The sequence below is a fragment of the Amphiprion ocellaris genome, chromosome 2 (genome assembly GCF_022539595.1).
Source record: "Amphiprion ocellaris isolate individual 3 ecotype Okinawa chromosome 2, ASM2253959v1, whole genome shotgun sequence".
NCBI classification, from domain to species: Eukaryota; Metazoa; Chordata; class Actinopteri; family Pomacentridae; genus Amphiprion; species Amphiprion ocellaris.
The window spans coordinates 38660942-38732728 of NC_072767.1; the positions used below are offsets into that span (position 1 = coordinate 38660942).

At 42.8% G+C, this 71787-nt stretch overlaps 3 protein-coding genes across 7 annotated transcripts in view; 1 reads left to right on the top strand and 2 right to left on the bottom strand.

The window, feature by feature from the left end:
- Positions 1–5147: 5147 nt before the first annotated feature.
- midn (midnolin) lies at positions 5148–33613 on the bottom strand. Of its 2 annotated transcripts, XM_023286247.3 has the most exons (8): positions 33073–33613; positions 30635–30863; positions 28938–29025; positions 28773–28835; positions 18028–18588; positions 16437–16560; positions 15862–16185; positions 5148–8913 (listed from the first exon to the last, which is right to left on the bottom strand). In XM_023286247.3, exons 2-8 carry the CDS (start codon positions 30853–30855, stop codon positions 8651–8653), a joined length of 1644 nt encoding a protein of 547 aa, XP_023142015.1. In that variant the 5' UTR covers positions 30856–30863; positions 33073–33613; the 3' UTR covers positions 5148–8650. The 2 variants fall into 2 exon arrangements, with proteins under 2 accessions (XP_023142015.1, XP_023142016.1); XM_023286248.3 differs by lacking the exon at positions 33073–33613 and having other exon boundaries at positions 30635–32595.
- Positions 33614–60096: 26483 nt separating this feature from the next.
- On the bottom strand, positions 60097–67535 carry atp5f1d (ATP synthase F1 subunit delta). Its single transcript, XM_023286249.3, has 5 exons — positions 67308–67535; positions 66095–66248; positions 64849–64937; positions 60318–60447; positions 60097–60222 (listed from the first exon to the last, which is right to left on the bottom strand). The coding sequence occupies exons 1-4, from the start codon at positions 67422–67424 to the stop codon at positions 60325–60327; spliced, it is 483 nt and encodes a 160-aa protein (XP_023142017.1). The 5' UTR covers positions 67425–67535; the 3' UTR covers positions 60097–60222; positions 60318–60324.
- Positions 67536–69660: 2125 nt separating this feature from the next.
- The window catches only part of cbarpb (CACN subunit beta associated regulatory protein b), a 15878-nt gene continuing 13751 nt past the window's right edge, over positions 69661–71787 (top strand). The window contains exons 1-3 of one of the 4 annotated variants that reach the window (XM_023286250.3): positions 69661–69819; positions 70690–70952; positions 71759–71787. The exon at positions 71759–71787 is cut by the window's right edge and continues 44 nt beyond it. In XM_023286250.3, the coding sequence (XP_023142018.1) occupies positions 71784–71787 (4 nt within the window). In that variant the 5' untranslated portion in view covers positions 69661–69819; positions 70690–70952; positions 71759–71783. Of the gene's footprint in view, positions 69820–70689; positions 70953–71015; positions 71183–71758 lie in introns of those variants that run through there. The other 3 variants (XM_023286251.3, XM_023286252.3, XM_035955436.2) reach the window with 3 other exon arrangements.

Consider the following 71787-nt stretch of genomic DNA (forward strand, 5'->3'; position numbering starts at 1 on the left):
TATGCCCTGACCTGAAGAAAATGCATCTTCAGTGTTTTCGCTCCATTACTCTCATGTGCAGATGGGGCTTTCATCAGACCAAAGAGGCTGTTTGTTTTCCTTATGTAAAATGATAAAAGCATGCACTTAAGCAAGAGAGTAAAATCCATGGAAACAGAATGTGGAAATAACTGAAAACGGAGGATTTAGGGAGGCAGCTAGTGTTGAAATTTACCTAAATTTAACCCTCATCCTGTTGTTTTGTCCAGCACTTGATGTGCAGCCTAATATGACTAAAAAATTAAGTTGTTCATATATTTCAAAAATTAAGTTGTTCCAATTGGATTTTCTTCAGTATTTGGCTTTTTTAAAAATGTTTTTTTTTAAATATTTTCTTTCATGTCATAGTTTTTTAAAAATAATAGTTTATCAACAGCAACATTTTACTGGTAATTTTGAATCTTTTTAAAACCAAGTCCACACAAATTTAAGTTTCCCCACAAGTTATAACTAAACACTAAAAGTCCTCTCAAAGTGAGCAGACTTTTCAAATGAAACTTTATCATTCTCATCCACTAGTTTGTTACACCAATGGCTGATATGGCTAAATTTTACAGCTAAATATGATTAGCATTAGCTAGATACTGTAGTACAACATATTCCAACCACATTAGCAGGTACAGCCTATGGTCCATACATGAGCTTATAGGTACTGTGTTGGTCATATCACAGTTGAAAATAGCTCCTTAATTTATTGCTGTCGTAGAATTTAATACATAATAGTGATCTTTTAATGTCCTATAATTCATATTTGTTCAGCCTTTCTCAAACACAACCATTTGAAATTGTCCAGCCATGTTTTGTTGGTAGAAATCCTGATGTCATCACAACAATTTCATTAAGTTACCTCAACTTGAATTTGTGTTTTAAATCAACTACTGCAGAAGTTTGTGTTTAAAAAACACAATGTTAAGTTCATGCAATTAACATTATTGCGGCAACACAACTAATCAAAATCACATTTGCACTTCAAAGGTTTTAGAGTAAAATTTTTATTTTACATTTAGTTATGTGGTGGGAATCGACCATGTAGGATTTTTTAGAATGCATGTGAAAATGTATGCAGATAACATGCTCGTAAATACAGATAAGAGCATACATGCTGTGAACTTTCATAATGACAGCACAGAGGAGACTATGTTTTCTTTCTTGCAGCATGACATCCTGGAATATTTTCCGTTATGCTTGTGTATGTGCGTGTGTGTTTTAAGTGAAGGGAAGGATACAGCTGAGCGCGTCTTATCTCAGATCACACAACGTGTGAAACCCCAACTCTGCGGAACTCCTCTCAATCCCGGAGCCACAGGGTTTCAGTTTGCGGTGGCAGCTGAGCCTCTCTTTCTCCCTCTCCTCTCTTTGCTCTATCTCTAAAGACAGTTACATCCTCCGACAGCGAGCTTGCAGAAAAGGTGTGGAGGCTGAGACTGACAGGCAGATGCAGTCAGAAATAGGCAGTGACTTCTCAGAAGAGGCTCTTGATAGTTGCAGTATGACTGGAAGCCATGAGAATTCATGAGTTTGCCGCTGCTCATGTTGTATCCAGTAAAATGCAAATCAGCATACAGTAAACAGTCTCACAGCACAGAATCAGAATGAGGAGTCTGTTAGCTACACCTGCGATATTCATTGTAAATATGTGTCAACATTCTGGCTTGTGGTTTGTTTTCGTTTGAGTCTCACCTAACTGACAGATGGAGGGGTTACATTCTGCTCGCTGTCATTATAAAAGTTAGCTTCGGTCTATTTTCTGCCGTAATTTGTTGCAGATTTCACACATCAAGAGGGAAAAACATATCCACACTTGGATGAAAAGCTTAGCAAGGAATTGATTCTATTAACAAAAGTAACAAAAGCCTCAGAAAGAGATGAGCGAACCACACAGTGACATCTTCTTCACCACCAGCATAAACACTGAAACTGTAGTTTACGTAAGCGATAGTACCCAGTAAGCTGTATTTCCGTCATTACGGTTTATTAATCAATTATCAAAACATGAGGATAGTGGTCTGCAACAATCTTGAGATGGGTGGTACATATCAAAGCAACACTGACACGAAAACCAGAATCCAAAGTTTACCATCAGTTCATTGCTTTGTATTGAGATGATTAATTTAATCGCTCCATCTGTCAGCGGTTCTAATGTTGCTGCTGATCGGAATTACTCACTAGACCACCAAATTTAAAACTGCCACCGATATGAGTGTTTGAGATAACACTTAAAACTGCAGTGCCAAAGTCTAAACATGAAACGACAAACACTTCACCAAGCGCTGTATCACCAAGTACGGCCTTCCGTCGCTCTCCGAAGACTTTCTGGTGTCGTGGAATTCACAAGATGTTGCAAACCTTCTTTTGAGATTTTGCTTTGTGTTTACATGATTGCATCACAACTCTGCTGCACATTCATGCTGCAAATCTTCGCTTTTGCCACATCCAAGAGGTGGATTCATATCTGGTGACCAGGGGAGGCAACGAAGAGCAGGAAGTAGCAGTTAGAAGATGCAACAACTCAGGCAGGCTGTGGCATTCGACTTCATTGGTATTAAGGGGCCCAAGAAAACATTCCTCACGCTATTATACCATGAATAACTGTAGACACAAGGCAGGTTGGGTTCATGGATTCGTGAATTAGAGGTTGAATTCTAAGCCTACCCTCATTAACCTCAACAGAAATCGAGATTTATAAGATCTGGCGATGTTTTTTAAGCCTTCAACTCTCCAGTTTTGATGAGCCTGTTGGTTCTTGGCTGATCGAATTCGAATCTGATGTAGTCTTGTGGCCCATCCAGTTTAAAGTTGCATGTGTTGTCCATTCTGAGGTGCTTTTCTAGAGTAAGAGGGGCCTTTCTGCATTGTCCAACAATTTTTTTACTCTCTTTTTTTGGGAGTTCTTCACACCAATCTGTGAAAACTATGAATGCTGTGGTGAAAATGTGGGGAGATCCACACCAAAATTTGTGAAGGTAATGGAAGTACCTGACCTACATGTGCATGATTTAATGTAAAACATAGATGCCACATGATTGGCTGATTAAATAAGTGTTTCTATAAAATGTTTGGTATGTGTATTTGTGGCCCATTTTTAAGAGTTAGATCTTCAATAAGAACCAGTGGAGTGAGAAAGTATTAAGAGTGTGTTATTGGATTGGGCTTTTAAACAGTGAGATACTTAAAGGTTATAACAACATTGGCCACCCATGAGTTTAACGTTGTGGGTGGGTGTTTGGGGACTTTAAGTATCAATAGATGAGTGATGAATTACATATTTTAGTATGTTCCATTTAGAAATTCAGCCAATACCCCAAATACCCTTTTCATTTTCTGAGGAACACTTGGGTAGTTGTTTCATTTGTATAGTGACATTTTTTTTTTTTTTTTTACATTCTGCAGCCTTAGTCTGTCTTTATTTCTTCAAACTATTTATATTTAAGCTTCACATTTCGCTGTTTCAGTCCATATCTATGTTGAGATTTCACTTCAGCTCAATGCCAAAAAAGCTTTCAGTGCAAAAAATAATCGTGGAAAAGAAGCTGCTCGTCAAAGCCAGGTTGAATAATAAAGTAACAGTTGAATCAACCTGAGAGTGTTGGTGGTTTATCTTATGGGCATGAAGCTGATAAAACAGTTTGCTCCATTTTTCAGCAACCACCTGTGGTTCCATGGCGATGTGTGATGATTAGCTATCGATGAGCCAATCAATGAACGAGTTTTTACTGGTATTTGCCTTTGAAAAAGCTTCTTTTATCAAACTAGGCTGGCCTTGCACACACCACAGGGCCACGGACAGACAGGAGGTGTGCTTGTTTATCTTCAGAAGGCCACTAAGCAGGAGGCTTTTATTGCCTGAATCATCTGTGCAGAAAAGAGAACGGGAGGCCAGGCATGAGAAAAGGCCAAGGGACACGTTTCTAGTCCATGGCCATTAACAAAAAGAAAGTGGAAACAACTAATACCAACTCTTTTTTCTGTGGATGCCAGCAATTTTTTTGCACCTTTATTTTAAATACCAGCAATCTTTGCACATTATTTCTTCGACCAGCATGATTTGCACATTAATTGCATGTTTTTTTGCGCACTGATTCCCTTATTTTTCCTAAATTCAGCATGAATTAGCTACTGGATACCTTGAATTTCCCCAAGGGGATGAATAAAGTATCTATCTATAAAGAATTTTACCTCTCTTACTGGAACACTGGGGTTTTATTCAGAATTACTGGTAATATGTGTCTTCAATCCCGAGATAAATGTTAGGTCCTTTAGAATTAAATCTTTTTTGCCTTGTTAAGTGCAAATTAACTCATCTTGAAAGTACCATTTTGTTGCATTCTCACTTACAAGCTCACTATAACAACTAAAAACAAGAAACAGAAGCATGCGATGTTGCAACGTCTCACAGCATGCATGTCGTGTTCCCGACTGAGCCCCTGCGTTGACATACAGTCGTCTCGTCCTTTCATGTTCCTTTCCTGCTCTCCGGCTTTTTCTTAATGCTCCCGAGTCGAGCTCTATTCTCGGCGGTTACAAAAGTGGGAGAGCTACAAGTGCTGCTTCAAAACACCTTTTGCTGTAACTACATGTGTCAAGGAGCAGCTTCATATGAGGCTCGGCTGCTTCTCCAGTCTGTCACCCCACTTCCATATTCCTTCTCATCTCCAGGCGCTCACAGATGTGGGGAACATTTCCGTGGGCTTCTGTAGCTTGAACCACCTTCCTCCCTTCAGGCTGCTTCCACTAACTCACACCCACAACCATGATCCCAGGGTGTGTTCACTAACTTCCTGCAGGTTAACCAGAAGTCCAAAAAGGTTGCAGCAAAAATCTGCAGCTAGGCTTCAAAACTTTAATGAGGAATTTTGTTTTTACTTGCAAGCCATCCATAGGCCCTGTCCACCCCTCAGGCAACAGAAATGGTTCAGTCCAATCATCAATTACATCAGCTTTTGATATGTAAGGCAATATTTTATCAATGGAATCCTGAGCTTCTCCACCTTTTCATACACCGTTCATATCGAGTTACCTCATGAAACAGATCTCACATGAAACCTGAGACTGAATAGGACTCAATGTTATTGAATGGGGTTCGTAATGAAACACTCAAGGAGACGACCTGATGTACTCATTTTGTTATTTATTTATTTATTACCTAAAAAAAAGAAAAATGTTCTATCACAAGTCACACTGAAATGTATTGCTTAAGAAAAAAAATATATTCATATATTTTTTCGTTTTCTTTTTTGTTTGTTTTTTGACATTTTTTTTCTTTTTTGGAAACATCGTCTAGCTTCCATTATATTCCACCAAAAAAAAAAAAAAAAAAAAGTTTTTTTTCCCCCAGACACGAGCATCGGCTGCTGCCGTGTCCCGACAAAACCTTCTCCCCCGCTTTTTAAAAAAAAAAATGCACAAAGAAATACATAATTCACAGTTACCATTTTGGTTTCATAAATTAATACAGTCACACATGTGCTACACCGGTCTAGAGCTAGAACATTGTAAATTGTATTCTTGAATCCTGTTATTTTCAATAGTTGGCTACAAGAAAGAACAGGCAACTTAAATGACGTGATCAGAATTCCACCAACATACTGATTTTTAATCCTCTCTGTAATGCTTTTGTCATCTTTTTTGTTTTGTTTCATCTTTTTGAGTTTCACACAGAAGTGAGGCACACACAGAGTATAGTTCATACATATACAAAAGAAAATTAAATAAAAAAATTTGGGAGGGGCAGGGGTTTAACTGTCCTTTAATAAATGTTGTACCCAAGGAAACGGGAAGTGCATGTAGTCTGGGATCCTCAGAGGACCTTTTTTTATTCTGAATTAGGGCTGTTTCTCGCTAAGTACTGTGGCGTAAACTTCCTCAGTTAACACAAGTTACACAGATTTGAAGCTTTTTGCTGCTTGTTGGTGGGGAAGGGGATCAGGAGGGACGTGAGGTTTCAAAAAACAGACCAACAAGCATGGCAACACAATGAAGAAATGGGACAAAGACAATATTTGAGGAACAACACCTACTTTTTGAACAGTATTTGATTCACTCAAACAAGCTTTACCCCTAGAAATCTACGACGGCTGCGAATACGGCAGCCGCGTGCATCAACTGACGAAAACAAGCTTTTAAATCTGACACTGACACTGCAAGGGCAACATTTTTAAGGCACAGAAGCCTTGACATAATAGAGACTCCACCAGCTAAAAGCACTAAACGACAGATGCCCAGTGTCCTCAGTGACAAAAAAATGGCGCCTTTGATGACAACAAGTCCGACATCGATACGCACAGAATTTTTTTTTTTTGAAAAACCAAAGAAACGTTTCCCACCCCCGTTGTCCCCAAGTGTCTCATTTTTTTTAGTGAAAGGTAAGGCCACTTAAAAAAAAGATGAGGTTCACCAAAAAGGTAATCTCTCACTGCAATCGCTGGGAGTGCAATCGTGGTAGGGTGGTCGATCAGACAGACAGACAGACAAAAGAGACAGACGAGATGCTTCTCTCCAGTGGGTTTGACGGACATTTGCTGTAAAAATCCACCGGTCTGTTGGGTTTTGTTTGTTTCCCTGCGCGAATAATACGTCCACATGAGCCTCTTGGTTGGCGTTCAGGCTGGGAGGATAGGGGAGGTGGTGAAACAGTTCTGGGTCCTTGAGAGTCACGGGGCTTAAAAACCAGTGTTTTTGGGGAGTTGAGAGAGAGTCAGTTGCTCTTTGCTCATCATCATCATCATCATCTTCATTGTCACACAACAGGAATGTTCAGTGCTGAGCAACAACGTGAGTCCGCACACTTTAAACTTCATCTGTTTTGGTTTCTGCGTCGTAATACTTTTAGCAGTTGTTCTAACATTGAGAAATTTTTTGAAAAAAAAAAGTTACAAAAAAACCCCCTAACCAAACAAAAGCAGCATTGTTTCATTTTTCTTCACAAATTCATGCATGTTGTTAACCTTCATTCCCACAGCACCAGTTTTTTTTTTTAAATCTTCCATCAAATAGAAAAAAGATCAGTGTAATTTCACACTTCTGCATGCAAAGAAAAGTCACTTTCCCCCACCCCTTTTCCCGCTTTTCTTTTTTAAATCCTCTTTTAATTTATAAGTCCCCCCATGTAGCAGCAAAACTGTGAAAGGCCTAACCTGATATGTCAATGGATGTACTGGTGGAGGCACTAGATAATGATGCTGGATAAAGATCCCCTCTTCTTCTTCTTTTCCCTCTTTGCCAGTAAAAAAATAGAGTCATCATTATGAGGACTTGTGATAAAGTTATGCGTCAAATGGGCCTAAAAAACCGGGACTTGAAATTTTTTATCCTGTTATGCTAAAAAGCAGTGACCCATGCACTTACTGCGGCTGATGATTTTTGAGAAACTATGGGGTTTTATTTGGGAGAAGATAACTGTGACAGAAAAACATGGGATATTCTAAATCAATTTACAACAAAGTCAAACATACAGACACCCTCATAAATGTTTGCCAATTGTGACATTTATGTACACAAAAATCCCTTGACAAGTCCATTCAGGTCTGTAAGACATGAGGCGGGCTGGATGAAAATGATCTTTCATTTTGTTGTGGCTAGACGAAATAATTCATGGATCAGCTAATGAATGATTGAATGGATGTACATATTTGTTGGTAGTCAACGACTTGACTAAAGCCACAGAGGGCTGCTGTTTTTTGAAAACAGCAGATAGGAAAAGAAATAAAAATAGATTTTTTTTCCATATACATTTTAAAGATTTTAAAATCCTCTAAAGCACTTTCTGTTAATATTAATTCATTTTGTTTATTCATTAATCATTCCTATCGATACCCTATGTCACTGAGGTTGATATCAATACTTCCATATTCATTTTTTTTTTTATTCTATTTCAGGCCCCACCTCCTCCTCCTTTTTGCACATTTCGACCAGCTGTTATAAATCAAGCGAATGTGCAAATCAACAACTACTTTGAACTGTTAATATGAAAACCTGAATGCTTTGTGAACAATGCTACATATTTTTTTGTTTATAAAATATAATAATATGCTTAAAAGTGGAAAAAGAAAAAAGTTTAACCACCCCGTAACAGGTAAAAACTGGACTCTGGTTGGTGAGTTTTGAGATCAATAAGAATGCCCATTGGAATAATCCATAGTCCGGCAGTTCTGCCTTTTCTTGTGATTAGGAAACACTGAGGCCTCCTGTCTTGTTAATAAGTCCAGTGTGGATCTCTTCATTTTCTGCCCAGAGTGCATGTTTAAAAAAAAAGAAAAACAAAAATCTGAAAATACCACCACCACCACCGACTGAATTCTGCTATGCTGAAGTTCAAGTACGGTCTCTGTAATCATACCCTAAAAAAAAGTCTTGTACACTGTTAAGTCCGGTTGTTGCCTGTCCAAATCCAAGCATCACAAGATAGTTCTTTTGCTGTTGTTGCTGTTTTCTCACAAGGTCAACCGTGAAGGACAGAACGGGATTAAAGTCTGCAGGGAGGCTTTTTTTTTCCTCACGTCACAAAGACAGCTTTGATTTCCTCTTTGCAGTCACCTCCTGCCAATCCACTCCCCCAAAATACATCTCAAAGTAAATCCCGGGCGATGCTCTGCACATCTTTGAATCTCTCAGTTCAGGCCATGACGAACTCAGACTTCAAATCGGCCTTGACGTCGGGCTTCCACACAGAATCGTCAAAGTCCAGGTCCAGGGAGCCCTCGCTGGACATGCTGCTGTTGCTGTTGCTGCGTCCGGCCTTGCGGTTGGGGAGCCACTGATAAGGAGCCCGTTGGTCCCGCCTGGCCTTCCTGCGCAGACGCTTCTGCTGCATCAACAGCTGCAGACGTTCCACCTTACAGCGGGTTGCACGGTTCTCGGTCTGACGCAAGCGGTCACCTAGACAGGAAAACAGAGCAGACAAATGGTCAGTCGGGTGTTTAGTTAACAGACTTTGCACAGCTTTAAGAAGGATGTTTAACGTGTGTGTGTGTTGCAGGATAGCAGATAAAGCCACACAGCCTTGATGATAAAGCTCGGATCATTCCCTTGGCTCTAACACACAAACTAACACTGGAATCTGGTGGTTAACCTCCCCCACTGAGCATCATCAGCCTCCCTCAGTGCCACTTCATCCCCTTATCACTGAGAGTGGAGGGGGGGGAGCAGGGGACCTCTTAGACCCAGATCTCCTTGAAAAAAACCAACAGCGGGGTCAAAAAAGACACAAACACAAGGCAGAGAGGACACATTCTGATAGCCTCCTATGATATCTGCAAACGTAATTAACGCATGACATGCCTTGGCTGCCTGGACGTGCTCCTAAGTGCATTTCTAGCTGTTGATGTGCCTATAGGAGAGAGCCCGGGTCTCCGGGGAGTAAAAAAGGCCTCGCATTGCACCGCGAATGCTTTTCCCCGCGCCCCGGCCGAGTCGAGCCTAATTCCATTTATACATATATTCGGGGGGCTTTGGAAGGAAAGGAAGGCAACCGCAATCTATTAGCCAGCTCCATTAGTATCTGTCTGGGAATTAAATAATTAAATAATGGGCTAGGATGTCAATAAACCGAAGCACGGCGGCCATCTCTGCCTCGGCTACACACACACACACACACACACAAACACACACACAGAGACACTCGAATCCACATTCGAGTTTATCATGTATTCACGCAGAAACACATTCGCTCATGCACACACACACACACACACACACACACACACATACACACGTGCACAATCGCGAGTGCACACACACACAGCAGCAGCAGCTAGAGCCGCAGTAGCTTTTAACGTGGATCAATGGCAAATTAAAAAGACCTATTGATTAAACCTTAGCTCTAGTGCAGCCATCCATCTCGGGCCCAGGACAACGCTATTGGCTTTCAATAGAAAATGCAAGCGAATGGAAATTGTAAGCGGAGAGAGAGAGAGGGAGAGGGAGGGAGGGAGAAAGAGGCAAAGATTGGGTTTATTCTTCTATTTTTTTCTTCTTTATTATGGCTGCAGCTTCCTACTCTCAGCTCATTGACCTAACAACCCTCCCCCTCTACCCCCCTCTCACCCCTCACACACTCATGCTGAAGGCCTCCCCCCCTCTGACTCTCCCAGCTCTTGCCCCACGTCTCCCCAGAGACAGCTAGGTGGGGCAGCATGAAGAAGAGGAGAAGGAGGAGGAGGCGAGAGGGGGGTTCGGCGGTGAGGGTTAAGGAATTCCTCCCCCAGGGGCGAGGGGGCAGGGGGGGTAAGTAGAGGAAAAAGGATGGAGGAAGAGGGTGGAGGGTGAAAGGATCAGCCGTAGGTGTCAGTTTTCTGAATCGATCGCGCCCTCCTCCGCTTTCCCCCCCCTATCGGAATGAATTCCGGACTCTGTGTGGGCTTAATTTACCTCTTTTTCCCTCATTTGCTTATCGAATCGAGCAGCGCCAAGCCTTTCCTCCTCGGCTATAAATATTCACCACTGTCTGGCCATGCATACTAAAGTAAACTGTCGTCAAGCAGCCCGGAGTTAACCGAAAATGAGCACGTCTTCACATTACACTCAACGCTGACACACTGGGGTTTTTCCACTTCCTGCCAACGTGTTCTGTCCTGATACAAATACATGTGCATCCAGATGCTGTGTGTGTGTGTGTGTGTGTGTGTGTGTGTGTGTGTGTGTGTGTGTGTGTGTGTGTGTGTGTGTGTGTGTGTGTGTGTGTGTGTGTGTGTGTCATCTCCAGAAAACAGGGGGTACACCAGTGGGAGGGGGGGTTCTCCTACATTAGAGCCATTGTTCCGCTGCCTCAGCTCCATGTGACATCCATATATGCTGCCGCAAGGCTTTGTTCCCCCCCTCTGGTCCTCCCTCTTTTGCTTATTCCCCTTGCTCTGACTAGCCAAAAGCAAAAACCGCCCCTCAGCTGTGTCGAAATATGGCCGTACACAATGAAGGGCAGAAAGCCAACACATGCCTACATACAAAAATCTGTTTGTCTGGTGCAGTTTGCTTTTCGAGGCAATTTAAATGCTCTCTTTATATTTCACCGGGGTACTCCATCAGTCGTGATGCTGTTTTCCAGAAGGAGGTATATTTACCAAAACAGCCTAAGAATATACGAGAGCAAAACACACACTGAAGAGGGAAAAGGGCAGTTTGGTGTTGCAGCAGGAGGTCTTGGCCTTTGGCTTGGCAAGAGCTCTGGGAATGCGCTTGGAGCTCCACCAAACTTGTGAGTGTGTGTGTGTGCAGCCATTCATCAGCGTCACTACCGGAGCCCTGGGCGGCTGGGCCGGACACAGCTGGCCGCAGGGATCTCCAGACTATGTTTATGACAGTAGGGCTATTATTAGGGCTGGCTACGAAGGACAGACTATACACACACATCACACACACAGGCTGGCCCAGAGCCTGGTTGCAGAGACTCGGGTTTGACGTGAGCACAATAACCTTGGAGGACCCAGAGAGAGGTGACTAAGAGACATAGGGAATGAATGAGAGAGAGAGAGACAGAGAGAAGCCAAGCTCATGCATGACACAGAAAAGACAGATGAGGAAGCAGAGCTTTTCTTAGAAGCATACAGTGGAAGATATCAAACAGAAGACAGGTCAAGGGCACGCAGAGGAAGGAAATGCCTGACTCTGTTTTCTTCCTCTTTCTTTTTTACCGCTGCCCTGCCTGCCAATCACACCAAAAATCACGCATTCATCCGTTTTTGCAAACTCTCCTCTCTGAAGACTTTGACACAGGCCCTGTAAATACACCGGGCACTGCAGAAAAAGCCAGAGAAAAACAGACAGAGAGAGAGAGAGTGAGGGAGAAAAAGGGGTGATCTATGAATAATCGATGCGTCAGTCAGTTTTCCTTGCCTTTGAGCCCAGCCCAGCAACACAGCAAGGACTGAGATAGGGAGCACGAGGGAGGGAGGCAAGGAGGGAGGGAGGGAGGCAGGGAGGGAGGGAGGGAGGCAGGGAGGGAGGCAGGGAGGGAGGCAGGGTGGGAGGAGTGGGTGGTGGATGGAGGTACGTAGAGAGAGAGAAAAAGGGAGGAGGGCTGCAGTGTGCAGGACGCAGAGGGAGATTAAAGGAGCTTCTCCTTTTATTGATTGTATAAAGATTGGCCTTCATTTGCAGTTGTCTTAGTGCTGTTGTTTGTTTGTTTGTCTTGATAAGTCTTGTGATCTTGCAGAGAGAACATTGTGTTTGCTCAGCATCCAGGGAACCAGAGGGGAAGGAGGAAGCGGTGGACGAAGACACAGAGAAAGAAAGAGAAAAGAAAAAGAGAGAGAGAGGAGGGGAGGGGAGGGAGGAATAAGAGGAAATCACATTGCAGCAAAGTCAGCCTTGGTCTCTTTTAGTATTACTGTCTGAAGCCTCATCTCTATTATGGGTGTTAATAACGTTAGACAAAAACTGATGTGCCAAACTACTGCAGAACTTAACTCATAATAAAAGTCAGTTTTGTGGCTGCAACAGTGAGTCAACAGGTGAATTTGTAATATTCTTGAATGGAAATATGACAAATACCCATTTTTGTCCCTTCCAAACTCTCAAATGAGGTTCAAAATTTCTTGATAATATTCAAATAAGACAACATCATAGCAATTTGCCACAAACACTCAACATGAAGCATGCTTTTTGTTGGCTGAGTCAAGTAAAGAAATGCACAAACTGAATGAGACAAAACACACTTTGTATCTCTGGGTTCAATATCTCATTGTGTCTGGAGCACAGTTCAGTCTGCTGACCTATCAGGAAATAAACAAGCTATCCACTCGTACGCACTAGAAAACAAAACTTAAACCAACTAATCTGAAGAAACCCATCAAGCCAGAGCTAATATGAGCATTTTGACAGCCAGCGAAAGGGCATCGAGAGCCCTGCAGGGACACGAGCTCTTCAATGACTTTTAGACTTCATTTGCATTCCCTCTCTCCCTCTCGCTCTCCTTGTCGACAATGAAAGGGCACCTGATGTGCTTGGCTGGCTTCGCTAGATAGATCTGTGCCGTGCTGCGTCGCCGGGCCGTTTGTGGAGCGAGCGCTGCACGTGTGTCCCAGGCAAAACGTCAGTGACAGAGTTAAAGCCGACCGGCCGATAATGCGCTGCGCCTGGACCAAGCTGGTCAGGGTTTAAATATATATATATATAGGGTTTAAATGAGGTTAAGGGCAAAGGATCGTTCCCTGTGTCTCTCTTCCTACTCTGACTCGCAGTCTGCTGGAAACTAACGTGACCTGACAAATCGAAAAAAGGGGGACAGGAGGTGGTAAAGGGAGAAAGAGGGGGGATGCTGGAGAAGCTTTCAGAGCTAACTTTGCCCCTGCTTTGCCCCTCTCTGTGTGCCTGTGTTGAACTAAGGCAGCTGCAGTGGGAGTGGGACTAAAAGGCAGCTCTATAATCCCACAACCCTCCCCTCCCTTCTGTTCCACAATGGCTCAGCCTGGTGCCCTGTACACAGCCCCCTGTCCCCGGCCCCCACACAATGGCTTTGGCTGGGCAGGGGGCGAGAGGTGCTGGAGGGGGTGCCGGGGAGGTCCGTCCTGCTCAGTAGAGGAATTTAGCTAACAATCAGCAGTGCCAGGCCATCCTAAAGCCCCCCTGTTCAAATTCAGCACAAGTCCTTGCCTGACAAATCCCCCACAACTCAGCAATACTATACAGCATGAAACCAAGCCAAGTTGCCTTTAACCAAGCGTTTGTGGTTCGAGTGTGTGCGTGTGTGTGTGTGTGTGTGTGTGTGTGTGTGTGTGTGTGTGTGTGTTCTGGCTTTTTATTTACGCTTGTCTTCTCCACCTCGCACATGAACTTGCAGTGGAAAGGGTAAAGGCTCTCAGGAGACAGCCAAGCTATGTGACATTTTCAAGAGGCTGCCTCAACCTGAGTTTGACTGCGCTCACATATTCAGGCAGATGGGAAGCGCAGGTTTTTTTTCTTGTAACTGAATGAAGGCAGGTTTCTGTGAAGCAGAGTTAAGCCACAGTGTTAAGTCCAGTAAGTCTTCCATCAGGTGTCGACTGATAAGACCTGCCTGAGAGCGTTTATGTCATCGGCTTCCTCGGGACACCATGTGGAACAGGATACAAATAGGCACATTGCAAACACGCCGGTGCATTCATTGTCTCGCTCCAGTTTAACTGTGCTTAGTTGGGCCAGTTACCCATTCACACACCGCTCGCTGGAAGTGCATATTGTGGAGCAGGAAGTCGGATCAAGGCGGTTAAATTGGAAAAGGGCATTAGACAGGCTATTCTTTCACCCGTTGCCCTTGGATAATAAATGGACAGTTGGTAGACTGATGGACAGGATATAAACACTCATACGATGAATGGAGGCTTAGTGTTGTGGTTTTAACTACCCCCATCTTCCGCATCCTCCTCCTCCTACTGTCCTCGACTTCACAAAGCAAATTCTTTTCAGAGCTGCATTTTGGAATAAATCTATTTAAAGGCCAAGCGAACACAGACAATGTATTGATGCTGGGCGCAGACATGGAAAGAGAAGGGGATGATTAGGAAGGAAGACACAGAGATGGATTTTACAGACAAGGCTGTTTTTGGACAGAAATGGGGGGAAACTGTAGCGTGGGCTGTGGAGTGCAGAAAGAGAGAGATGACGAAAGTGGGAGAAGAGGGGAAGGGTGGGGTAGTATGGAGGTTGGGGCGGCGAAGGAATGGTCTTCCCTGAGTTACGAAAATAAGCCTGTGTTATTCCAACTGTTCACTCAACACTTGTAAGGGCACCCAGGGTGATGCGGTGGAATAGTGGACATTCCCAGTGAGTCGGTGTTCAGTTGCTCAAACAACTTCCTTCTGCTTGCAACAGAAGGTCATAAAGCGGCAGACAAAGCAAGACTGCAACAATGGAAATGCGAAAGAAAACATTAAACATGAATTGCAAGACTATTTAGCAACTGCTGGCGAATTTCCACAAAATTTCAATGAAGACTAGCTTGATTTCCTCAGAAGGAGATAAGGAAGGCAGCAGAGGACAATGCCGTTTTTTTTTCCTCCAGTGCAGTCAGTCTAACCTTACAACACCGACTGAATGTTATCGGTTCTGGACATCTGTCTGACACTCAACATCCTGTGTCACTGCAAGGAAAGGAGGGTTTTCAAACATTCAAACCCAGCCTCTACAATGGTATCATCTGAACTCCAGCACCTGCCCCGGCCCAGCCCTGCAGCATGGGTATGTTAAGGTTTGTCCAGCTCCCAGCCCATACATGCCCCAGCTGTGGCCCTTCTTCAGGAGACAGGTTATTCACCCAAAGCCTAATCTAATCTAAACATAGCCCAGCCCAGGCTTGAAGGGGTAAACCTATCTCCTTGGCGCACAAAAACAAAGCCAGCTCTGCTGCTTGACAAGTGAAGCCTGACTGAACAGGTCTGGAGAAGCTTGTATTGCATTACTGAGGGGACCCCCGCTCCTCCCTGCTCCCACTCTTCTCATCTGCTTCAAAACCCAAGAGACATACAGCACATGCATGACTGTTTTTGTTCACTAATCTGACATTTCTGTTCTTGCTTTGTCAGTATTTTAAACACGAAAATAGGCACTTGAAGATAATGATGCAACACAACTGAGCTCAGCATGATGGGCTATGAGAATAGAAACAGAAAGATGTCAATGAATTCTTCAGTAGGTTGCAAAGCAAGAGCGGAGCCGAGGCTCTAGACGACAGTGATTTCGCACACGCTAAACACACACACACCCCTCTAAAGCTGTGGCAACAGCAATAACATCTGCTTCATAAGGGCTTCAAGGGATGCACAGTGACTTAATGTGTGAGGGGTGTTTCTGTTTGTGTTCATGACATGCTTGCATGAACAGGGAGGAGGGTGTGTGTGGAGCGGAGTCACTCACCAGGGGGTTTGCACATGCGGATCTGGCTCTGGCACTGCACCAGCGGATGAAGAGTCGGCGGAGGGCTGCTGGGGCTGCTGGCGGGCACAGAGGTAGCTTTGGCAGAGAGGCCCGTCATGCCAGTAACCGGAGGCGAAGGGGGCGGCGAGGGGGACGGGGAGGTGGGCGAACCGCACTGGGTCTGGTAGCGGAGCTGGGTGAGAGAGGGGGGCATGCCCTGGTAGTGGCGAGTGGCGCTCAGGAGGTCGTTGAGGATCTGCAGGATGGTACCGATATCTCGTCTGGGACGCCCGTTGCTGTCCTGGCAGTTTGGATGCAAAGTGCCTGGAGGACGGAGGAAAAATATTTTAAGAAACTGCTACAATAGATCTGTATTTAGTTTCCATTTTTTTTAAAAAGCAAAGAAGTGCAAAAGCATTTAAGGGTCCTGAGACCAGACAGAGGAGCCTGTGTTTCATTTTCTGGGCATTTTTGTGAAGCACGCAAGTTCTCATAAAAGAGGCTTTCAGCTGGATCTTACTGTGTTATTGCTTAGAGCAGCAATAAATCTTAAAGGCAGCTCAGTGTCCTCTCACCTGAAAAGGTCCCTGAGAAGACTCCGGGAGCATGGTTGACAAAGCTCTCAATGATGGCGCCAGGTTTGCGGGAGCGTGGCGAGGGACTGCTGCCACTGGTTGGGCTGTTGGTGCTGCAGTTAGCCTGTAGGAAAAGATGGGGGCACAAAGTGAAATCATGTTCTGACCTATAGTCCAAATAGACACATGTTGTATTTATAGCTACGGGAGTTCTGTAAATGACCTTTACCTCAGGGTTTAAATAATGTTTGCACTATGTAAGTAACCTATGCAGTAAAGGCTAATGGTTATAAGAAACCCAGGAAAACAAGACACTTGAGCTTTCCACCATACCATACACTAAAGACTTCAGGTATCTGGTTACTGCAAACTGTGATCAAACTCAGCGTGGCCACTTTACAACTTCACCTTACTTTAACTTCGGATTTACCAACTGACATCTGAAAGTGAAATTGAAACCCAGGCAAAGGTCTCCGAGTTTGTATGTGTGTGTGTGTCATGCATTCTATGTGAAAACCTAATGAGGAATAGCCATTTCCGTTTTCTCACTACTAAACTGGCCTGCCTCTCTGTTTTTCCTGTAGCAAACCCTCTCTCCCACACAGTCCGCTGACATTTGGTTCCTATTCCCTTTCCACAGGCCAGAGCTCAGGGAGGCAGAGAAAGCATAAACAGTACAAGTATGTGTGTTTGTGTGCAGCTGTTCTTAAAGTCACCCAAAGTTAAATAAATTGCCATAAAGTTTAATGATAAACGACTGACAAAAGTAATTCATTCAATCTCCTCCTCTTTAACTTTTTTCCCCTCATTCCCTTCATCCCATCCCCCCTGTTTGGAAAGAATGAGGTCATAAGGATGCTGTGCCCTCTCAGCTTTTGTAAGCACACTGTACTCCAGCAATGACTAAATGCGCTGTGGTTTGGAAACATCATGTGCAAACTTTTACCAGACCTGACTGAATCACAGGATCACCCTCATGCTGCAGGGATATCCCATTAGTCTAATTAATTTAACGGAGGGTGGCTTCATTGTGAGTGTGGCACTCAGGGTCAGACAGTCATAACCCTCCCTCACTTTGTTCATTCATGACAGTGCTCAGGCGCACGGTGACATCAGTTCCTTATGTAAGCATTTATGTAAGTTAAGCTCTCCTACCACTGGATGCTTTTTATTTCTATATTGTGTAGCTTAATTCTCCTCCCCTTCAACCACAAAAACCTCCGAGCTAGCAACCTATAGTCATGCAAAGGCACGAGTGCACAAGTTAGGCATTTTAATGACCACCGGTGACCAAATATTCCACCAAAACAAATCTCTGTCACTATTTTGCAAGAGCATTCTCGCTAAATCCTCGGTTTAGCACCACCCTAAACAACTGTGACTGGTTTAAAGATCAAGCAAGCACATTTTTTCCTCAATGATAATGACGTGCAGTCAGACCATTCTCCAGTGCTAACGCAAGGCTAATATCATGTGACAACAGAATGAGCTACGATTTTATGCATTTTGTATTCCTGTCTCCTCACAAAGATGTAGGAGTATTACCAAGAGCATAATCAGCATGAATATGAAGCGTATTTGTGGGGCTTACCTCAGGGCAGAGGACCGGGGCTACAGGGCTGACCTGGCCGATGTCGTGGCTGGGCTGGCCTGAGGAAGGCTGGTGGTAGTGGTGGTGGTGGTGATGGTGGTGGTGGGCCGGAGAGCGGAAAAGACCCCCGGGCACGTGGGACGGACGAGGGGAGAGGGGCGGAGGAGGAGGAGTAGGGGGGCTACAGTGAGTGGCGGAGGAGGGCGACTGGTGGTACATGGGGGGGAGCAGCTGGTGGTGCGTGGAGGGCAGGGCGAAGGAAGGGGAGCCCGGGGAGGAGGGGGAGGAAGGGACCGGGTGAGGCTGGGACAAGTGGGGGCTGGGGTGACTGTGGGGGTGGTGGGGGTGGTGTTGGGAATGGGGGTGAGGGTGGGGGACACGGGGCTGCCCCGTGGGCTGTCCCATCGCGGGCTCTGTGTTGCCCCGGGTGATGAGGTGCCGGTGCTGGAGCTGTGGACCGCCGGACTGCTGCGCCGCCAGCTGGAGCTGGACGAACATCATGTGGTCGCCTACACGCAGTGCCAGGGTGAGGGGGGAGCGGCCGGACAAGAAGTCACTGACCTGCAGATAAGGGGAAAAAAAAAGGAAGGAAAAGGTTGAGTAATTCAATATATTTGCTTTTATATCAACGTCATTGTGCAGCTGTGCCAAAAAACAAAGTCTAACCAAATAAGAGCTCTATATATGGATCTAATGATATAATAGTATTTACAGCAAGAGGCTTCTTGAAGTGAAGAAGCCTCTTAGATGAAAAGTGAAACATCTTTATGAACCTAAAAGAACAGTCTGGTTGCTTTTCTTACTAAAGCTCCAATGACTACAATGATCTGATTGACTTTGATTCCACACAGACTTATTTGTCACTACCTGCACCAGAATTAAAAATGGAGTAAACTCCCCATGCATACCGACTTTCCTCCTAATAAATGACCAATCAGCACTATGGATAGCAGCTAAAATACATACAGCAGCGCTTTGAGCTCTCACAGTAGACGCACTGCATTAGACCATCACGCAATCAATCACTATTCTGTAACAGTGGCCTATTTACTTCTGCTGGGTGGATAAGGAGACCTATTGGAAAACACACACACACACAAACAGAGCCCACTCTCACTTGCTTCCCACTGCCCCTCAGTCTGTTCTTAGTCAGCAGTGTCATTCAGCTCAGAGACAAAGGCCACCCTTCTGTCTGGACCGTGGCCTGAAAAATCAGTCCCACGTTCAGGAAATACACCCCGCCTGCCTCTGAAACACAGAATAGTCAATTGTCTGTGGATCGGCGGCGGATCTGGAAGAGCTGCCCATTTTTGGAGCTCTGGCAACGGCTAACAGGGGCCAAGTGTGGAGGCCTTCACTGACCCAACCGTGGCCCGGATGGACACACACAAATACACACAGGATAGCTGAGTTGTCACGACTTGGCTGGAGGATTCACACTACATCACAAAAGTTCTCTTGTGCTGCTCCTGCATGCCTGCGGCTCTGTTGCTGTGTGTCGCCACTCGCTGCTGGAGCCTGTATGACAGTCATTCAAGGGTCAGAAAACTTCTTTGAGGTCTTGGAAACTCAGTAGTAGTGACATCTCAGGTTCTTCCCCTCCGAAAAACAAAAAAAGAAGCAAACAGAAACAAGCAGGGCTGGCAAATTCAAAGTGATGCCTCTGTCCAAAAAGGTTTCAACAACTCTTTCTGTCTATGGGTTTTCTAGTCCCCAGAGAGGTAAGGAGGGAGGAAACACACAGACAGGAGGAGCATCAAATAAAGTACATGGGGCAGGAGAGAGAGCACAATGAGGATGGAGGGTGGAGAAAATGAGGAATATTGGAAAAGCAGAGAAAACAAGTAATAAAGACATACATACAAAGGCTGCAAAAGAGAGCAGCGGCCTTGCTCCCCCCAGACCGAGCAGCCTTTGGAGTGTGCTGCTAAGATGTTGGCCTGTAGTTAACCCTGTGAATCACCAGGCTCTGCCCTCTATCACTTCTCTCCCTTTTTCTTCTGCTTATTTATATCTCTATCGACTGCTGCCTCTCTGTTGCCAGGGTGACCTTTGCACATTGGTATTGACATGGTGTTGGAAAAAAGAGGATGGAGGCAGAGAGGAGCGGCAGGTGAAAGGATGAAGGGGGTTGGGATGATCCGACGGCCACTGTTCAAAATGTAAATAATCAAGCCAAAGCAGCGAAATCAGCATTTAAAGACAAAAAAAAGGGGGGAGGCAGTGGGATAAACAGAAACTCAAGAGCGTAAACTCTGCCGCTAATGGCTTGTTGATAAAGTCCACACCCACCATGATTACCCCCGTTGTAGTGAGGCAATAAACCCAGCAGGCCCAAGGCAGGGTGTGAAGTGAGGAGGAGAGCAGTGGCAGGGTGAGATGGCTTGAGGAAACTCCGTAGACAAAAGGTCGCCTGATAAAGAAGATGCATGTGTGACACCCAGAGGGGGGGAGGCGGAATCCAAACGGTGGGTGGGGGGAGAGAGAAAGAAAAAGATGGGGGAGGAGGCGCTGAGTGGATCTGTGACTGACAGCTGTCAAGAGAATGAGTTTGCAACCACAACGCACACAAATGGATGAAGTCAGATGCCCCAAAGGGAGATCAACAAGGCAGTGTTTAGAAAAAAAGAGGGAGGCAGAAGAGAAGTTAGTATCTGTGTGTCTGTGTTCAGACCTTTTAACCACATATGTTCAGACTGAGTCAACATCCAGGTTACATTTCACACCTGGCATCAGAATCTGTCGACAGTAACCACTCGAGATCAGGTTTTGATTCATGTGAAGAGAAACTGCAACTGCTGCTAAACAGAAATATTTTTTTTGCTCAAATTTGTAGGATTGAAGGCTGCAGTGACTTTTTGGGTATTTTGGGGACACATCTGGATGTTAAGTCTAAGCCTTCCCTGTAAGGATCATCCAAGATGCCATTTAACTTTGCCTTTGCTTCACCGCTCTGTTTTTCTTTGTGTGCGCGAGAGAAAGTGAGAAAAAAGGCAGACAGTGAGTGACAGCAGGAGAAACAGAGAGGAGGCTTGATTACCCTTATAATGACTAGTGTGGATTATTCAAAACCACCAAGATGAAATTCATATACTCCTACTGAGCTCCCAACACCACATGGCAGGCTTCAAATTAGCCTGCGAGAGAAGCAAGCTTTCTTCCTCACACTTCCCTTTTTTTCTCCTTCTTTTCCCTCCTCCAGTCGATTTCTGTCACTCCAGGTCTCAGAGTCTCAGTCGTTGACTCACAAAGTCAATTTAGAAGGTGCTCACACAAGCCTTCGCTAAGTCTCACATACATGAGAGCTAAAAATGTGTGTGGAACCATGCGTGTGACTCATATGGGGTCTCCGTATATACACACACCACCCACCACAGATTCTTCCTTAGGCAAGAAATTAAAAGGCCACAAACCCACATAAACACAGACATCTCATTTGCAGAGAAAATGACAGGGGACGTCTCCAGCGCTATAATCTGATCGGTCACTCTCGTTATCTTTGCGGTCATCTCCCATTTCCACCCCAAAGGGACAAACAAAAAGAGCCAAAGTAAACTTTCAGGTGTGGAATTCTACTCCTCCAAACTAATAGCGACATCATTTTTTTGCCGCTTCTTCCTCCCCTCCTCCTGACAAATCCCGAACACCCAGAAAAGGAGGGCGAACAGCTTGTGTAGCTGGGAGCCAGGAGCTGTGGAGTGGAACACCTGAAATAGGGCCTGTTTCCTGAGGGAAGGGAGGAGGCGGAGGATGATACAGCGCAGCCTGCCTGCCAGAGGCTAGATTGGCGAGAGTGATCGTGTAACAACAAGCCTCTTCCAGACGGACAGAGACTATGAGTGAAACAAGGGGAGGGAGGGAGTTAGAGAGTGCATGTGTGTGTTGTGTGGAAGAGGAGGGGGAAGGAGGCTCTCTAGTGCTGGAGAGCTGGATAGCAAATGATTCCCAGAGGTCTCGGCTAGCAGCTCAGCTCCAGTCCAAATATGCCTGTCTGCTCTCAGGAGCACCGCCAAGACAGCCAATGTGGCTGGCTACCACTGACGTCAGGACAAACACCAGATAGAGCTTTCTGGAACATCACAGGCAAACAAAAGAGAGCTTCATGGCTTGTCTTTAAGTCCCTCATCCTCCATTTTCATTTCCACCTTTGCAGCAGCAAAAGAAATTCCAATCCTTTGTGAAAGCAACTTACAGCTGTCTGTAGTGGTTTATTGTGAGAGCTGCACGACAAGGAGAGCAGAGAGCCCCACTTCTGCTGGGTTAAGACAGAAAGAAAGAGAGATACCAGCCCCTTTATTGTTCTCAGCAGCAGTGGTATGCAAAGAGAAGAGGCCTTCATGCCTGAAGAACACGGACTGTGCTTCCTGAAACCAACATATAGAGTTGATTTTACTCAACAGAGGCAACTTCCGCCTCCTTAACAAGTGACCCGGCACCATCAACCATTTTGTTTGGTGTCCAGGAGGAGGTGGTATTTTTGTTTAGCAGGAAGCTTTGGTTGCTATGCAGTAGTGGGGGAGAATATGATAAGGGGCAGCTGGGAGAGGAGGGGTGGAGACAAGATGGAGGAGGAAAAAGAGGGGAGGGAGGATGGCATGAGAGAGGAAGGGAATGAGGATGGTGAGGGGGGATGGGGATGCGGGCAATGGGGGTAGGGTGTCAGAGTGGTGGTGGTGGTGGTGGTGGGTGATGAAATATTCAGTGAGAGTGTGCCTCTGGCTCCTTCCCTCTTTTTTTTTTCTTTCGACATCTCTGGCTGACAGTTTTATTTATTGGGGTCCCTGTGGTTCAAGGAACTCATTTGCAGTCGTTCTTCCTTTGCACACTAAGCGAACTACGGGAGGGAGATAAGGAGTGAGGGAGGAAGAGAGAGAGAGGCTGAGAGACTGGGGGAGGGCGAGAGGGAGGGAAAGATAGAGCGAGCTGGCAGCACTGAGCTGACATTCATGAACAACTGAGCAGCTTTGTGCTGGAGAAAAGAGGATAGAGGATTGGAAGGCGGGACGGGAGGGTGGAGTAGAGGGAAGCCGTCTCCTGCAGCCATATTCTGGCTCTGGTGCAGCTGCTCACCTGTCGGACTGCTCAGGTAAAAGGTATGGTTCAAAAAGCTGCTTATTAACCCGCCTATCGACCTAGATGTTTTGATCGCACCAGGACACTATTGATAGCCTCTTTTGTAGGCACACACCAGCTAAAGATGCAATAACAGGCTCTCAAAAGAGAAAAAGGCAAAATAAAAAAAAATCAATGACTTGCATCATGCCCCAAATCCTAAAGGCAGCCGGGGGGCTCTTCAAAGGCCCCATTAGAAAGATAGGCGTCTGTAATACTGCCTGATAAGAAACAGAGGGGGCTGAGAGGAGCAAGAGAGAGGACCAGCTGGCCATCACAGAATTTGATCGGCTGAGTGAAAAGAGAGATCAGAGTGGCAAAGTTCAGGATGATCGGGTTCCTCGCAAAAAGCCGCCGCTCGAACTGTGCCAACAACTGGCCAGCCAGCATCCAGCAGACTCGCATCCATATACAAGCCTCTCAGCCCCATGCATGCAATTCAAGTTTAAACAAGCAAACAGCAAAGAAAAAAAATCCTCACTCTGGTTTCCCTGCTGCTCACACGCCTCTCGCTCCACTGAATGTCTTTTTACACCGACTGATTAGTACAATTTAATCAGGATACTGTGTTGGTGGAGAGCAGCCTCACAGCGTTTCTGTACCCAGGGAGACGCATTTTGTGGATACTTGCAAAAACAACATCATCTGCAGCAAACGGAGGAAGAAGCGGCATCTCATCAGTTGAGATAAAGTAAGTGGGTAAATGGAGAGGCAGGAGAGGTGTGGGGATTCTGTGACAGATGGAGGAAAGATAACAGGCTGGAAGAAATGTAGGGAGTGTTTCTTCTGAATACTTCTTCTTTCTTCGCCATGTTTTTACATGACTTACTGAAAGACTTGGTTCTTTTGACCCCTGCCTCTCTGTTTCAACAGCAACATATGCCTAATTGACTTCATTAGAGTCGGTGGTGGCTATCAGACGTGATATTCCTGGCCTCCATCCTCCCACACAGTAGCCCCACTAGTCACGATGCCTGCTACTTGAATCACAAAAGCACCGTGTCGCCAGGGAATGGAAAACAATGACGGTCACGACTCAAATATTGAGAAATAAGACTCCCCTGGACGCTCAACGAGGGAAAACACAAAGACGCAGACATTAAAAATGGATGTTGGCACATGCACACACCCACATGCGACCAGATGCATACACACAATAGGACATTGAAATCCCCCCCCTTGCAAAAAATCCACCTCTCTCCTGATTGCCACACAACACACCTTGAATCCCTACACCCATCCCCAGCATCTCCCACCTCCCACTGTGTATTTAAGCATCACAAAGGGGATTACACAGGTGCAAAGAAAGAAAAATACTGCCTGATCAGCTTATTAATGCAATTTTTCAAGGCCAGGATTTACATGAGCGGGGACTGAATGGGCCTTTAGATCAGTATTGTCTTTTCTTCCATACACAATTTGATTTACACATTCAGCAACAAATTAATTTCTGTAGCTTTCATTTAGGTAACAAAAAAAGCAAATTACCATTCTAAAGAGCAAAGACTCTCTCTCTTAAGCTGTGTGCATATAAAAAGCCGTCACTTCAATGGCAGCGAGAAGGACGGGAAGGGGGAGCTTTGTGCTATTAAAAAAGGGTGGGAGGATCCTCACATATTGACCAACAGACTGACTCAGTCATTTTTCAATTCCTTGCTCTCCCAAATCCTCAATCCAATTACTCTCCAATGATTTCCAGTAGTGTCAATCCTGCTGATTAACTAGCATCAAGATAAGGTTGTGCACATGGTGCAGGACAGGAAAGAGAAACATATTGACCACCTGCATTGATCTGTTTCACACACAGTCATGTGCAGGGACACAGACATGCACAGGTACAAAGTTTATTGTCTTAAAGCTAACACTATTCTCCAAAATCTATCATTTCTTGTCTTGATTTCCCTCCTTCCATCAGCCTGTACCTCATATTTCTTCATGTGTGAGCTACCCAAGCATATGGAGTCGTCCTCCCCACAGCCTACGCACAAACACAATCGGACAGAATGCCTTTTGCAAAGCTCCTTTTCTTATATCCTCCACCTGTCAAACCGCCCTGAGGGAGGCAGAGCGAAGGAAAACGAGGTAACGGTGACCCCGAGATGACTCCCCTCGCAGATTGTTAGATCCGTCTAGTTTGCATCTGTCTGCTCGTAGACGCAATGACAAAACCGTGGCATAATCCGGGCATGTTGTTGCTACTAAAGCGAAGACGAGGAGAAAGGAGGGAAAGTGCGTGAGGACGACAAGAGGTGCTTGTCGGAGGAAAGTGGAGCAGATATGTAACAGCCTATTCCACCGGGACATATGGAACGGCAACACGCAGCCTCCTCCCAGAGCAGCCTGTGTGTTAGTGTTCAAGGCAAATTTTTTGTCAATCAGCAGAGCTGCTGAGGCTCCACTCCAGCTGGGTCGTGCATTGATTTTTAAAACCAGTATGGCTGCACTCGACCGCATGTAGCCCTATGGAGGAGAAAAAGGGGGAGCATTGGGGCCAAAAACTTGGAAGACTGACCTCTCAATCATTGTTGTTTGAGTGGATGTCAGCTGGGCAGGTTTGGTCCTCATGCTTTAAGACAGGAACAAAGAGGTGGCTGTATGGGGGAAGGGCAATGGGAGGTGATGGTGGTGGTGGTGGTGATGGTGGTGGGGAGGGGGATGGTAAGGGTGATGCCTGCCCGTCTTCCTGCCTGCCTGGTTGGCTTTTATTCTAGCATCAATGTTCATCAATGAGCAAATAGTCCCTGTGTGCTGAGAGGGACATCTAATCCTTCTCTTTCTGTTAAATACCAGGATCAATAGATGAGGAGCTGATGTCACTGCCTACATGTGCTCAGAAATAGTAAATATTGCCTTCATTTCCTCTTTCTCTGCCTGCCATATAAAGTATACATTCATTTTACTACCAGGCTCAGACATTTTCCTCATTCTCTCATCAGGATCAGAAATCCTCTTAAATATATCCTTTCAATTCTGCTGTGTGTGTGCCCATGTACGACTGCAAATATAAGCTGAACACACAACCTCTATTTAGCAGACAGAATGAGAAGAGAGTAGTGCAGGCAACTGTGTTTTGATGGGCTGTCAGGAGGCAGTGGCTTAATACAGCTTAGATGTCATGCAAAAAAAAAGTCCAAGTGAGATGCCAGAGGAGGAATTAAGGCAGCCAGGATTGTCCTTGCTAAGAAGCCAGTCATCACGGTCAAACTAAGGCAGCTTGCCGGACTTGCAAACCACAGCACATTTAAATTACAGTGCCCTGGGAGAGCTGTTAAGCGGAAACAAGAGAGGGAGAAGGAGGGAAAAGGGGGAGGAAAAAAAATCCCATTTCGATAATTGCTGGGGCTCAATTTCCATAAAACATTTTCCCTGGAACTTATGGCACAAAAGTCTGAAACAGCCCTGGAAGCTGACATGTCTTGCCCGGTTCGTTGGCTGGGTATCTGCAAGCTTCTCCAGAATCCCGATAAAGGAGAAGGCATAAGGTGATCCGGCTTCCTCCATTAATACATATATACACTTCCAGGAAAAACACCTGATATGGAAATGAGAGCTCACAAGACCAAAATATTTGAAAGGTGAGGGGTTGTGAGGGGTCTTGGGGCTCATGCCCACTTCCACCCCACATTTCCCGAGGCTATTTTTGGGTGTATGGGCATATCAGTTATTGTGTCAGACACTTTTAAGAGCTAAGTGCATTGATTGATTTTTGATAGCCCCAGAGTTAGTTGAGGAGGGAGGGGAGAGAGGAAGTGAGGGAAAGCTTTGAGTTCCTATTTTCTAATCTTACTCAGATCCGTAATCTCCCCGCAATCTATATCATTCCATTTCCCTTCATGAATTATAAAGAGGAATCAATTTCTGTAGATATAAACACACTAAAGCAGCTTCATGCCTTTATTTTAACATTTTCCTGCGCCCTTTATCCTCTCTATCCTTCACTGCGAGATTAGCATCGAAATAAACACGAATGCAAAAGTAATGTATGTGGTGAGCAATACTTGAGAAATAAGCCCAAGCATGTGACTCATCTAATGAATGTAAAGAGTAGCAAGGTTCTGTGGCCAGAGAGAGACGTAGGAAAGAAAGGCAGAGTAAGAAACACGCTCTTCTGGATCAGCGGTGGAATTATCATCTGCCTCTGGTGAAAATGACAGTCACTCTTGGCTGCCCAGGAAAGGCGTACCACATGATGGGCAAGGCTAGCTTCCAGCCCACTAACACTGTGACAGACACACATCCAGTAATAGACACGGCCACTTAAACACACCTACACACATGCAGTCATCTGCTGTCAGCGCTACGAGATGCAAGCTGAGTTCACACACACAAGCAAGGCCAGGATTTCCACCAGAAAATTATCAGCAGGGAAAGAAGCCAAACACCAAAAACCACACTTGGCTATCTGCGAGGTGGACCCATATCCTCTGATAACAAATGCATTCGTCGTTCGGCTGGGTGGGTTCGTCCGGACGCAAACCTCTGCGTCGCTCACACGCTCAACTCCTTACATCAGCGTTCAGTTTCACCATCTTGTACTGTTTTGACATCAGTCAGCGGCGCATCACTGATGCAGTTACGTACATCTCAGTGTTACCCAACACTACAAAAGGAAGTTGATCTGAGTCAGTCAGTCAGCTGCAGAGTGTCTCATACGTCACACTGTTGTCTGTGTGCATTCAGCCTTATCGCCTCTCTGCTTGCTTGGTTTCTCTCTGTGGCCGGCATGAAGCTTTTCTTTTTTTTTCTTCCAGCTTCACTCTCACTATTGATCATTTTGGTGAGTCATGCCACACTGACTCAAATACATACTGTATTTAAGCAGTGCTACTGAGCTGTTTCACTGTAAGCACAGGGTGTAGGCCCCACTCGGGATGTTCATGCTTGCTAGGCTTCCAGGAACCCTATGCTAATACTGAGTGAGAAGACTGTCGTCTGATGATCCAGCACTCTGTTTATGAGTGAGTGAGACCACACTCCATCTCCATGCAGCCACAGCACACTTCCTGGAAACTTGCTAGTGCGTGTGTGGTGTGTGTGTGTGTGTGTGTGTGTGTGTGTGTGTGTGTGTGTGTGTGTGTGTGTGTGTGTGTGTGTGTGTGTGTGTGTGTGTGTGTGTGTGTGTGTGTGTGTGTGTGTGTGTGTGTGTGTGTGTGTGTTAGAGCATGAACTACAGAAGGAGTGGAGAGAGATTACAGATAAAGGTATAAACAGAAAGGTGGAAGTGAGTGCTGGTCCTCCCAGCAGCTCATAAATAAGCCTCTCTTGTGTGGTGTTCACCCTGGCTTCCTGCATGCACACGCACACACACACACACGCACATGCACAGTATCAAAGATGTTACTAGGATACAGGAGGGTGTTGCTGCTTATTATATCCTAACAGCTCACACTGGATGTCTAGCTTGGCTTGGCTTGTTTAAGAGGCTGAGATTAGACAAGCAAAGAGGCTTGTGCAGCCTGCTCATCTTATCTCTGCCTCTGTCATATCAGGGTGTTGGTCTATACGTAAGCAAAGCTACAACCTTCTTTACCTACCATGCAAACACACAAAGTCTGAAGCTCAGCATAGATTATATGATACTAACTTTACTGCATCCACATTATCACAGAGAAGAGACAACAGTCAATCCTTACCTGAGTTTCTGTTAGACTCTCCAAGGCTTGCATTACTGACTGCTCTGGTCTTGATGCTTGAGACTGCACAGAGAAAAAAAAACATTTAAATGTATTAAATAAACAGCATTTGATATTTTTATTTTCACTCCAAGCTAGAAACAAACCACAATAGATGAACCTTACCATTAATCCTGCTTCAACTGTCGGTACAAGTGTTAACTTGCTCCCATCAGAGATGCCTAGATCCTGGAGTTTGCCTGAACTTAGTCGCCTGCAGGGTGAGAGAGAGCGAGATAATTAGACTGTGCTGACAATATCTTCTGTCTTCAGACACACAAACACCCTTCAGCCGGGGGAGGGGGGGTGCAGACAGACTTCAAAACTAGTTTGGAAAAGAGCCGTGGGTGAAAAGCTCCATGAAAGAGAAGTATTGATTGGGCTGTCATATTTCAATTTCAAGTATAGTGGAGCTTGACAACTGCTCGCAGTGGATATTTGGCACCACTGCCACTTGACTAAGTGGAGGTAAGTATTTTCATTTGGCAACTTCGCTTGTACAAATGAGGAGCAGAAGCTCTATGCTGAAACCAAAAACCACAAATCTCTCCAAAAAATTATAAGAAAAGATAAACAATACCACAAGTAGCTATTATTGGTTTTGCAAGCCTATTGTTCTTAGCTGAACATTTTGGCAACTGTACTTGAGATTCGGAAGCAAGTTTAACCAAGGAACACATTTCCAGGGCTTTACCGTTTACTGCAGAACAGGATGCCTGCCTCACTGTCTCTTTTCTTGAAGATCATGACAAACAGTTGCATCCACCTCTGGCTCTTTGCCTCGTTTAGGTTAGTGGAGGATGTTGAGGACAGGCTGCTCTACAGACATGACCCAAATCTCACCCCGTGCAGCTGAACAAAGGCCCTCGGCCCCGACTTGCTGTAGGTCTACAGTTTGAGGCGCAGGACGGGATTAAAAAGGGGGGTTTCAGGTTTTAAAGGATGATGTGATTTATTGGGTGATTACAAAGGGTGGGAGGGGAAGGAGGGCTGAAAAACAATGCTGAGTGTTTTCATGCACTCAAGCCCCCCTTTTCTTCATCTTTTTTTTTTTTTTTGCATAACACCACCTGCACTATTGTTAGCTCATTTAACCTGCGCCTGCTTCATGTGGGAGCCGCCTGATGCTGTGGGGTTTGGTTAGTTTTAAATAAAAGGGTTTAACTATTCCCTAACCCGTGCAGCTCGGAATTAACATGCGGTTAAAGCAGCTTAAAGCAGCTGAAACTGGTCAGCCAAATACATCACAGCAAGAACACACTGGATATTATCGTGGAACCTGGATGCATCCACCTTCAGAACAATGTGTCAATGTGTATGCCTGTGCAGCAGCAAAATAAATAAATGACTGGCTTCTGTATGACTTTACTCATCAATGTGTAGCGTGTTTGATTCGCACAGCATTAGTAATTCAGTCAGGCTTCGGTATTTATACCGAAGGAGGGGATGAATCAATGCAAAGTCTGCAGATCACCTGGTCAATACTGTTCCAGTGACCGGTGTGTCCCCTATGCGTAATTCCAATACCGTGCGTCCTGATGGTCAGTAAGTTTCCTTGAATGTATTGATGACCAAAAGCAGGCAAGGTTGTTCCTGGAGCTCCCGAGAGCAGAAATCCAAAGCACGGATTGGAAAAAAAATACCCCCTCCGGCCCCGAGGGTGAAGTCTGCACATTTTAAACTGCGGAATAGCCTAAACATTACGGCCCATGATGTCAGTGTGGAGCAGCGTCTCCAACACTCGTGCGTAAAAATGATGTTTCCGCGATTATACCCCCACACTTTAAGTGAAAACATTTCAGTAAAATGCCATTTCTACTCACGTTTCTTTGTGCAGCAGAGCGAGTCTCTCTTTTGGTACTTTGAGTCTTTGCGACAGCCTCCTCTTCAGTCCCTCCACGGTCTCCTCCAGGGGCAGGGAGAGCTCGAAGCGTGTGCCGGTGGTGGAGTGGATGTACAGATTCATGGAGGGTTCAGCCGGGACGGCCTCGCAGGACGAAGCCCCGCGACTGGTGCAGCTCCGGGCACTGGGATGCTGGTCCATCCGATAACCTGTGGTCAGAGAAGGGGTGGGAGGTGGGGAGACAAGACGAGCAAAGCCGGGGATGAAGAGGGTGAGGAGGAGGAGGATGGTGGCGAAGCGGATCCGTCGCCTCGACTACCGTCCCTTGTTCTGCTTGCAAATAATCAAAGGCAGCATTCAGAGAGCTTTTCTCTCTTTCTCTCTCTGCGTCCCTTTCTCTCTCTCTCCCTCCGAGAGTCAGAATAAAACCCAGTCCGTCTCCTCTCCGGTCGATATCATGAGAATATTCTCCCCCCGAGGAAAATCAACTACACAAGCTTTTTCTTTTGCCCTCTTTGTTTGATCTTTTCTCTCTTTGTTGCGTTTTCCAGTGTGCAAAGCAAGTCTTCCGAAATGCTACATAGATGGGCAAAGACAGGAACGCAAGTATGTTGTCAGCAAAAAAACGCAACGGACGCTCATTGTTTTTACGCAAGCTGTTACCTTTAAAAAAAACAAAACAAACAAACTGCGAGGTCTAAAAAAATAAAAACAAAAAAAGATTATAAATTCCTCTCGGGTGTTTTCGAAGCTTTAGAGAAGAACAACACGGTCCGGAGCTGCAGAAGCCTCATGCGGCTAAAAGAGAGAGGCTCTCCGCTGCGCACTCGTGCCCACAGCAGCTCCAGTGAAATATCGACAATGAACATTGTCACAAAGTATCCCACTTCCACCATCGATAAAATACGCCCACAGCCCCGAGGCGGCTCCACCAATCACAGGAGAGCTCCTTCAGGACGCCGCTGATCGTGAGCCAATAGGAGGCTGAGATCCACACCCACGTGGAGGGCAGGCGAGTTTAGGCCATTCATAATAAATTACAGCAAAGAACAAAATATGTGGCCCATACCACAGCAGAGGTTCCTAAACTGAGGTCCGTGTGCCTTTACAAGTCACCAGAGAGTTGTTGAAAGAGGATCCACGTTAAAAACAAACAAGCAAATAAATACTTGTTCCTACTTGCTGCTAATTAATCTTTTTTATAAGCCAAGTCAATCAAAAACTATTTCTTTTCCAAGATTGGCATCTTCCCACTCACTAATCTGTGTCAGGTCACATTTATTTAAAAAAAAATGCAGAGGGTCCTCCTGTGTGGGAACTGTGCAACAGGCTCAAAATAGCATCTCCTCATTATAACAACTGCAAAAAATGAGGGGAAATACACCCAGTGTGAACACTGAATAACTGAGTTTAGATTAAATCGATGCAATTTCACTTGACATAATCAGTTGTTTTGATCGGGTCTCCTGTTGGAGCAGTAGCAACTGGCATGGATACAGCTATTTTAAACACTTGGAATAAATATCAGATCACTCCACCCTGTAAATCTGAGTTATCAGATGGGGCTGTAATGGCATTAATAGTGCTGACGCCATCCTCTTTGCCCTGACCTCAGCAACATGCAGAAACCATTAGAGTGGATACTATGCAGATTACACACTGGACGGGGGAGAGGCTGGTCTCTGTAGGAAAAAGGATGCCAGTACATCCAGTGCAGGCAGCATATGTGGCAGGACTGGTGTGTGACTTGATAGTTTCCCAGAAGTTGCATCAGTGCCGCTTGTGTTTTTCACTCTGAGCTGACCAGTAAATGTCATGAGCAAAATGCCTCAAGAAAACTAAAGGAGACAGGAGCACACTGAAAACACCAGAAAGCTGCTGGGGGGCATCTGAAGCCTCCACAGTTCACCTCTATACAGAGCCTCAAGCCTTTAGAGGGGCTTGAACTCTAACAAAAAGATACTCGGTCGCCACCTAGTGGTCACACAATAAACCTTCACAATCAAAACTTGCAAGTGATTCAGGCTTATGTTCTAATATTTACAACATGCATTTATTTATCCCCCCCAAAAATCTACTTGCTTGTGCATCAGGCTCGATTTTATGTAAAGCAGAGCACCACTGCTGCAGTAAAATATGATTTAATGAGGTTGTTATTGTCCCTCTGGATAGACATTATCAGCTTACTGTCATCCACTAATTATAATTTACAGTAACCGTGGCATTCTCTTGTCGTCGATAAAGGTCGCATCACGTCTCTGGAATTTACATGCAAGGTGGCACATTTACGCAGCTGACAGGCTTTGATCGATCCGCGATTGGCTAATCAATTTCTTGCCCAGCAACACAACAAACTTTACCAACATCGCACCTCACATGCTGATTAGATTTGACTGAAAGAAATGGAAGTAAACTTACCAATTACTGTGGCGAAAACTCTAAAGCTTCGCGTAAAAGTCTCTTGTGTTCCAGTCCCCAGCTTCGATGTGTGAAGTAAACCAAGATAGTGATTTAAAAAAAAGAGAAACCTCTGAGTGTAAATCCAAGCACTTGACCATCCACAGTAAATTCTCCACAAAAACAGAAAGTCTCTGACGGATTCGTGTGCGTCCGAACCGCGTCGTTACGCACCAGAGCTCCGATGGGCCAATAAGGAGCAGCAGTTATGTCCCAAGATGCCTCCGCGTGTTTTTGTCGGTGCACCGGCGTCTTTCTCCGTGATATGAACGTAGTCGGGGAAGGTGAGACTTCTCTTAATAGACTCTTCTCGGATATGGGTGGAGAGTAGCGTTCTTGTTATGTCAGCATGTGATTTAAGGTGGCCTGGCTTCACCCGGTTACCGCCTCCCGAGTCCGGCGTGTCCCGCCCGGTGGGAAAGAATTCGCTTACGCACAGCCTGAACATATAAAGATTCCCGAGTGTGTCAACTGTGTCCCGGCTTTCTCAGTAACAGAATAGGGACCTTTATTGCTCACACATACCTGCAGGGAAACGCAACACCGGCTACCACCTTAACAAAAAGTCAATGAAATGAACGCTTTGGCGATGTCAGGGGTGTTGCCAGTATTTGACGACGTAGAGAAAAATGTCACCGGGCAACAGACAGGTAAACAGTCTCCCTGGATACAGGAACCGAACGCCTGGAAACAAAAACTCTGCTGGCACCATGTAAATCTGTGTTCGAGGAAATAATGCACCTCTGATATTAGACCTGTTTAATAATATGCCAAAGTAGAGATTCAATTAAGTTCACTTCAGTTGAATTCAAAATGATTTATTGGCATTAGTGTTACTTTAACAATATTGCAATTTAGTATGAAACAAGCAAAGTACTCATACAAATTTCTACCACTGTTACTCAAATGTATTTTAGTTTAATAGGTAATAAAACTAATTATGCAGAATAGCTTACTTCATAATGCCACATTATTAAGTCTTATGTAACTGCTTTGTCATACTGATCCACTAATCTATTTACATATTGTTTCAGTTTAACCTCTCAACAATGCATTCTGTTTTTAAATATGAATTAGACACGTCAACAATTGCTGTCAAGTAAAAGTTTTAAAGTACACTGTAAAAACAGTAAAAATGTGGCCGCAAGGGTGACAAAAAAGGGTTAAAAACTGGTGACAATATCGGCAAATACCTGTAAAATAATTATTTTTTTTAAGCTGATTTAAAATACAGTAAAAATAGTGTAAATTTTGCAGTCACAAACTGAAAGAACAAATTATTAATTGTAAAAATTTAGATTTTTGATGTGGGCATTATTTATAGTTTTGGCCTCTCTGTGTTTGTTTGTTTATTCAGTAGTGGTAAATGTAAGTTTAAAAAATTCAGTGATTTTACTATATGTTACTTGTAATTAATAAAACAAAGAAAATCTGTAAAATAACAATTAATATATAATTTAACATTTTTCTAACTTTAAAATACATCATTTTTCTTTCACCTAATGCGAAATATTTGTAAAACAATGATATTCTTTTGCTGATTTAAATGCAGTAAATAATAATAATAAAAAGAAGTGTAAATTTTATGGTCACACATTTTAAAAGAATAAATTAATATTTGTAACATCATGGAAATTTGATGCTGACATTATTTACAATTTTGGCCATTTTGTTTTTCCAGTAAACACAGTAAATATTTTTTTTCTTTGGTGATTTTACTAGGGCTGCACAGTGGTGTAGTGGTTAGCACTTTCACCTTGCAGCTAGAAGATCCCTGGTTCGCGTCCCGGCTTTCCCGGGATCTTTCTGCATGGAGTTTGCATGTTCTCCCTGTGCATGCGTGGGTTTTCTCCGGGTACTCCGGCTTCCTCCCACAGTCCAAAAATATGCTGAGGTTAATTGATCATTCTAAATTGCCCGTAGGTGTGAATGTGAGAGTGATTGTTTGTCTCTGTATGTAGCCCTGTGACAGACTGGTGACCTGTCTAGGGTGTCCCCTGCCTTCACCTGAGTCAGCTGGGATAGACTCCAGCCCCCCCATGACCCTAGTGAGGATTAAGCGGTGTATAGATGATGGATGGATGGATGGATGATTTTACTAGATATTATCTGTAATTGAACAAAAATAACTTAAAAATAATATTTACCATTTTTCAATTCTTAATATACATAACATGTCTGTCAAATAATGGCAAATATCTGTAAAATAATGATATTATTTGAAGCATTAAAACACACAAGGAATGGGATAAATGTGCAATCAAAAACTGTAAAAAACACATGACCATTTTAAAAATACAGATTTTTGATGTTTGCTTTATTTACAGCTTTGACTTGTTTTTTAACAAGTAACTTAATTTTTTTTAAATATCTGATTTTGTTAGTTATTATCTGTAATATAACAAAACAGGAAAAATCTGTAAAGTAACAGTAAATTGCTCAAAACATTGCAGTTTAAAATGTTTTTTTAAAAAATGTGTACGCCTCTAGTACCCTCAAGTAACAAGTACCCGACATTTGCACTTAAGTACTTGAGTAAATGTACTTTCCACCAGTGAATGCTGATATTATGTGGCCTGTGCAGTGATTACGTCCAGAAATGTGATTACCATCACAATAAGGTTCACCTCAAGGACACGAGTGGATGTTGTGCAATGTGTCCTGACTCTGCCTTGAGAAAATGCAAACATGCACCAGCCAAGAACTGTCCTTCCTCTCCTTCGCCTCAGGACCAGCACAGACAGTCTGTCTGATTACAGAGACACACTCCTCCCCAGTGTGCAGGGGACGCTGTGCCCCACCAGCATATTATCGCACTGTTGAGGACTGAATCATCCTCAGCTGAGCGTGTGTGTGTGTGTGTGTGTGTGTGTGTGTGTGTGTGTGTGTGTGTGTGTGTGTGTGTGTGTGTGTTCAAAAGAAACACTGGCGTTATCTCACAGAGGCTCCAGCAGCACACAAAGGTTCCTGTCTTTGCTTAGCCCCAACTGCTCCCCCTTTTTTCCTCCTTATCTGTCTCCATCTTTTCTCTCTGGGAGATGCTGACTCAGTGGAACAAAGTGAAAGGAGTTGGTTAAAACTCCCTCACCGACTCCAAACCCTTTTGTTCGAGTCTAACGCTGCGCTCCGTAGCTTGTTTTGACGCTTGTCACGCTGGCAGGAGCACATTACAGGATCTGGGTGACTTTTACAGGAGCTAATGTGCGGTGATGTTTGTCACTCCAGCCGCTTTAGACTCCAGTTCTTCTTTCAGGCATTAGATTGGGTGGGCTGTGCTCGTCAACGGGTCTGGCTGTCAACACTGCTCAGGTCATGCAGAACACTCTGAGCTCGTCTGCCCAAATTAGACCTTTCTGTTGCACTCACATCTTTTGTGACAAAGGTGCAGCTCTCAGTACATGTAATCCTCATCTCGGCATTGTTTTGTCACTTTTTTTGCTCTTTTTTTGAAGCAAAGTTAAGAGGTTTCACTATGCCATTTGTTTTAATTCAAGCTGGTGCACTATGTTCCTTCATTCTATCTGGGCTAATATGACAAATCGCAATGTGATTAAGTACAAAAATTGCGCTAATGCACAAATTTATCATCATGCAGCTCCAAAAAGCCAAAACGTGCCACACCGTGCGCCGCATGTTGCAGTAGGATGCACACGGATAAGCCTGTGATGAAGGATGCAGGAGCAACCCCCACATGCAGCCATCTACATGATAATGCATCACACACACTTCTGGGAAGAGTTTATTGACAGGGGAGGAAGGCCGTGTGGGCGGGTCGTAAACATTTCACATCCAATATCAGATCTGGTGGGACAGAGCGGCCTGTGTGCGCTTGTGTGCGTGCGAGTTTGCGTGTCCGTGTGCAAGCAACAACGCGTGAGTTTTGTTGTGCGAGTGGCTAAGTCTGTGGGACATGTGTGGGCGTGTGTGTGTGTGTGGGTGAGCAGCATTCCTATCCATCAAAGTCACCAGTGGGCCGCCCTCTGCCTCGGGAGAAAAATGAACCATGCCCGACGCACTCAGCCTGCCGCTGTTGTTCTCCTGCCACCATTTCCTCCTGATTCACCCTGAGTGGCTGTGAGTGGGACAGACACACCTTGCTAGCCATCGCCACGCTACATTCACAGCACCGCCACCGGAAGCTGACACATAAAGATGCCTGCATACCTCGCATGCTGATACAAACAAACTTATTATAAAGGAGTGTCTCTGTGGCAGATGAGAACTAAAAAAAAAACTAATTATCTAACCATCAGTGACACATATTTGAACATCTGCCCCACTGCAATACTGATGTAAACCACCAAAGAATATACAGACACCCAAAGAAATGTCCACTGTTCTTAGGAGTTTTGCAGAATTTGAACAGATGCACTTGTACATTGTACACCCGGATCTTTATGGGTGTCTAGTTGTGTTTGAGCCGGCATCGACTACAGCTGAGATGCAGCTGTAAGGGGATAAAGTTTCCAAATTCATGGACAGTTTGAGGCAGATTGGTGAGTGAGGATGACTTGTGACTGTTGACCTTTGTTCAAAATAAGAGCCAAGCAGGGTCACGAGGGTTTTTTTCTCTGTAGTTGCTATTAAAATAGCAAAACCTCCTGTACAATGGAATTAGTATTAGTAAAAACTGTACAATGGAAAATTTTCAGCCTTAAAGTTAATAACCCTGTGAACAAATTACAACAAATGCTATGACATGATGTTCCTTAACGTTCCTCAAGACTCAACTCATTATTTCACAGAGTTCATTGCCAACCATTTATTCCAGCATGTGCTCTTCTTTCACAATGATGTTTCCTCCAAATGATTTTTTGATTTCACAATACTACATGGCATCGTGAAGTCTTCATCAAATCAAGATAAACAGGTCAGAGCCAGTTATGTAGGTGGCTGTTGGTCAGAATGACACTGAGCCTCCGACACTGAACGCCGATCAGCCAGTTTACTAAAACCACTAACAGGTGAGGTGTGTGTAGCAAAGATCGTCTTGTTATGTTGTGCTATGTACTGCTCGGAAATCTTGAGTCCTGGCATCCATGTGGTTTTGACACATACCACAACAATGCGACCTGACGCACTGCAAAAACTATGCGGAAGTGGTTTGAGGAACAGAATCAAGAGCTAAGATGTAGACCTGGACTTGAAACTCCCCACATTATAATCTGTGGGATGCACTGGAACAAGCCTGATCCATGGAGGCTCCATCCTAGAACCCACACAACCCTCAGAATCGGCTGCCGATGTCCCGATACCAGACTCCACAGGACACCGAAGAGATGTCATGTCAATAACTCTATTGATTTAGTGAGTTTGGCAACATGAGTGGGACCTGCACAATGTTAGGCAGGTAGTTTTAATGTTGTGGCTGGTGAGTGTAAATTACACATATGGCATGTTTATATTGACATGTGACAAAATCACATAAGTATAGTTTTGTGTCAGTTACCACAGTGATTTCTATTGTATTGAGATGTGCAAAATCACAGATGAGATCTGCATGTCGGTAATGAATGTATGCAGAGTCACAAATTCACAGAAAAGACTCTAACTTAATTAATTCTCTATATAAAATAGTTTTATTTTTCCTTTTCGACTTTTTTCTCCTCATTTTTTGTTTTGAATTACACCATTCTTGAACCGTTGGTCATATGACTGACCTGATATTCAAGTCAAAAAAGTATTTTGACAGATAATTCTACTGAATTGGCTCTCACAACGAAGACTTAAATTAAAAATACTCAAGCACAAACACAAATCCAGAGTGCCCTAACCTTGATTATAGTATGACCCCTCAAAAAATGAAACACAAATCTAAGAAGGAATTTCATTTGTTGCAGTTATTCAAGCAAAAGTTGGTCTGCAGTTAGGGCTGTAACTAAAAATTTCATTGTTGTTTAATCTCTTGGTTATTTCCTCAAATAATCGGTTTGTTTTTTGAACTATGGACTTAAGAAAATAAAAAAAATACTGACCTGTGTCTCCCAAAACCCAAGATGAAAACCTTGAAACTCTTGTTTTGTTCACAACCCAACGACATTCAGTTTACTGTCATAAAGAAACCAGGAAATACTTATATTTTAGAATTTAAAATCAGAAAAATTTCATATGAAACTTCCTTCATAACTCAAAAGGATTAATTGATTATCAAAAAAAGACAATTATATTAATAATTATAATAGTTAATAAAATAATGGTTGGGCTCAACAACAACAAAAAAGTAGTTAATGCAACAGTTTGCATCAATCTTTTTACGATCTGAAAACTTGTAATGAAATTATGTTCAACCAACAAACTACACTGAGTCAGGAGAATTTTCACCTGCAATGAGACACATTTTTAATTACCACTTATTTAATTATCGGTAACATAAAATACTATTTCAAAGTTATTTAAAATTATTTTTAAGTGTTATGTACTAATGGACATACCATAATAATTCATATAATATAACATAAGTAATGACAAATTTAGAAAATTGTGTTGCTCCACTGTTAACCCTCGTGTCGTCCTGCGGGTAAAAATTGACCTGGTTTAAAGTTTGAAAATGTGGGAAAAACTATATATTTTCACAGTGAAACTTCTGATGTCCACATTTTCAACATTTTTGGGATATTTTTGAACATTTTTTGGTGGAAAAAAAGAAATGTTAAAAATGTTTCTTAAGAACAATCACATAAAAAGATTTTTTTGTGAATGTTCTTAAGAAAATAGAAGTTTTACTGATATATATGGAATCACTTTAGATATTTTTAGGATTTTTTTTGAAGATTTTTTCTCATTTTTTGGGAAATATTTACAATAATTTTCTTGCCAAATTTTGGGGATTTTTTTTTTTAAAAATAAAACTTTTAAAGGAAACTTTGGAGGAATTATTGGATTTTTCTTCCTGAAGGTTTTGCAAATTTTCAGAAATTTGGGGAATTTTTTGCTGAATTTTTGGATTTTTTTCAGACAAGGAAACAATATTTTTTGGTGCCCATAAATGAGGACAACAGAAGGGTTAAGTAGGTAGGTGAGGGTATGTGAAATCATGACCACAATATGAAGAAAAACAAAGTTATGAAGTCAATTTCATTACATTACTTGAACTTGAATTTAGTTTTAATCAACAAATGTAGAAACTTGGGTTTAAATTACAGTAAATTTTAAGCTCAAACAATTACCCTGCATTTAATAAAGTGGTGGGAATAGGTTTCATGAATTATGAGTTTCTTTGTACATTTTGCTGCAGATGTCTTTTAGTGCTGAGGGATTATGCTACAAGCATACCTCCCTAACTTGAAGACACCTGATCATAGTAGTAGGAAATGTGTATCAAGGTAATTGTTCAGCTTTGGGAACAAAAAGACACAGTGTAGTCACTGGAGAGCAGGGGGGTGAAGAGTTGAGTGGGAAGGTTTCAGTGTGGACAGAACCTCTGATCCCACACCTGCAGAAGGAGCCCTGTTTGAAGTGGCGCTCGCTGGGCCTCCCGGCTCACAGCACAGATGATTGATGACACATCTCGAGCTCCACAGCTTTACACACTGAAGCAGATAACGTGCCAGAGAGAGTGTCGGAGAAAAGGAAGAGAGAGAAAACTGTGCAAAACATGCAATGACAGGAGGGGGACAAGAAAAGAAAGTGTCACTTCAGACTATGACTTAGTCACAGTCACAGCTTACAGTAGCTTCTGAACATCCAAGCCAGGAACATTTCAACCAGACCCCCCATTCCCAGGAACGTGAGTCACGACATTCCCTTGACTTTGGTCCAGAGAAGTTTTTATTGAAACTTTTCCCACAGGTTCTATATGACGAGTTAAGGATGTCAACTTACTACAGGTGTTCAGTTGCTACTGAGTGAGCGAGTAACGGCTAAATGCAACAACATCTGTAGACGGAACATCGCCCAGAGGCACACTGGATACGGTCCAAACATTTCACAATCCAGTTCACTGCATTCATTCTCTTCAGACCGCACATTCATCATATTGTATGGTATGGAGTTCATGTATGCGTCTGTGAGCACAGTGATGAGTAACATTAAGCTCTGACTGTGTTTTTTAAAAAATATATTACATTTAGAACACGTTAGTCACTCCATCCATCGTCAACACATTTCTAAATGGATGGTAAAATTGATGAGGCATATTTTGTGCACTTAGTGTGTAATCAGGGCGCTATTTCTCATATTTTGACATGTGAACAATTTGAGCGTCTGTTGCTCAGCGACTCTATTACCTCTTACAGACGGGTAATAAAATAGGCTAGATAATTGTATGTCTCTTTAGACACTCTGACTTCAGGGTTCGTTTACTGACTGTGGTTGAAGTAAGAATAAAATTCTTGGTAATCATACATGTACGAACCTGAATGTGAAGCTATAGCCAAGACAAAGCCGCTAATTCAGTCGTAGCATAAAGACTGAAAACACGAGGAAACAGCTTGCCTGGCTCTGTCTAGCTCAAAAATTATGAGTGGAGTATCTATCTATTTATTTTTAAGGACCCCCACTGGTGAAAAATCTTTTTTTCCCCCATGTCAGCATATCAATATGGATTATTTCCTATCCTAAAAAACACCAATTTTTACCTCAAACCACCAGCGTATTGATGAAAACAAAAACACAAAGCAGACTGATTGCACACGTAACTGAAGGAACAACAAACTTGTTGGGTGAGGCTTTCCACATTGATAATATTCTTTCTTATAGTTAGTTTTTGTGATTTGAGCATGTATGGCAACATTTCTGGAATATTACAACTTGCCATTGTGTAGTGGAAAATCGTTTTGCAGTGTTTAAGCAGAGTTGTTGGTGAGTTGGTGTGCTCAGGCTACAGTGAGGGGTGAGTGGAGAGAGGTGGAGACAGTGTGGACTTACATCTCAGCCATTTTCAGCCAAAAAAGAGAATATTTTAATGGAGAAAACCCAACAAAAACATCTAAACATGTAACTTGGATACACAGACGTGACTTTCTTCGTGTTAAATTATTGACTAAAATGAGACTTTCACTTTGCAAAAAAAGTGCAAATAAATGACAAAAATCCTGGTATTCTTCCTGAAAGCAATATTTACAATTAAAGTCCTTTCCTTGTAGTAGCAGACTAATGTGAATCAGCACACCACTGTGATCTGAGCCGCCACATGGATCCTGCGAGAATACAATGTACCGTTATGGCTTAGCCTATCACGGTTGTAACAGGACACTTCACACTACGTTCCATATTCTGTCCATGTGCGGCGAGACATTTGTCCTGTTCACAGTCTCTGTTGTGTCGTGATGCTGCACGACTCACAGGACGCTTAGTGGTGCTGTGCTGCACTACCAAAAGCCCAGATTCGGTCCTGTCAACCGCTCGCTGCACAGCCTCATCCCAATGGTGTAACTTCGACACCCCCGCAAAGCAGACCCGATAATTGCTGCCTTTTACAGAGCTGGTCTGCTCGCACTAAAAGGCCCACAATAGGACAGCGTGGAACTGGGCTGAATGTGCTAAATAAGCTAATGAAATCCACCCACAGGACACGATAAGAACCTTTATAGCTGTGAAACTCGGCCAAGCTGGGAGGGTGTTAGCTCAATCTGTTTGTTTATTTGTCTGTTTGACAGCCCACGGCGTAGCGCTAGAGGGACTGGTGGTCCGACAAAGGTTAGGTGTCAGCATGGAGTGTAGAAAATAGAACAGAGCAGAACAAAGGAGAGTGCGAGAGAGAGAGAGACTGGAGAAAACAGGAGTGAGAGAGAGTGGAGGAGAGAGAGACTCAGGGCAGGAAGTGTGGGTGGCTGGGTAGGTGGTTTTGGCAACACAGAATGGACTTCTTGCGTATTACTTCTGGTAAAACAAAGATATGACTTTTGCAATGGCTCTACCCATTCACTGAGTAGTATTAGTTGTAAAAATTTTACTCCTGGAGGTCAGTGTGTGTGGAGGTGACACCAAATCAGTTTAAGAGCTACAACTCTGTGATGTGCAGCAGATAGGAGATAACAGCGTGAATGTGTGCATGTCTGTGTACAGTACACACTGGTGATGAATACCAGATGCAGGCATTTCCTTTGTTGGTGCAAGCAAGTTCAGAACTTGCCAAATCGCCCTGCTCTCCGCCCACACGGTTGAAAACTTCCACACACTCCCACACACACTCTAGAATCCCAGCCCACTAATCCTCCTCCATCCCAGGCTTAGGGGTAGCCAAAGCTGCAGGCTAATTCAATCTTGGCTCGAGCTCCAGTGTTTTATATCTCTCCTGTTGTCTCTCTGTTCTCCACCCTTGGTCCTTGCACTCACACTCTCACTAATTAGTTTTTCTCTCTCTCCTCAACTTCTACTGCTTTCGCCCCCTACTTCTTTACTTGTTTGATTTTCTATTTTTTGCTCTCTTTACTCTCTCCTGTTGTTTTCTTTCAAGCGGTGCATCTGTTCCTTACTCTGCAGCTGACATGCAGTAGTCTAATCACTCATAGCGAAGGTCACTGCGGGTCACATGATCGAGCTGGCAGGTCTTGCAGAGAGTTGATCTCATCTGTGACGTCAGCCCAGTGGAGTGCGCAGCCTTCTCCCTATCCCATTCTTAAAATAGCCATGCGTCCCCTCCGACAACGTCATCCACTCCCATCTCCCTGTGGCTCAGCCGCCCCCTTCCCTTTCCCTTATCTTACTCCCTGTCTCCCCCCTCCTCCACCCCACTATCTACCCGCTTGCTTTTTCCACTATCAAACTTTCCAGGCTTTGCCAACACCCACCCCTCTCCCCCCCAAAATACCTCTTTATGGGTTTCATAATAATAGCCATAATTCCATAAAAGAGAGTTCAATGTACTCTGTGCTGATTACTCTTCATAAACTACCAGCTCCAAAAATTTAAAACATGTTCCATAACAATCTCAATCATGAAAAAGCTTCCGTTCAGGATTTTTTCTTCTAAAAAAAAAAGTGTTTTTTAGCAATTACATGCAAACGAATGCGGCCTTTCACAGCCTGCCACTTTACCAGCACTTCAAAAAAATTCAAGTGTTATTGCCGAAATCAATGAAATCCCAGTGATTTCGTCGAAGAGGTACATTTGGATAGTGAAAAACAGAATGCCACCAATGACGTGTAGTTAAATATTTACTGTGTATGGGCGGACGGCTGTGAAGCAGAAGTGAGTCACACAGAGAAGGCTAAACTGACCCTTTGTATCTATATAACTAATGATCAAAGGCGAGGATTCAGTTTAAGCCCATGCAAGAACCAAGGCAGAATTTGTTCTGCCGTTTCAGCTCCGCCGCCCACACACTGGCTATCCTGTTGCTCTTTAGCAGGAATCTGACACTGTCATTATCATACGCTGAATATATATATATATATATATATATATATATATATATATACACACACACAAAGTGATCCCATAAACTGTGACAATCCACGACTGCTGACAGTTTCATTCAGATGAATGACTCATGTTTTCACAGTTATAAAAAAGATGAGGTAAGCTGATTAAACACAATAAAGAAGCAGTGGAATACTTTGTACTTTCACACCTATTTGTCTGGCATACATGGCACATATTAAATGTGCATTAAGCCATAGCAGTAGAGAAATAAGATTGTTTTTGTGAATTTATCGAAAAAGTTTATATATTACGATTAAAAGCAGAAAGGGTTATTTATGATATTAATTTACCTGAGTATGATAAATATTATGGCAAAAACCCAACAAGATCATGTATATATCACCAATTTGCCTGTTTAAATTAAACAGTTAGGTTAGGACTCCAGGCTCTTCTAAATTATGGGGAATTTACCTGACTAATGAAAAACTTATGCTAAAACTCTACAAAATATACACGGAAAACCCAAGGAGTCCAAGGATTTCCTATGAGCAAGAAAATTTGTAACAGTGCAGAAGAAGAACTCTCGTTTAACAGGAAGAAACCCCCAGCAGAACCGGGCTCAGGGAGAGTGGCCATCTGCCTCTACTGGTCGGGGTGAGGTTAAACGGGGGAGAGAAAAGGGCGGCAGAGACAAATGGACAACAAACAAGAGAACAAACACTTGATCGACAAGTAGACCACAGATCAGAACTCATGCAGCACCAGAGAGGTTCGGGGAAAGAGAGGAAAGAGCACAAACTACAGGAGACTGAAGACACAAAGTAAATAACATCCAATACTGCATAAACACGTGAAGAATCCATATGTAAAGCACAGCTACGGTATAGCTTTTTGGTTTGATGAGAAATTAGGTGGAACTATAAAATTAGAACAGTTAAAGAGGAGACTTAGTCAAATCCGACAACAGATCACAAAACAGCAAAACTATAAGAAGAACTAGGAGTAGACATGACTAGGGCAGCTTCAAAGTAACGTAAGAAAAGTGAGCCTTTAATTTTGAATGAATGGATGGATGGATGGATGGATGGATGGATGGATGGATGGATGGATGGATTTCGCTAGTAACCAATGTAAATGAGTGTATTTTTTTGTTTTATTTTAGCCATTTTGGTCTCAGTCAACAGCAATATTAGTCTGTCGCTGCATTAACTAATTACAATATCCTAGTTTTGCATTGCCAGCCCATTAGAACAAAATAGTCTGACTGCACCTCAGTATAATTCTGCTGTACAGCAAAAATCCTATTTCTTGTCTGTTTTTCTTTAAACTAATCATAGTCGTCTTAGAGCTAACCAAAATATGGCATTCACACAAAATAGTGACAGGCGGAATTGTCTTGGTGGAACATTTGGATGCAGAGAGATGTCATTAAAACAGACAATCAATCGAAAAAACTTTCAAAATGCAAATCCTCACCAAATCCTGAAACTGTCAGTGTGGTAGGTTGCTAGACCAGAGATTGCTGTTGTTGTTTCATGCAGTAAAGAAAATTTTTTAAATGGTAACGAGCATAAAGTGAAAGGAGAACAGAAAGTCAGACTTAAACCTGCAGTCTACATTCGGTGAGTAAGGCTATCAATATCCTGATACCTCTGCAATGAAATATGCACAGTCGTTCATGGTCCCCAGAGGATGAATCTACTGACTTAGAAGCCCGACTTTTGTTCTTGCAACACTATGAAGTCAACATCTGTTGTGTCGAATTAAATATCTATAATGGACAGATTACGATGAAATTAGTGCTCACATTCATGCTCCCGTTTGCACCCCCCATCAGGCCAAATTTACTAAAACTAAAAATATTTCTAAGGTGCATTATGTAAGCCGAACTTCAAAGAGCTGCTTGCATGTCTGTAAAATCTCAGTCTTGTTAGAACACAACACTAGCAGATGTTTTTTAAGCATATATAAAAGCTGCATGTAATAAAAGTATCCAAATATTAGGCTTTTCCAAATAGCAATATTAATAGCAATAATAACAGCAACCTATCCAAGCAGGATTACCTTAACAAAGAGGCACTAAATCAGCATCACTCCTATATTTGCTTTATTCACGCTTCAGTACTTATTATTTGTCAGACACCGTGGCATATCAGGAAGCAGAGGCAGTTAAAAATAGCTGTTCAGAACCAGGAATAATCACAATAACAGACAGAAGTCAGCAGCTCATATAGGACTGGCTTCTGTTCGTCATCCCAGGCCTGTTTCTCACCATCATCCTGGACTTACCCTCCATCAGCATGCCTCAAGTGTAAACTGAATGGGAACTAACCTCAGCTCATTCGCTCCACCAGGCTTCAGCCTTTTTTATGTTTAGTCATGTCTATTCTCTCTCTTTGATGCTACTTGATACAGCCAGTTGGCCAAATTTGAGTTCACAGTTAATTAGTCAGTTGTGTCTATTTATACTGTACCAGCTGACATGTCTGGTGTTGACTGCTTCTTAAGGATGTGTTTATCGAGCTTCCACTAGTGCTTGTCGCACAAAAGCAAGAAACAACGGCGTAAAATTTATGTAATCAGACACATTTCATATTGGGTTGGGTGTGATGTGCCGAGTTCAGAGGCAGTTTAAAGGGTAATTTGAGACTACAAATGGGGGTGGAGGCAGGAATTCGCTGCTAGAGACTGTGTGATCATAGAGTCTCTTCGGGTAACATCATCAGCAGATCAGGTTAATTCAGGCCTCTGATCTTTGCGGGTGTGAAACGTCTGTTATATTACAGTACGCGCACAAAACCGTTTCCGCTTGAGACGCTCGGTGCGCTCATCAAAGTTGAAAATAATACATCAAAGCGTTCATCTAGATATGATTAAAGGTAATCAGCGCAGTTATGGGCTGTTTGAAAAGAATTTTTACGACCTTTTGTTTGTCAGATCATTCACAGTTTCCCACATGCTTTAATAAACACATTTACTGCCTTACTTTGTGCCAACTCCGTGACACTTTTATTGATAATCTTCACCATGATGTCTACAATAATCAATACGATTCTTGACCCTTGAATTGTTAGTAGGATACTAATCATTAACAATGTTGTTAGAGTTTTGCATCAGTCAGTGTGTGGCAAGAAGTGAAACATGCTAGTTATGGTTTTGGACGCTGCAGTAAAATGTGATGCTGTTAAGTGGTGCATCAATGTAACATGCAATTATTGACTGCTATTAAAAATGGATGTAAACATAGATATTAAACCAGATACCACTAATATAAAAGTAGTCTTGCAGTCTAGAGCTGCTAGAGATTTGGGGGAATGCATTTATTGGGATGAAGAGATGAATACCACTCATTTCCATTTCCAGTTAATTCAGAAGCCACTTCCATGAGTCAAGAAGCTTAGCTTAGCAAAAAGACTGGAAACAGAGGAAAAGAGGAAGCCTGGCTCAGTCTAAAGTTAACAACATCTAAGTACCACACGTTGACTGTGCCTCTCCAAGAAATAGTCCAGCACATAATCCCCCCTAAAACCACAACTTGCTATGTTAAAACTTCTGTTTTTGCAAAAATAAACAAGTGAGATATGACATAATTATTAGTGAGCTTTAAATGTAGGTGGAATTTTTTTACTCTCATGCAGAGCTGGAGAAACAGTTTGTCTGTCTTTCCAAACTTTGTGCTAAAATAAACTAACCAGCTGCTGGCTTCTGCCTTATATTTAAAACACAGAACTGAGAGTGGTGTCAGTGTTATCATATTGATCTCAGTACGAAAGTGAATCAGCACAATTCCTCAAATGTCAAACTATTCCTCTCACATAATAGCAAATGTGAGACATCCCTCAGACAAATATTAGGTTTTTAGTAAATTTGCTGAAGGCTGCATGCTGATCCAACAGGTTGATCATAAATAGTTGCTTTATGTGGAAGTGCTCCTGTACTGGAATCCATCTATCTGACCTTTTCAGAGCTGTTTAAAATGTACCTTGGCTTTCTATTTGGAGTCATGGAACAACCAGACCTCCCAAAGCTCTACGTGTGGAATCAGTCAGTAGCTGCATTCAGAGGATGTCTGACCTGCCCTGAACTCATGCGAAACATGCTCATGCAATGAGATCTATCCTACATGGACTGCATGTTACAGCATGGCAGTCAAAAGCAGGATTAGAGTACATGGAGTCGTTGATCAAATGAAGCAAAGATAAGTTTTGGATTTCAGTGGTGGTAAATGAGTCTGCATGTAAGGATATATTTAGGACATTTAATTCTGAGTCAGTGTCACTGCTGGGTTGTCCCAGATGCTGTGAGACTGGAAAATCCAAAGTTGAAGGGACACTGAGGAGGGTTCAACATGGGAGATGACGGAGGGAGAAGGAAGGGTAGAAAGAGGAATCCAGCAAAGGGTCAGAAGGAATCTACAAAGGTATTTCCTCATTTGATAGAAAAGATAGCATCGCTATGCAGCATAGCATCTGTCATATAAACACAGGTGACAAATTAAAGGAAAACCCTGAACCCTTGACCCCTACAGTGATGGGATCAGGTTGCTCTGTTGTGCTGTGGAGAGGCATTTTGTTGGCAAATCCATTTGTTGCCTGAGAGGGAAGGGTCACTGAAGATCAGTACAGAGTTGTTCTGAGTATTCACCTTTACCCTATCATGTAACAATGCTGGACTCTTCCAGGATGACAATTCCCACTTCCATTGGGTACAAGGGATCACTGAATGGTTTGATGAGTGTGAATCATGAGCTGTGGTCTTCACAGATCTCTGAATGCAGATTTTGGACCGCATTATCCAAAGCCATCTTTAAAATAAGGGAATATCTGGTTGAAGAATCTAATTAAATCCCTCAGTAGAGTTCCAGAGACTTGTAGAACCAATGCTAATATGCATTGAAGTTGTTCTAGTGGCACATGGTGGCCCAACACTTTAGGAAGGCACTTATTGATGGTTTTTCCTTTTAATTTGCCACCCATAAGAATGACATTCATAACAATATGTTACAGCTAAATAAGTAATGCAGGCTTTGAAAGTCATCCCAAATATACTGGGTGTACTACTTGGACTCAACCCACAGATGCTGTTGAGCGCCACCAGCATGACGACCCAGCCCTGGAATCCAGGCCAAAGTTGCTCCGTGCATGTTAAGGGAGTTATTTCTGCCTGCTTTGGGTGTCCTATGTGTAAACTAGCTTGTTAGCATATTTTCCTACAACAGCTCAGTGAAGAGGCTTGTGACTGTGAAGCCATGATGAATTGTCAGTCACTTTGGGCACAGGAGCAAGCGTCACAGAGGGATTAGCTGGACCGGTGAAGGTTAAAAAGAGGCACAGTTACACGCGTCATCTTGTCCAAGCATGTTATGTGGGTGCTGTGATTTGGTCTCTCGTGGTTGTAATGCAAATTTTACTGTGACATGAACGGCTTGACATACATAAAAATATGTATGAAGCATGACAGTTGGTTTAGAGGTGAGTGAATGGTGGTGAATTTCTCTCTATATATTCTCAGCTATGCCAACAGTGTGCCATCACATGAAAAGGCACAAAGACGTAGTTCAAAAAATAGGTTCTTGTCCTTTCTTACTTAATTTGTATATGACTCATCAGAGCCCTCTTCTTTACGTAGTGGCGCGTGCTAGTCAAAGGACAGTGTCATGAACCAGAATGAAGTTCTCTTGGGCCAGATCGACACTTTAATGGACACTGTTGTTTTCTCACTATGTCAGCTTTCAGGAAATGTCACATCATCATAAAGATTTCAAGAAATTCTGTGTCAGTTGGAAAGTTTCAAAACAGCACAGGTGGCGGAACAGATACAATGACACGAAGGTTTCAACACAGCTCAAGAGGAAGGAAAAGCAACCCCGAGGTGCTGCTCTGGTGTTATTTACGCTCTGCCTCAATTCCTCTTTTGGTATGTTGTGGCTGAGCACATGTATGCACACTCACTCACAGACACACAACAGGGCCCTCACCTGTGCTAGCCATGCAATTAAAAGGACGATAAATTACCGGCTGCACTTTCATGATGCGTTCATGTGCTCTCGTGTGAAAACGTCCTCACGTGCCCAGGCAGATCCAGTAGATGTTTTGGAAAAAGGGGGCAGAGCAGCTTAACCCAGCTAAAGACAGTCTACAGGAAAACGTGTGTGAAATGGCCCCAGGAGGCAGACAGACAAAAACACACCCAGGGCCTGACAGACAGATCACAAGGGACTGAGTGATCTGAATAGATGTGAGGGGAAGGAGTGTGCGATCGCTTGGACAGGAAAATTGCAATCATTCAGTAGATGACTAACGCTGTGAAAGGACAGCGGAGCAGTCAGGCGTCATTTGCAGTGAGGGATCAGCATTTGGTCGCCTTGTTTGGCAAGAGTCGGGCGTCTGCGTCAGGATTAGTGGCATTCAGATGGTAGTAGTGTTTGGTTCACAGCTGTCAGCTCAGGTGACCTCCCTCCTGCTAGGGCTGTGGGGTGTATCATGACTCCAACATGAACTGTTACACAGGTGGTAAGTGTAACACTGGTCCAACCTGGCAATCAATCACTGCGTGATCTTTAGGTTGCCAGATCGTGTTAAGCAGGGTTTTTCCAATCTTTTCTGTCAGGTAAACTTAAATAACTCTTCACTGATAGCAGCATCTATGACAGCACCATGTGTTCAATTGCTGTAGCTATTTGACCATTTATACATCAATACTAGTTTACATTTTTACCTGTTTAGCTCCAACTATAAGCAGACAATTTCAATGTGTTATCCATTAATAATAGTTAACTGCACCAATAAGCCACAACAATAACACTGCTGACAAGTGAAGTCAATAACACAGATTATCTCATTACAAAGGCACCTGTCAGTGGGTGGGATACATTAGACAGCAAGTGATCAGTCAATTCTTGAGGTTGATGTGTTGGAAGGGAAAATGGACAAAATTAAGGATCTGTTTGACCAGACTGTGATGGCTAGATGACTGTCAGAGTATCTCCTAGATGTCAGGCCTGCTAGGCTGTCAAATACCAAAAGCGATCTAAAGAAGGACGACGGGTGAGATAGCAACAGGATCAATGGTGACCAAGGCTTAGCTGCTGGGGGAGCATTTGCCAGTCATGCAGTCTTATTCCAGAGAGCAGCTACTGTAGCACAAATTGCTGAAAACCTTTATGCTGAAAATAGACAAAAAGGTGCTGAAGCACCCAGTGTATTACAGCTTACTGTGCATAGGGCTGAATGGCTACAGACCAGTCAGAGTGCCCATGTTGACCTCTATCCAACACCAAAACCACCTACATTTGGCATCTGGGTGTCAGAATTGGATAATGGAAGAAGGTGGTCTGGTATTTTACAGCGTGAGGGCAGGTGGATGTGTGTGCATTGTTTACTTGGGAAAACATTCCATCAAGATGCAGTATGGAAAGAAAGCAAGCCAGCAGAGGCAGTGTAATGCTACAGAAAAACCTTAAGCCTTGACATTTATGTGGATGTTACTTTGACACAAACCACCAACCTATACATTGTTGCAGACCACATGGTAACAGTGTTCCCTAATGAAGGAAGTCATCTTTTTCCTAGGGTAATCCATCCACCCATCCCGTTTCTCCCTCTTATCCAAAGTCAGGTCATGGTGGTGGCAAGTGAAACAGGCCATTCCAGCATCCCTCTTTCTAGTTCCTTCTGAGGAATCCAGCAGGTGTTTCTAGGCCAGATGGGATATGCAATCCCTCCAGTGAGTTCTGTGTGTCTACTGTGTAGTCCATTCCCAGGAAGTTGCCAAGGAGGCATCCTTAGATTCCCAAACCACCTCAACTGACTCCTTTGGTCACAAACAAGCAGCGATTGTACTCTGAGCTCCCTTCAGATGTCAGAACTCATCACCCTATCGCTAAAGCTGAACCCAGCCACTCGATAAAATAAGTTTCCTCTGTAGGGTGGTTGACCTCAGCCTTAGACATAGGGTGAAGAGCTCGGATATCCAGTCACTGCTCCTTTGCTTCAAAAGGAGCCAACTGAGGTGGTACGGACATCTGCTCAGGATGCCTTCAGCACAGCTTCCTTTGGAGGTTTTCTGAGTACGTCCAACTTGGAGGAGATCCAGGGAAGACCAAGACAGAATTGCAAATAATATACAGGAACATGACAAAGAGTTCAAGGTAACCTTGGTGGTTTCAAAGTTCCTGACATCTCAGTTCGATCAAGCATCTGTGGGATATGCTTAAAAAACAATTCCAATCCATGGAGGCCCCACCTAACTGCTTAAAAAGACATAAAAGATCTGGTGCTAATCCTGGTGCCGAAAACCACAAGACACCTTCAAAAGTCTTGTGGAGCTCATGCCTCAGTGAGTCAGAGTTGTTTTGGCGGCCCGAAAGGGGAATACACAATGCTAGGCAGATGGTTTCAGTGTTGTGGTTGATCAATGTATTTTACCAGTTAATGCACTATGGAAACGGTTGATCTGTTGATATTACTATTTCAGCTTCTTGGCTTGCTTGCTAGCTTTTCATGCCTATCAGCTGATGTAATCAGAGACTGTAATTCTTTTGGTACTATTGCAAATTAGCCAAGCTACTCCACAAGCTTTCCACTGTCATAAAGGTGATATAACCCCTGGGGTAGAAGAACTGCAGCAAAAAGCAGTCAGATGTGCATCATGTGCTTTTGTGTTTCTTGATAATTTAGGCCGAGTTATGAGAAATGAGTTATGGGCCTCATGATTAAACATGGGTCTGTGCACACTGTCTGCAAGAGCATGAGAGGCCAAGTTGCTCTCATCACATTTGTTTAAGTAGAACCAGCATACTTGTGTGAGTGAATGACTTCACCTTCACCTTTGACGCTCTTTTTTTAAAATCGCCTCTTTCTATCTGCTCCATCTTTGCTTGCAGCCTCATATAGGTATGTGTGGCTTCCAAGGTTGTACTGTATACTTTGTGCATTCAGGATGGGTCCCACCCAGTGGATGCACTCCCCTGTAGCATGTGACACCTCTAGTTGGAATGTCAAACAGCCACAATTCTCATTGTCAACAGCTCCAGGGAAAGACTGATATTTTACACATCTATCTCAGCCAGAGCCAGTATTTTCTCATACTGACATGCAGATGCACAGCTTTCATTCTGTTTCTTTATTCAATCTTTCTTCAAGGGAAGATTTAATTCCTCTTGCATTGCCTTTTGTTGACAGCGATTGCATCCTTTAGTTTTCATTTATGCATACTGCTGTAAAAATGTGCATGAAACCACTCAAATCTGCTAATTAGAGCCTTGAATTGACAAAAAGGAAAGAGTGGATGTTTTTCTTTGGTAATGAGTAATTCAGTGAAGATCATCAAAGCACTGCGAAACTGGAAACAGACCGGGGAAATGGAACAACTCCAAGCTCAATTTAAGCAAATCCACAGCCTGTTTTTTTTGCCTCTCATGTAAATGTGCCCCACCTGGGCTGCTTCTAGGAAGCCGGAGAGCAACTCTGAACACAACAGAGACGTTTTTGTGCCTCTTTAGTTTTGCACCGGTGTGGCCAAATAACAGCTTCACGACTTGCCTTTTTTAAAAAAAAATTCTTATTTTTGTATACACTGTGTAGGTGGTACTGCAGCAACCACGCTATCCATATGTATATGTTTGGTAATTAATCTTATAGGCACGTATATGTGGTGCTTTTATACCTGCATGTCTTTGAGTTGCCTGCTCATTTCTGTCTGAATATGCATAGACACACACACATAAGAACGGAAAAGCACTCTTCCCCTCTCCCACAGAAACACTCAGTGCAATGATTACCTGCCTTGCCACTCAGGGGGCCATTTGCTGTTACCACAAAGCTGATTATCTCACCCAACAGCAGGCTGTGTTTGCGGCTTTTGCAATTTTTCTCCCAAATGCCCACACTGCTATTTGTAGAAATGTTACCTAGCTGGCACAGGTTGAAAATATGTTTGTGTGGATGTTTGGGTGAGTGTTTGCAGCGGTGCCTGGTTTTGTGCGTGTGTGTGTGTGTGTGTGTGTGTGTGTGTGTGTGTGTTTGGTGGGTGGGTGGGTGTTTATGTGGAATGGAAAGGCTGTAAGAATGGAGGGATGGATGACACAAACAGGGCAGAGTGGTGGGAGGCTGGTGTCAGGGCCCTACTCCCACTACCAGGCTGGATGCAGTATCTGACAGCTGACTGAGAGTCTGCAGGCCCCCTCTTTACACAGCCCCACCAAAAGGTCAGCACTTCAATCAGCTCCGCTCTCCGGAAGCCTCTCTTTCTCTCTTACCGCTGCAAAAGCCTCAATTCGCCCTCCCTTGATACACACTTAGCCATGCTTGACCATATCTCACAGGTGGAAATTTTCACTTTTCATGTACAAGAAAGCTGCCCCAGAATGCGTTCATGCATCTGCACCCGGTGACATCCACAGTATATTAAAGTTCTAAGGCAGATGATTATGCTTGCTGGATGATATGTGTAATTTTGGTGCACTTTGGGGTGTGGAAAATTGCCGTCCTCAAAGTCGGAGCTGGCTCATCGCTCGAAGCGTTTAAAATTCCCAGACCTTTAATTTCCTCTCAGTCACTTCTCAGGTCTGTCATTTGCCTTCACACATCTGGCACTCTCAATATCCTGTAGGCTGCTACCTGCCTCTGGAAGTTATCTTCTCTGGAGATGATCAAATTTGCAATGCAAATATTATTTAACATGACAATACTGACCTGACATCTGTAAAGCACAGACGAGACAAAAAACAAGACGTTTTGGCCTGTTGCTGTTTGCTTTTCCTGTTGATCCAAATTAAAACATGGCATTACTTCCGGTAGATGAGTAATCCAATGTGTGATCTCACTTCTTTTGTTCAAATCGAAGGTATGTGTTGTGTGTTTGTGTCGAGTCACAGCACCTGTTTGAAAATCAGATTACTCTCACAATGCGTCATCTGTCACTGCTCCGTTTTATGCATAACTCCCTCATTATTCACCTATTACACCATTTTATTTTTTCCTAATCGTGCCTGATAAATTAACAGGTCTGCCAATGCTGTCAGCTGCATGAATTATCATTAGCAGGAGGAGTGAAATGTCAATGGGGGGGTTGCATGTGAAGTGTGTCCCGTGATTTCATGAGGCTAATAAGAGCACTGATATAAAAGAGATGAAGAGGGTTTTGGGTTGAGTATCCACTGAGAGACTCTCATCTGCATTTCAAGTCTGATGAGGTTAAAGTCGCTCCATATCCCGATCCATACAGCCGGTGACTAAGCCTGTATCAAGACGCTCCAAAAGCAGGCAGGAAAATATCACACTGTCTCACCGCCTGTGTGTGTCATGTCTGAGTCTCTGCCAGTACATAAAGAAAATCTTGTGCCTTGATTCTTTCCATTTGCTTTATGATTCATTTTATTGCCCACTTTTACCATCACTGTGACACATGCTTGGGCATGAGCCTAAGTGTCCCCTGCTGACTGTATGAGTGCGCAAAACTCAAATGTAATCCCCTTACTTAATCATTATTTTGTCTTAGTCTTGTAATGCTCCACTTTGGGGCTGCCGTTTTTATGAGATATGTCATAAAGTTCTATCAAGTATTAATTCAGATTGCTTGTTTTGTCTAGTGTTCAAACTATTAGTCAATTTATCGGTTAGTCAGTCGTCAGAAAAGAGTTCAAGAAATGTAATGAGATCACTGACTTGTTGACGTTATTTATCAATAAACTAGACAGCCATGCCAGCAGCTCTGTATGGACACAACAGTGCCTGCAACAATGACAATGCGAACATGCTGCAGGCAAAATCTACCACATTCACCAGCATATTTTCATGTGTTTGCATGCTGACATTTGCTAATTTCTACTTAGAAACTAGACAGTCATGCAAGCAGCTCTGTATAGACACAACAGTGCCTGCAGCCAGCAGCAGCATGCTAACATGACAATGCTAACATGCTGCAGGTGTAAATGACCATGTTCATGTGCCATGGTTGCGTGCTAATAATTGCTAATTTAATATCCTAGCATGTTCACATTTTCTGTCACAAGTTAGCATGCTCACATTTGCTAATTTCACCTGTTGGGATGCTAACATTTGCTAAGTAAACAGCATGAACAGCTAAGACTGATGTGAATTTCATTATGTCAGTGATCTATCAAGATATCTATTTATTAATATAACCCCTATAAACTCATCTCTGTGTATCAAAATTACAAATTTAGACAAGTTTTTCCATGTAAATAATCCATTCGCACCTTAAAATGACCCAACTGCAGCGACCTAACTGCAGCTTAGCACACCAGCTCACCTATATGACTCTGTTCCAACACTGTAAAACCTTTGGTTGTAACACTGGAATAAATCAGTCACACCTTTAAACTGGAAACAGATTCTGAAGAAGAATAATGATATGGAAAGTTAATTTCTGCAAGCTGACAGGATTTTTTTTTTTTTTTTTTTTTTAATTTTAAAATTTTAGGTATGTTACCTAAGAAACCCCAAAAGTCTAAATCTGTGGATTTTTTTGTTTTTGGCTTTATTTGACAGGTTAAGTTGAGAGGCAGACAATAAATTAGGGATGAAGAATGGGGAGAAGGCCTGCAGCAATGGGCCATGAGCTGGAAATTGAACCCAGGCCACTGCATCAGGGAATCTAGCCTGTTGACGGCACAGTTGAGCTATCGTGGCCCCCTAAATCAGTGTTTTTGAGAGCATCTGCCACTGGTACACTACAGTTTTAGGGTGGAAATGCTCATTTATGGCATCATTGCTTATTTGTAATCATCGTATGTCTTCTAGTATATGGAAAAACACCATATGAACATTCTAACAAGCAGTCAGGTAAGTTGAAACGGACTGTAATCATTACCTGTAGCCCAAGTTTCTGCCCAACATGAATTGTTTCTTCTCTACACCACTATGGTATTGAGCTTCTAAGCTTCAAATTGCTCAGCTGTGGATGACACCAGAGACAGTCATGGGTAAAGCTGAAGTCTCACTCTGCTTTATTATCATTTTTAAGCTGACATCATCCTAAACAGAATGATTCACATGGGCTGGTCTCCTTTTATTCCTTCTATGGTTGACTCAGTAAATACAGCCCAGTGTGCTCTCCCAAAGCTGCTTTGTGTTGGAGAGCTACTCAAAGATGACACCACGGGTTGTTATAGCGTGTATCATGTTATTCTCTACCCGCACACAATCTTTTAATTACAGTACATGGCCATCCACGGGAGATAGACACTGACTTATTATCACCGCCGAATGGCTCTTGAGTGAGGACTAGCACTGGATACTCATCATCCTTTATCAGCGTACGGCACTTCTCTGCTTCTGCATCACTGTGCGGGTCGGGCAGTTCATTTTCTTCTTCAGGCCGTGAAGAGACAAATGTACCGACTTGAACCCTGCATCTCTTGTTTTGACTCCAGATGCATTCAGAGCCAGTTTAAACCAAAACTGGACACTACAAACCAAAAAAAGGGACTTGTTCCTCAATTACAGTATCTTATTATCCAGAAAAAAACATGGAAAATCCAACACTGTTTTAGCTACACACAGACTGAGAGGACACAGCACTCACGTGGGAAGCACATGGTAATTTCTTTCTTTGCTTTTTGACAACAGTGGTGGTAAAAAGCAAGGAAAGACGCCCTGACCGGAGCTTGGTTTCAACATCCCCCATCGCAAATCTGGATTAAAGAAGTGGCGGTTTTGACATGACCGCTTCATCTCGCTTGTCTGAAGTGTTACTCACTCACATGTCTCCAGGCCCTAAAGGCTTACTGATGAGTGAGCATGAGTGTGTATTGTTCATGTACATGTATGTGTGTGTGCAGCTGGGATGGGATAGAAGGTTTTGATGAAAGAGACAGATTAGAAAGGAGAGCAGGATGTGTGAGGGGTGTTGACAACTTATTTTTATATTGATGGATACAGACCAAAGTCTCTCTAAACTGTAGAAGAAGGAAGACATTTACTCCTTTTCCTTTTTATTCTAAATCTACAGTTTTGAAGCAAGAAGTCGTACTTTAATGCAGATGATACTGCTTTAAAAACATATGTAGCTATTTCATTAGCAGCTGAGAGCATTTCTGTGTAAGCACTGCTCCTTCCAGCATACTTACACTTGTTAAAGGCCCTAGAGAGTTTTGACATTCAAAATAAACCGGTTGTGGTTTCTGCTCTGAAGCCTCAAGTCGGCACGTGAGCCAGGGCAGCGCCTCCAGGAGCGAGTCTGAGCTGAAACCTGTGGTTATGAAACAAGAGAAAGGCCCTGTTTTCCACAGGGTAGGCAAAAGAAGGACTTTTCCTGGCTTTGTCACCGAGGCCTGAGGTCACCGCTCATAACAAACAAGCCCTGCCAGCACATTTACATGAAGCAGCACAGAGGGATTCCAAATAATTCCAACCTACTATGTGGGCCTGCGACGGTAAAAGTGACTAAGCTTTTACCAATACAGGAGCTGATGCACAGTCATGATTTAATCACGGGGGTCTTTATTTTTTAAGGGAGTTACTTTGAAGCTAATCAGATCCAGCAACGGTTATATGACAAATCTAATGACAGTTCCTTCCCTGAAACTGTGGTTTGCCGAGAAGTAAAATAAATATCTGATTATCTGATGTACTCTGGCACAAACTATATCTGTTGTCTGCTGCCCCCAAGTGGCAGCTAATATCACTACACAGAAAACATCACTGTTTGAGATGCATTTTCCACAACGCATGGCAAGTATTTAATGAGAACAGTTTATAACACACTGCTGAATTCTAAAGATCTGTGAGACAGTTAGATTTAAATGTTTGTGCACCAAAGGTTCTACATGCAGCAGCTAAAAATGTGAAGAAACAACCTCTAGCTCTGAGCCAATCGTTGCATAATTTTGAAAAATGCTACAAAAGCAGTCTGAGAGGGGCTGAGAGGCAGGGATGTGTGAGGCAGGAGCTGCTCCCCAAGCCACAGAAAAATGAATAATGACAGAATCTGACACATACGCCACAAAGGGCTCTTTTGAAGTAGAGTTTTACCCTCCAGAATCCCCTGAATTGGACATTCATGTTGTGGTCCGAGCCGCATCATTTTGAGCTGTTAGCTTCAGCTTAAAGGCAGAGATGCTGGAGCTGAGGCAATATGGGTGCAAGAGAGGATGAGGGCAGTCTGGGAGTGGTAAAGTGAGTTTTAAGGAAGGTAGAATGAGGGTTAGAAGGGAAAGAATGCAGTCTGGTGGTGCATCTCTAACCAGCAAAAACACAAGTTGGAACATTTGCGCAAAAATTGAAACAACCAAGTAAAGGGTTTGCAAAAAAATTTATAAAATCCTGCGATTGTCAGGATACTCATGTTATATCTGAAAGTGAGTGCAGCTTCACAGGCCGTCCTCCTGATTAGACAGTGTTAATGTTCTTTTTCTAAATTTTAAATTCAAGATTCAAGAGTTTTATTGACATGCAAAGAAACTAGACTATTATATTTACAATGAAATTCTTAATTTGCTGATCCTCCGTAAGCAAATGATAAAAATGGATCACATAAATATGAATTTCATGATGTAAATAAATCTCCAAGTGTTTTACGATTTCTTTACCACTGAGACATTTTCAACCCATGAAATGCAGACATTTAGAAATATTAAGACCAGCACTGATGCGTCATAGCACTCCTAAAAACATGTTTAAATGAGCAGCCCCTCTTTAAAGAAACACAATCAAGAAGTAATTCCAAATAAATTTATTGTTAATTTCATCCACTGTACAAAGAAAGCCTGGAATTTCCTGGACACTGACTGAACTGGAAACACAGATGACCACTGATTTCCTTCAAAGCAACAGAAAAGATTACCTAGAAGAAAAAAAAATAAATGGATGGATTCAGTTTGATACACATTATACTGTCACTATTACTTTTTGCAAAGAGTCGTGCAGCTGAGGACGTACCACAGGTCTACTCCAGAGCCTTGACGATGGCCTCGTTGGCTTCTATGCTGACCTGAGCTTCTGCCCTCGCTGCCTCGTCAGATGTACCGGCCAATTCAGACTGGGCCTTCTCTAGGTTGGCCTTGGCTGCCTAAAAATAGACAGAAAAACAGATCATGGAGCTATGAATGTAAAACAGGGACAGAAATGACAACCTCCATAATGTAGACTTTATATTTGTGAAGCAAAAGCGCTTCCACTTCCATCAAACGCACCCTCGTCATAGCTAGAAAAACAAAAATCTCAGCTCACCATTCTGCTATTCAGAGAAAATGACTGGACCAAGACTTTGCAAAACTCTAATCACCTCAAAATCCCCTTTGAAGCTGACTGGGATGGAACAGTCTTAATATCAAGTCCGAGCAAGAACAAGTCAGAACTGAAGAAAGACAAGCAGAGAAAATCCCCACTGCCTCTTTACTCTGAAAGCTCCATTTGTCACAGTCGCGATTAGAAACGAGAAATGCCAAACATAGCTGGAAGTTAAAGGTCTCCCAGTAGGGATTTGACACATCTGCTATAACTCAACAGTGACTGACCTTTCCCTCCTTATTAACAGTGCCGGCTCATGTGCATTGTTACTACAGAGGGGGAAGACGACGAGGGGAAAAAAAATAACTCATTTACTGCTATGAAGTCAGCTTGACAGTGACACTGGCACTGCCCAAGGTCAAAGACAGACACCTTGGCAGCCAGTGCACAATAACGCAGCCTAGCATTAACAAAACTGACATTTAAACGAGGACTCGACATCGAAGCTCAACTGCAACACTGATCAGATGGATAGTCATCAGCTGGGAGGTGCTCCTCAGCCCCTCCGATAAAAATCAGAAGGAAAAAATGTTGTGTGGGTTCAGAGGATGGTCTCTGCCTTCAAAGATCAAGCCCGGGGTGGACAATCAGGAATTATGCAAGCCTCCGCAAATTGGATACAGACATCAATCACAGAAATCTCATTAAAACAAAAGATCCATAGGGAACTGTCAAACCCACTCTGGATTGACATTCTCAAGACATTTGTCAACACTGACTCAGCCTGACCAGATGTTAGAAAAAACATTACTCCAGTCATTTCACTTATGTGGCAAAGCACATTCAGAAACCTCAACCAAAAAAGATACGACCATTTTCCAAACTGTCTTGTAAGAACTTCAAAGTTCCTTTCTCTGTACAGTTTGTGACAAATTGTACTTCACGTGTACTTTGAAGGGAAGCTACAGTCTCAAACACCTTGAACTGATAAAGTATGCCCTGCAGGTGCAAACTTGATTCACACACACACATACACCATCAAAAATAATATCAAAGCAGAAATTCAGATTTTTGCTCGCCCACATGCACAGTGAAAGTCAAAACCCAAAGTCAGCTACAGAACAACAGAGATGCTCAGGATTAAAGCGCTCAAGGACACATCAGGTACAAAGATAATTGCTGCAATACTAGGGATGGGACGAGATCAAAATGTCACGAGAATTCCCGTGCACGCCTTCCACGAGATTGTAGTTTAAGTGACAGTCCTTTAGTATTTATTTTATCTTGGCCTGTTCAATATACTACTGCTGAGTTATGCAATGACACCCCCCACCACTAAGGGGCAACAGTGCGCAATGAGTGCGCGGGTTGTTTTGATACGTGTGTGCCGGTGTGTGCACAGACGTGCTGCAGTCGAGACAGAGAGAACCGCCAGAAATGCAATGGAGTACGAAGGAGAAATCCAGGATCCATCCCCAACTTTTAAATCTCCAGTGTGGCAACACTTTGGTTTTCCGGTGGAAGAAAAAGATGGTAAAATATCCGCAAACAAGACACAAACCGTTTGTAAACACTGCAAAAAGATGTTGCCATATACAGGAGCTAACACGAGCTGTATGCAAAGACATTTACAGAACTACCACAAAAGCCTGAACCTGACCACGCCACCAAAAACAACCTCGAAACAACAACAGATTAGTATTTATTTATTTATTTTTTGAGTTATCCACAAATGTTTGCACATTTTGTTTTGCACTTTAAAAAGAAAGCACTTTTAGTTTGTTAACCTTCTCAGCTAAAAAACTATTTTATTGCAGAGAATTACACTCCTGTTTGTTAAGAGCTGATATTTAGAGTTAAATTTGTTAATGACGTTGCAGTCTGCTTAATAAAAAGAAAATATATTGTGAAAAATAGGTTTCATGTATTATTAAAAACGGTAGTTAAAATCTCGTCTCGATTTCGTGAACTCAATCTCGTGAGATGTCTCGTCTCGTGGAAATTGTGTCTCGTCCCACCCCTATGCAATAATTTAAATGAACCGTTCGGGAAGGTGAAGTCGAAATGTGTTTTGTGAAACCAAATTTAAAAATTCCACGTTGTACTGACAACCATGACCACAGAGTAAACACACAGTGAATAGGAATATATTAAATGATTTCAAAAGAACAAATTACCAAATTGGCATTTCAATTCCTTGTGTTGTGACAATAAATCTCAGACCTAAAGGTCAAAAGGTGCATTCATACTCATTAAATACCACAAATATTGATCCCACACATTTATACCTCATTAAAATATGCAATATAAGACCATAACAATCAATAAAGTGTTTATAATGAAGGGATCAATGCAGCTGTTGCATGACTAATCTGTACATCAAATACAGGGTTGGTGACTGTAATTACAGGATCACCTGTGCAAAGTAACACAATCCAATTAATAAACTCTGCTCCAAATCCTAGCTTTTGTCAAAGTTTTCATGTTTTGGAACCGTGTCAGCGGGATTTATTTTGGATTGTATTAGGGTGAATTACTTTTCAGGACTTATTTCAAATCAGAGTGTTTATTCATGTGACACTAACTGTAATTTTTTTCACTGCATTTAAATGGTGAAACTTTTTTTTTTTTTTTTAAATCAAACTAGTCATTATGAATGACATGTCACAGACATCAAACTGAAGGGACTCTAAAATGCAAACATATCTGTACGGTCTTTTGTAACACTCTTCATCATTTGCCTTTTTGCATGTTGAAATAACAAAATTGCATTTTACATAAAGACGTACTTTCATGATCTGTGTAATCTCCTGTGCAACGCAAACTAAAACATACCCGTGCAGGTAGAGACTGACTGATATGGATTACATCTATCACAGTATACGGAATTTTAGTGGATTCAAAAAGGGTTCACATCCCTTTAGTTTTGGAAACTTAATGGTGTTGCAGATTTAAATTTGAATTGAAAGAAGTGCCGTTTTCCTAAACCTACACACAGTAATACATAATGGCTAGGAGAAAACATTTAGTGCTCAGAATGTTTTGGAAGTAGATTGAAAATCAAATAGTGAAACTTCTTTACAAAAATATTCAGATTCTTTCTTGTGACACTTCAAACTGTAGTCAGGTGCATCCCATTTGCTTTATCATTGAAATGTGTCTAAAATTTGATTGGAATTACTGGCTGTAAATTTTACTGACTGAACACACATCTTTGTATGTAAAAACAAGCCCCAAACATGACAGAGCTAAAACCAAGTCCAAGAAATCTCTGCAGAATAAAATGCGACTACAAACAAGGATATAAAACTACTTCTTAATCTATGACTGCTTCCAGAAGAACAGATACAACTTCTCTCTTTGCACAGAACTTTAAGTACTTTATCTGGCACTACTTATCATCCAGCTAATAGCATCCCTGTGTTACAGCATAATGGTGGCAGTACATTTGAGGGAAGGATAATGCAGCTAAATACAGAAAGAAGAAAACTGCCAGAGCGTACAAAAATGACCTGAAGCAACAGTCAAGACAGTACTGACGTTGCTTCAGGACAAGAATCTGACTGCTCTGAAGTAGCAGAGCTTTAAACCCAACAGAACATCTGTGTAAAAACCTGCTGGTGGAAGTTCATAGATGCTTCCAGTCAAATCTGGTGAACTCTGAGAGGAGAAATGACAGAACCTGCCCAAATCCAGGTATGCAATGTTCTGAATTAAAGGTCTAAACACTTTTGTAAAAGAGACATTTCAAGTATTGATTTTAAGTATATTTGTGAGAATTTCTAAAAATATGTCTTCATGTTGTCATTATGGGTTATTGAGCCTTGATTGATGGAAATTTTATTCTTTAAAATGTGATCTACAGAAGAAAGTTAAAAAAAATGAAGCCTGAATAATGTGTGTAAACATTTCAATATAGATCTGTCTTGATATGGCAGTTTTCTGGAAAGAAAGTTCATAAAAGCTCTGAAGTAAACATGTCTTCATTTTTGGCCAATCTGGTAGAAACAATTACCAAACAATTTGTGTCATACTGATGGAGTAATCCTGTGAATGCAAAATCAGCTCACTGATTTACAAAATTGCAGTTAAGAAAAGGTTAAGGACTTCAACTGCAGGGTTAAAGTTTTTACAGCTGTCAAATTTGTACCATCTCACAATATATTTGGTCATACTGTCCAACATTAGAGCAGGTAGGCTCTTCAATGTGAACAGATGTAAAGGTAAACACTATACTTACTGCAATGTCCAGCTGGTCCAGGGGAACGGCCTCCTCAGCTAGCAGCTGCACCGAAGAATCAGTGTTGACTGTTACTGACCCACTGCTCACTGCGAACACAAACATATAGAGGGTAACTATACATGCAGAGAAACTACCATCTTAACAGTATTTTAAGACTTTTACAAAATACAGCCCCAAAGTACTCCCCACTTCCTGGATATCATTACAGCAACAGATTCTGTCCACATTCTCAGCTAATTGTTGCATTTAACAGGCAGCTACCATTTTAATAGCTAGGAAAAAACTGAGAACCTTTTAATTTTGGTAGAATTCAACAGCTTAAGCTTCTCTGATTCAGACATCAGAGGTATTTACTTGCAAAGTTGGCAGCAAAACCCTTACAGGAATAGATTCATTCAAGTGAAAATTTGGGGGTTAACATGAAGAATTTGACAAAATGCATTTGTCCACTCGCAGGTTCCACTAATGGGTGTCATCAGCACATGTACTTAGGATTTGGTTATTCACTGGGCTACACAACTAATAAAATATTAATCACAATCACGATTTTGGCTTCCTGCCATTAAATGAGTACAATCGTCTGCGATACTGAGGTTGAAAACATGTGCTCTTGTCATAGTCAGCTCCACACAGACATTTACACTTGGAGAAAAACAGCCCAAGTTGAAGAAATCTCTTGGATCTAACTTTGATAAATATATAAATCTCTTAGAATGCCTTATTTCCCTTTTTAAAACTAAATTGTGGTCACGTGCAGGTCTGAGTTGCTGTGCTACAGTAACAGAGAGTCTAGACTACTGGTTTTTCTTTGCACAGCACTGACATCTACTGTAGTTTGTATGTGAGGCATTTGGGAAATCTATATTTACATGTAGTTTCTACTTTTAAGCAGATGTTCAGCGAATTATGTGTTTTGGGTATAATTTTATTTATGTTTTACCTCAAGGAGATACACTGAATTCAAGAGAAGAAGAACTTTATTTTAAGATACATTTGAGGCAAGGATATGTACAATATCTGGAATATAGCACAACATTAAAGTGAGTTCAGTGCAAGTGCAATAAAAACATTTTGTCTCTAAAACCACTGTATAGTTGTGATAATCATGATTTCAAAATTAATCAAAGAAATCACGATTAGCATTTTTGCCACAACTGTGCAGCCTTTTTTGATCAGCAGGACAATGACATCAAAAAAGGCTTGTCTAAGGTCATTTTCCCATTTTAGTAAAGGAAAATCTCACCAAAGTATTTAGCAGAGGAACCGTCGTCATTGAAGACTGTGACAACACCAGGCCTGAGCACCTGCAGGGTGGGAACGTGGGCTGGAAGGATACCGAATGCACCGGTGAGCGTGGGCACATCAACCTGCTTCACATTGGCGTCTTTGAAAAACACCTGAAATAGAAAACACACGTGCTATGAATTCAAACAAATAACTCAAATAACTATAGAGTGACCAGACAGATTCAGAACTTCTTTTTTCTCCCTTGACAGTCATCTCTACACCTCACAACATTTGCTGCAGACTTTTCCAGTACATTCACAACTGAATAATCTTAAATGTTGCACTACAATAACATTCAGTCAACTCTGTCCCTGTGCATGCTAAAGACAATATTACCTCTCTGCTGTATATGTACTACTACAATATATGCTGCATTACACGTTATGCTGTATAAATAACACCACAGTTATACTACATTGCATTCTTGTCAATATGCAGTTCTATTTTGCCTAATGTTTTGTCTTTACTTTTAAGTCACTGGATGCTTAAATATCCCTTGGGATCAATACAGTTTTAATCTACTTAAATCAACGATGCAAGTACAAAACTGCAAAATAGAATATGAAGTCTAGCAGAGCATTGTCAATAGCCATTTCTAATAATAAAACAACAGTTTGCCAACTTTGCATTTCTATTTATAATGCATATGTCACATTAAAACGACTTCTTGGTAGCAGGTTTGCAACTGTTGGGCCAAACAGTGGTTTAGTGAATCATGCTCCACTGACACCAGCTTCAAGGTTACAGTTTAGCATTTCGAGCTCTATTGCTGTGTTGTGGTTTCACAAAGCATTTAAACTCAAGCTAATGTTCCACATTTTAAACACGTATTTAAAAATTCACAAGAAGATTTATGCATTTGAAAAAAAGTGAAGCTTTACATTCATAATTCCGCAGCTAATACCACACACTGCTGGTCAAAGACAGTGAATGACAGCTAGGTTAGCTAGCAAAGCTAAACCTATAACAAACACTGCAAACTTTTAGCTGTAAAAGCAACTAATTGGCTGTGTGTAGTTTTGTGTACTGCGATAAAAAAGAAAGCACGTATTAGTAGCAAACTGCTAAATACGCCGAGCTTTCTACAAACTGTGACGCTGCATTTCAATGAGAAACGAAAGCTAGCCGATAAGCTAGCTGGGCCCGAGAAGCCTCGCCGATAGCGTTACCTGTGTCGGGGAGGCGAAAGTGAAGGACATCTGCGGGGCCCCGGAGGCGGCCTCGGCGTAGGAGCGGGACTGCCTGAGCACCGGGAGAGCACGACGGAGGAATCTTGCTGCCATCATGTCTGAAAAGTTTGGTTTTATTCAAGCACTAGTGAATGACAGAGATCCCGAGCCTTTGCGTGGAGGCGGTCGGTGTGCGCTTGGTAGGACAAGGACGTTGGGAAGCTACCCAGAAGGCTTTACGGCGGCGCAGAGGATGCTGGGTAGAGTAGTCTTTTGAGAGAAACAGCCGACACAAACTTTTAGGGTAATTATTGTGGACTGGTTGTGAACTTGTGGATTCGCTGTGGAAATGTCAACCTGTTAGCACCATTTTAGGTAAATATTATTGTTTTGTAAGAAAGAACTGATTCAGACAGTAGTGTTTGGTTCGCATGGGTGTCAGTTTTTATCAATTTATTTATTTACTTACCAATGTTGTTCTTTTATTGCATCAATTTATGGTGAATATGTTTTTATTTACACTTTCTATAAAATATATTTACCCATCCTGGACGTTTGCCCCTTTCATTGCTTTTAAGCATTGAATTGTGGTCAGTATGAGTTTTTTTTTTATGACAATAATTTACAAAAAGTCTCTTTCCTGTATTAAAATAAGACTTATGCAAACACTTATTTAATATTTTCTATTTTTATTTATTTGACTTTAAAAAATTTAAATCTCTCTTCACTTTGACTTGAAATAATCTATTTTATAAATCCTTGTAAAGAAAAAAAGAAAGCCTAATTAAATAGAGCATATTCCAATGCTGAAAAGCGATAAAGGGCTAAAAAAAAAAAAAAACAAAAAAAAAAACTTTGTATACATTTTTTTTAGCCACTTTATATAAGGAAATATACAGAATTGAGTGGGGCAAATGCAAATGTCTTAAATAGCCCAAGTATCTCCCTAAAATCTACACCTATATGTTTCCGCTACTGATTTGAAAACACCTTTCAGTTGCCTTTCCTGTTGGGTTAATGAAAAAACACATTTAGATGCTAAAATGTAGTATTAACATGAGACATTGTGGGGAGCCAGGTTTATCTGAGCTGCTAAAGAGGTCAACTTCATAACTCTAGTTCCATGACAATCAAAACACTGAAATAGAATACTTTGCAAGATGACTGTCTTATCTTAATAATAATAAAAGATCCCTGACAGCTGTGATGGAATTAAATATTTCCTCTACTGTATATTAGGAGGGACGGCTTGGTATTTAGTCAGCATTTAGAAGGAACATGGACCTCCAAAATCGTGAGAATAGTAATTAGTCTGGTTTATTTTCCACATTTTCAGTTTGAAACTAGTGAGACACCAACACTGCCAGAGGGTGGCACCAAAATCCTGTGAGATTGGCAGCACAAACACCAAAATATATGGACCCACTAACCTCATCTGGGGACCAAGTTTTTGTTCTCAGCAGGCTGTATGGTGTATCCCGTAAACTGCCAAAATCAAGGTATGTAAAGTTCTGAATAAAAGGTCTGAATACTTTGGCATATGAGAGATTTCAGGTTTAGATTTTCTAAGAAATTTGTGAGAATTTCTCAAAACATGTCTTCATGTTGTCACTATGGGTTATTGATCATAGATTGGTGGAAATGTTATTTTTTAAAAAATGTAATCTGCAACACAAGATGACCAAAAAGTTCGGCCTGAATACTATGTGTAACAGTTTTAATATATGCAGAGTACCACGGTGCTTCTGTCAGTATTTGGGAGGGCCACGAACCCATCAAAGCACTACTAAAGAATGCATGGTGACACCTTAGTTTAGAAAAGAGGAATTGACCTGGTTTATTTGCTTGATTTTCTGTTTGAAACTAGTACCAACACCACCAGGAGATGGCACTAAAATTCTGTGATACTGGCTGCACAGGCAACAACAGATATGGACCCACTGATTTCATCTGGGAATGAAGTTTTTGTTCTCAATAGACTGTGTCGTGTATCCCATATTCCATAAAGTTCTGAACTAAAGGTCTGAATACTTTTGTACCTGAGAGACCTCAGGTTTAGATTTCTTTGGGGAAATTTGCAAGAATTTTCTAAAAACGTCTTGGCACCAAAATCCTGTGATATTGGCTGCGTATGCAAGAACAGATCAGTCAGCACCAGTGAGAATCAGAGCTTACAGTTGTAATAATGTCAACTGCAGCAGGCGGTGGTTTACATTAAGTGCAGGCTGCCAGGCTTCCCCTCCTCTGACGCAGCTGCAGACTGACTGAGCATCAGGATGATTTCTTTTTTATTTTTTTATTTTTGTGAAAAACCTTCCATCACTCAGCTTTACCTCACTCCCTGCGTCACGTGGTGCGGCTCTGACCGGGGTGGTGGGCGTGTCTTAAGCGGCGGGGTTTCATTCATAAATACTTTTAGCTTTAAAGTCCACATTAAAGTGCTCACGGAAGACTGTGGTGTTATTGGCTTCGCCCCTTTCCACTCGTGTCGTGGACCAGGCCAGCAGAGTAGGTGAGTCCGTGTTTGTGTGTTTGTGGTCGGCCAAGTGGTGTGTGTGTGTGTGTGCGTGTGTGTCGCTGCCACCGGACCGATGGAAATCAGAAGCGCCTGTGAAATATCTAGACGGCTTAGTATAACGTCGCTGATCGGAATATAGCCGAAAAATTGCACCATCTGCGGCCAATTCCCCGCCTACAAATATAATGCGATTCTTACATCCTAAAGATTTCATCAGCTTAAACCTCCAGAAGGAAACAGCTTCTAGAATCATTTTATTTTTGGTGAAAATACTGGCGAGCAGAAACAGAAGCGATGTGCTTTCTGTTGTTTTTCCCCCTAATTTATGACATTATGTTCATATTTATCACTGAGAGGTATTTATTGCTGAGATATGGCACGAAATCCAAAAGCGAACGCGATGCTCTCCATGATACCAGTAATGCAGCTGGTATAGACGGAAATGTTGTTAAGCATGATGGGATACGGCATTGCTGGGACACCCATGTCTCACCATCTGCTCTGGCAGCTCATCAGTAGAGCAATCTTCAAGGTTTGGTACACAGCAAAAGTAAGCAGATCTCAATAAAGTGTGAGGATACACTGATTTAAACAGCTTTCTGTCAGAAATATGCTATTTTTCTATTTCCAGCAGATTGTGAGTGCATTCTGCATATTATTACCATCTGGTTAGAGTGTTATTTTTATCACATTTATTTAAACATGAACATGTTCTGTTATATATTTTTGTATAATCATCAGCATAAATGTAAATCTATGAGGGATCTCTGTGCATTTGTTGAATACAGCCACTTATGTAATGCACAACTTAACCACGCAAACACTTGAATAATCCTTCTGCTTTGCATTTATGCTTGATATCAGCCATGCAGCAGTGCCATCCTGTTGCTCTGAGGCCAGTGGGCCAGCCCTGAAGGGGGGAAACGCTGCTGCTGCTGCTGTTGCTGCTGCTGCTGCTGTTGCTGCTGCTGCTGCTGCTGCTGCTGCTGCTGCTCAGGCTTCAGTCGGCTGGGTGAGGCTGAGGCGGCTCGAGGATGCAGCAAGGGAGCTGAGGAGGAGACTCCTGAACCTACAGCCCCCGACACATCCAGAGCTGCTGCTGCTGCTGCGCACTGCCCTCCATCAGGGTAAGACCACTGGGGCTGGTTAGAAAGCAGGATGTGGTGCGAGCACTGCAAAGGAAAGCATTTCTGGTCACAGCCCGGCGTGCTTCCCGTAACAGTTGTCAGGCGGTAGAGGCAGGGAATTGAGACAGGAGTAGCTTACAGGTTGTGGTGCTAAAGTTGAGTGCTGCAGTGACTGGCAAGGCGAGCAAGGAGTGCTGAATGCTGCTGGCATGTTACTTCCCTCTTGCTGGGTGAGTAGATCTGTCCAGGATGAGTGTGTGTGTGTGTGTGTGTGTGTGTGTGTGTGTGTGTGTGTGTGTGTGTGTGTGTGTGTGTGTGTGTGTGTGTGTGTGTGTGTGTGTGTGTGTGTGTGACTGTGTGGGCGTTTGGTGCAGCAGTAGCAGTATTAATGGCTATGATCTGTCAGAGCATAGCAGCAGCAGCAGCGGCGGTAGTGGAACTCAGCTGCTGGAGCCGGTGTTTCTCTCAGATTGAGAGTCTTTGGGCTGATATGGAATTATGGGTGATGATTTACAGCCGAGATGCTTGCATCTTCAGTGGGGTTGCACGCATGCGTACAAACACACAACATACATATTAGATTTCTGCCTCTTCTTGCAGCCTTTCACTGTAAGATTCTCTTGCTGCAAAATGTTAATTTTCTGTTCGCCGTGTGACTCTCCTCAGCTTGCATGTCCAGTACGTCTAGATTTATTAACATGCAAAGTGCAGTACATGTGGTGGTTTACTTTGTGATTTGATGAACAGCTCCAATAACAGTCATTTCCTTTGTATATTTGTGTGTGTGTGCATGTGTTATCTCTCAGGGGGACTCTCTAGTCGGCCTGGACCATGA

What these genes read in the sequence shown, in the direction of transcription:
- midn (XM_023286247.3), bottom strand. Translation starts at nt 30,855, where the DNA reads ATGGACCAGCATCCCAGTGCCCGGAGCTGCACCAGTCGCGGGGCTTCG. An exon ending in AGAGTCTAACAGAAACTCAG is followed by an intron (nt 18,589 to 28,772) that starts GTAAGGATTGAC and finishes CCTTATCTGCAG; the next exon opens with GTCAGTGACTTCTTGTCCGG. An exon ending in CCCCGGTCCTCTGCCCTGAG is followed by an intron (nt 16,561 to 18,027) that starts GTAAGCCCCACA and finishes CTTTTCCTACAG; the next exon opens with GCTAACTGCAGCACCAACAG.
- atp5f1d (XM_023286249.3), bottom strand. Translation starts at nt 67,424, where the DNA reads ATGATGGCAGCAAGATTCCTCCGTCGTGCTCTCCCGGTGCTCAGGCAG. An exon ending in CTTTCGCCTCCCCGACACAG is followed by an intron (nt 66,249 to 67,307) that starts GTAACGCTATCG and finishes TTTCTATTTCAG; the next exon opens with GTGTTTTTCAAAGACGCCAA. An exon ending in TGGACCAGCTGGACATTGCA is followed by an intron (nt 60,448 to 64,848) that starts GTAAGTATAGTG and finishes GTCTATTTTTAG; the next exon opens with GCAGCCAAGGCCAACCTAGA.